Source organism: Hemicordylus capensis, chromosome 1 (genome assembly GCF_027244095.1).
Source record: "Hemicordylus capensis ecotype Gifberg chromosome 1, rHemCap1.1.pri, whole genome shotgun sequence".
NCBI classification, from domain to species: Eukaryota; Metazoa; Chordata; class Lepidosauria; order Squamata; family Cordylidae; genus Hemicordylus; species Hemicordylus capensis.
In genome coordinates, this window is record NC_069657.1 from 29,845,459 (window position 1) to 29,917,547 (window position 72,089).

The following is a 72,089-nucleotide window of genomic DNA, read 5'->3' on the forward strand; positions in this document are numbered from 1 at the left end:
CATTTGTAATGTTTGTTTTGATCTTGTAACTAAAAATGCAGCATCTTCATTTGTTTTAGTTGATGTGTTCCAGTAATAACTGGAAAGATTCCAACATTCAACAAAAAAGCCCTTAGCTGCGTACTTCCCTTTCCACTTTACAGTGAATAATATTGGTTAGTGATGCTGAATAAGGAGTGTTGAAAAATAGATTTGAGCTCGGTAACTCTTTCCGTAATTTCTGCTTTGAAACTTCAATTACTTACTGACATTTCCTTAAAGAAGCTTATGAGATCACCCGGCATTCTCTGTGTGTGTGTCTCTTCCACCCCCCGCCTCGCCATCAACTTTGCAATGCCTGGACCAATATGAAGCAAATTGGGAACAGTTGTAGGGACACAAAGGGATGCCTCAGCAGTGTAGTTTGTGATGATGTCATCCACCCTGATTCAAGATGGCGGATGCATAAACATTTGAGGTGCAACTGGACTAACTTGTGAATGCCTAACCGATTTGAACCAAATTTGCTACAGCTGTAGGGATACATAGGTACACCTCAATGGCATATTTTGTGATGATGTCATCCACCCTGATTCAAGATGGAGGATGCATAAATGTTTGAGGCGCAAGTGGGCTATCTTGTTGACCGTCTAACCAACTTGAACCATATTTGGTACAGTTGTAGTGAGTGATACATAGGGATACCTCAATGGTATAGTTTGTGATGATGTCATCCACCCCAATTCAAGATGACGAAAGTGTGAATGTTTAAGGCTAAAGTGGGCTAACTTGTAAAGATGGTAATTATCAATTAAGATTATAGTGAACGGAAAGTAGGCAGATTAGTTCTTACCAGAACGTGTATAAACTATCTCTGAAGTCTCCAAACATTTCCTAACTAAAAAGCCCTAGATGCTGTAGCCTTGCCTCGTCCCAACTGACTCTGCAAAAACATGCTCTCTTGGTCATTTTCTATTGGTTTTCCCACCTGTATCTGCCATTTTAAACCCTACTGGCAAAAACACAAATAGGGATTTATGAAGTTAGGAGTGACCGTGAATTATTTTGATGTTTGTTTTTCTCATTCCTGAGGGCTTGTCCTTGACATTTTCCTTTTGACAGCCTAACCTCTGATCTTTTGGAGTATCTTGGAGTTGATTGGAGTACTCTACTACTCTACATTGAGCTTTTAGTACCGTACTATCAGTGGCTTTTCAAGTCATGCAAAAAAGCAATCTCTGCTTTTAAATTCAAAGGTCATTTCTTTTGCTGCTTTCAAAGACCTTTTTGTCTTCACCCAAAGTGGGGGTGGGGAGACCAGGACTGTATTTCCTCTCAAGAGTCAACACCTATCACTTCCAGACTTTATTTGTAATCTTCTTCATCAATGGGAAATTTCGAGAAATACAGTTTTCATTCAAGCACAATAGCAAACCAATACAAGTTTTTTTTTTAAGTTGTCCTAAGTTGCCTCTCCTGTCCAACTTTGACCCGCCCTGGGAGGTCGTCTCAGGTGGGCCTTCTTAGCATTCCAGGCCTGGGGAGGTATGTGGGGCCCGGGCTTGTGGGAGGGCCTTCTCTGTTGCAGCCCCTTCGTTATGGAACACCCTGAGGAGATTCTCACAATCAGCAAAAAGTGGGCTAAGGGAGCCTAGCCTGCTTTTTTGCTGACCATCTGCTACCACGGGAGCTACGCGGCTCCCGGCAGCAAACTCTCCTAATCCCCCCCCCCTTAGCCGAGGTTAGCGGAGTGAGCGCTCCGCTAACCCCATCTTTTTGATCATGTATTGCTGTGCCGTGGCTCTGCACCATGGCAATACATGAGAAGACCCCCGGTGGGAGGCTGGAACAAGCCTCCCGACCCTGGGGGTCTCTCCAGGATGCCCTGTGCACTTGCAAGCCCGCTCTCCTCGCAAACCCTATGAAGGCGGGTCTCACCGATCGTGAGACTCACTTCCCTGCCTCCCTGAGATTCGTAATGCCATCTCCCTTCAGTCCTTTAAGAAGCTTTTGAAAACGTATTTATTTTGACAGACTTTTAGTTTTGTCTCTGTGTCTCTCTCTCTCTCTCTCTCTCTGTCTGTTTCCCCCCTTTTCTCCTCTTGTTTTCGTTGTTGTTGTTTTAATTTATGTAAACCACCTCGAGTCTATGGAAGTCAGGCGGTCAAGAAATTTGCTAAATAAATAAATAAGTAGAACTAATGGAGCTTATTTTCTGTTTCTTTCAACATTAAAGTCACATTAAGAGCTTAGAATGAAATTCATTCAATAGTTTTTGATTACCATCTCTGGAAATCAGGCATATTTGTCCGCTATTTCCCCCCAATACATTTTTAAAGGGGAGGTGCTTAATGTGTGTGTAATAAGGGCGGAGGCATCAAGATATCCCTGGGATTCTGCCTGTCCTGTGTGTTAATTTGGTTTGTATCAAATTGTAAACACATGAGTTCCAAAGGTATGCTGCTTATAGTCTGAGTAGTCACTATTTTTAACAAAGATGGTGGATGGGAAAACATGCTCTCACCAGAGCCCCCAGGACCCTCTCCCAGGTGCTGTAAATTTGGTTATGCCAGGCTGTATACACACAAGGTATCAGACAGACAGACAGACAGACAGACACCTCTAGAGGTATTCACACAATCAAAAACTATATTCTACCTGGGGTTTGAGAGGTGTGTGTGCTCCCAGTTTTTGGTTGTGTGGAAGCAAGGTAGGAGAAAAACCTAGGTAGAAGTGATTTTGTGGAAGCAAAGTAGGAGGAAAATCTACTCAGTTTTTCCTCCTACTTTGCTTCCACACAACCAAAAATTGGGAGTACACACAGCTCCCAAACCCAGGTTTTTGACTGTGTGAATGACCTCTTAGTATTCCTTCAGTAAGTAGGATAAAATACTTTGGGGCTGTATTCATTCTAGTTGTTGAGTATTACTTGTTTAAGAGGCAAGCCTAGAGGGCCCCAGGATGAGAGGACCATGTAAGATAACTGAGGAAACAGTTTCACTTTTGCAGCAGACACTGGTGCGAATGGCTGGGGCTGTCTGATCTCCTCAGAGGCCTGAATAGTCCTAGACCCAGACAGACCAGCAACTAGATAAAGTTCTCAGACTTGTGCTTCCCCCACCCACCCACTTTTGACAACCTAAATTTTATGCACTGAAATTTTCCTGAGAGTTGTTAGCAATATGTTGTTGAGTTATTAAAAAAGGTTTGCTGGGTGCTGCTTTTCTGACATATCCTTAATGCCCGTATGACGACATATCCATAATGCCTGCATCATGCTTGATCCCATCTTCCGATCAGTTGTTTTGCTTTAAAATAGTGATGGACTGGGGAAATGAAATAGTTATGGATTAGGTAATGCCTACTTGATTATTTCTTTTTGTTCAGAAAAAAACCCACCAATAATAGTTCAGAGGCCCACTTAATGTTTCTGAATGGCTCGGTTTGCTAAACTCTGAAAAGGGAAAGGCCATAAGCCAGTGTTCTTTGTTGTAAGGCCCAGAAGCCAGTGGCAGCCCACATCAGGGCCGGACTGGGGGCACTGAGAGGGCGGTGGAATGTATGTGGGGAAGGCGCCCGGTTTTGAGCAGAATGGGTCCTGAAGGGTGGGAGTTGGGGCGCAGGGGTGCTGCGCGGGTAGGGCGCGCCGGGAATATGCCCTGTTGCCCTGTGGGCCAGCCCGAGCCTGGCCCACATCAACACAAAGTGTGGATCCCTGACTAATCCTTTATCGGGGCTCTGTGAGGCTTCAGCCAAAGCTGAATACTCTGCACAGCCCCACTGGCACCATGTGGAGACCAGAGGTGCACTTAGGTAATTTTGGAGCCTGGACCTAAAGGCCTTTGGAGGCCCCCCTGGAAGCCCCCCTCCCCGCTGCAAGTTAAGCATCATCCCCCTACACACACACCATGACAAACACAGTATTTTTTAACACGTGGGATATATTTATGCAAATATGTAGTAGCAGAAACATTTCAACACGCAACTTAACATATTCCCATCCCATGTTTTTCTTTCCCCACTCTTCCCTCTGTCGCTAAAGCACCTGGCACAGGTCATAATCACACTTTGCTACCTGGCACAGTGCAGGCCAGCCACGACCACACTCCCCGGGACAGTCAAAAGAGGATTTGGGGGCCCCTAGGGGGTGTGGAGGCCCTGGATGTTTGTCCAGGGGTAAGAGCACCACTGATGGAGATGACCATTCTCACTGGGCAGTGCTGCACTTTGTCCAGCACCAGGGGAAGGGCTACTTCAAGGGGAACAGAACCTTCTTGAGAACCTGCTAGCGAACCCAGAGAGCCTCTATGGCTACTAAGGATTGTGACTGTCCTGTAGGATTCTGCTCCCATCATTCCCAATATGGGAATCACCCCCCAGGGGTGTAGCTATAATTGAGCAGATGGGTTCAAAGAACCCAGGCCCCCAGCTCCTGAGGGGCCCCCAACTCCACCCCTCTCTATTTTCTTCCTCACTCCAAGGGGCCACTGGGGAGAGAGGCGAACACAGGCCTCCTCTCCCTGAGCTATGCCCTATATTCCACAGCACAGTCATAATCCTCAGGAGCAATGGAGGCTCTTTGCATTTGCTAGTAGCACTGAGAGCAGTGGAGTAGCAACACTAGCAGTGGTTTGTGTTCCTACTTTTGACCTGCGGCCACCACAGCCACCTCAACTGTTGACGTGTCATCCACCAACCCACTCACCTGCTAGTGCCGCCTCACACCAAGTTCCGCTTCCCATCCTCTAGTCCTTTGCTGCCTCTGTAGTGACTCCTCTAAGCATGCAGTAGCTGTGAGGCACGGGAGGCTTGCTTAGAGTTACTGGTGGCATTTCTATAATGACATAATGGCCCATCATTACATCAGCGCCTTGCCTCCCCCTCTGCCCACCTCTGCTTGCCAGCACTTCCTGCTTCTGGCTCCCGGGTCAGAAACAGGAAGTGCTGGCAAGCAGAGGCAGGCAACAAGAGTGGAGGCAAGGTGCCAATGTGGGTGAGTGGGGGGATGCACACTGCCTGGGGGGCACACATGGAGGGGGACAGAACCCCTCTGTGCTAACTACACCCCTGCAATGAGGCAGTTTGTCATGATTTTTTAATTGTAAACCACCCAGAGATGCAAGTTTTGGGAGGTATAGAAATGTAATAACAAATAAATAAATAAATAAATAAATAAATAAATAAATAAATAAATTAAAAGATATATACATTTTATATCCTGCTCTTCCTTCAAGGAGCCCAGAGCGGTGTACTACATACTTAAATTTCTCTTTCACAACAACCCTGTGACGTACGTTAGGCTGAGAGAGAAGTGACTGACCCAGCAAGTATCATGGCTGAATGGGGATTTGAACTCAGGTCTCCCCGGTCCTAGTCCAGCACTCTAACCACTACACCATGCTGGCTTTTGATAAGGAGGGAAATGAAAGCACAGTGCCAATAGGGCTCTGCCAGTCCACACTGGACAGGCTGATGCTACAATTGTATTTGAAGTCAGAAAATCCACGACAAATCAAAATTTTAAAAGGGCAAGGGGGTAACATTAGTGTACAACATGAGTGAACCTAGGATGTCCCTCTTTATATATGTACATGTATATGCATATTCATTTGCATATGAAGCTGGTTTATACTGAGTCAGACATTTGGGCCGTTCAGGTCAATATTATCTGCTATGATCGGCAGCAGCTTTTCAGACACATGTCTTTCAACCCAGGGACGCCGCCCAGAGACAAAAGTTTGGGCAGGGTATAAATTTGATAGATAAATAAATAAAATAAAATAAACCCTGAAGTCTCTAGGGATTGAATCTGGGAATCTTCTTCCCATGCCCATTCCAGACCACGTGACTAGTGTAGAAGCAACCAAGGAACAACTTGGTTTCTGCTCTGAATGGTGATGGCTGCAGTGTGATCCTCTATTTTAAAACTCATTCACTGCTCATCCTGTTGAGATAGCTGTTCATAAAAGCCAAGCAAGCATCAAATTGGGCATCAATAGAAAACAACTTTCCCCCACAAAAATCCCTGGACAGCTTTCACATTGAGTAAGAAATCCAGGAACTAGAACATATGGACAGCACAGCAGGAAAGTAAGAAACATGACAAAAAGAAGCTGCAGAGTGGCATGGGTGCCTGTGCTTGTGTAACTTTTGTGCATTCAACTCTGCTTGAACTCTAAGAGAATGAACGGTGCAGCCATTAGAGATGACAATTCTTGGAGGTGGTAATAGAAACCTGAAGATGCCGAATGTGAGGTCATCGGCCTTCTGCCCGATAAGCCGGGAGTAGGTGGCACGCAAGCACAGAGACTCCAGTCTGACAGGTATTCTACAGACTGGAAGGAAAAGACTATGATGTGTCGTATTTAGGATTCATCTATTCCTTGATTCTAACCAGAATGTTAACAAACCGGACATTTGGTCCCCAGGGGCCAAACCTAGGTATAAAAATAAGGGCACTGTGAATGAGATCTTTTACACTCTTGCCTCCAAATACATGAGGTTTTGATAAGAACTTGCATGGCACAGCAGCAGTAGGGCTGTGCATCATGAAAGCCATTGGACTTATTCTGTGCTCATCATTACTGCAAATTCCCATGCTATGTGAAGAAAAGTTTAGTCCCTTGTTATTAGCAGAAAGGAACTTAGGAAGTTGCCTTATACTGAGTCAACCACTGGTCCGTCTAGCTGCACATTGTCTACACAGACTGGCAGCGGCTCCTCCAAAGTTGCAGGTAGGAGTCTCTCTCAGCCCTATCTTGGAGATTCCAGGGAGGGAAATTGGAACCTTCTGCATGCAAGTACGCAAATGCTCTTCCCAGAGCAGCCCCATCCCCTAAGGGGAATGTCTTAAAGTGCTCACATGTAGTTTTCCATTCAAATATAAACCAGGGAAGACCCTGCTTAGCAAAGGGGACAATTCATGCTTGCTACCACAAGACTAGCTTGCCTTCTGATCACTGAGCAGGGCTTTGAGGAGATATGTGCATGTCTGTATTTTTAATGCTCGTTCGGAGGTGAAAATTCTAATAAAAATGCTGGCTGTTAAGCCCTCTGGAACCTGGCTTGTAGAATTTTACACTAATGGAGATGTGCCACAAATGTTGTAGGCACTATGGGAACTGCTGCATACCGATAACACAGCATCCATGCAGTTGCAGAAGAGCACCCTTGTGCCAATACAGGAAACTGCGCAAACACAGTTGCGCAATGGACAGCTACTGGAAATAAGAGTTATAGTAACAATACCATAATACCCTGATGGGTTTCCTGGCTTCGGGAAGCTCTCATAATGGACACAATAAGAACAACCTTGCTGGATCAGGCCTAAGGTCTATCTAGTCCAGCACCCTGTTCCACACGGTGGTCCATCTGATGCCTTTGGGAAGCCACCAGGAGATGAAGGTATGCCCCCTCTTCTGCCTCTGCTCCTCAGCAACTGGTATTCAGAGGCATTCTGCCACTAAACATGTGGCAGCCTATAGCCATCACAATTAGTAGCCATTGATAGACTAGTCCTCCATGAGTTTGTCTAAGCCCTGCTTAAAGCCATCCAAGCTTTAAGTGGCCATCACCACATCATGTGACAGAATTCCATGGATTAATTATGCACTGTGTGAAAAAGTACTTCCTTTTGTCGGTCCTAAATTTCCTGGCCATCAGTTTCATGGGATGACCCTTGGTTCTAGAATTGTAAGAGATGAAGAACATATCCCTATCCACTTTCTCCAAACCATATGCAGTGATGGGAAGGATTTGAGGGAGGACTAGGTCTCACTATAGCAGTTGCTGGGAGGGTGGGCCTTTCCTAAGGTAAAAAGCCCAGGAATTTCAAAGCAGAAAGCCCAGTCCGAAGGGCTGGGTGGGAATTATACGCAAAACGGCCTGAGGAGGCAGCCTCGGCTGGCCGGCGGGAGGCGGCGGTGGGACAACCTGGCCTGCCCAGGCCAGGCCGTTCCAGGTAAGGGGAAGGAGGCAGCGGTGGCAAAGCCTGGCCTAGCCGCTGGGGTTGGGAGGTGGTGGTGGGAAAGGGGGAAGGATAGGGAGGGTGGGCAAGAGAGAGTGGGGCAGGAGGGAGAGGGCAAGAGAGAGTGGAGCAGGAGAGAGAGAGGAGGAGGAGGAGTGGGAGTGGGGCAGGAGGGAGGGGAGAACAGATGGCCCCAAAGAGCACACAGATGCCATGGGGCAGGAGGCGGGAAGGAGGGTGAGAGAGTGGGGTGGGAGGGGGAGGGAGGGCAAGAGATATTGGGGTCAGAGGGAGGGGGAGGAAGGGCAGGAGAGAGTGGGGCAGGAGGGAGGGAGGGGGAGGGGGGCAGGAGGGAGGGGGGAACAGCTGGCCTCAAAGAGCACACAGATGCTCTGTGCGGGTTGATTAGTCTAATAATAAACCCTTGTCTTTTAAGTGTGCTATTTTTCATATTTGCCTTAGTCACATGCCTCTGCAAGCCTAGGACTGTTCAGTCCCTTCTGGGAGGGTGTTGCCAATTTACCTCTCCCCCCACCACCCAAAGAACCTTATATGGAGAGTGGGTTTTCCCACTTCAAAATAAAGTGGATGGTGGCAGCCCACTTTGAATCCCTTATCGTCAAGGTTTCAACCCCAGTGAACAACCTCCTCCTCCTCTGACTCAGGCAAGAGTCATGACACCATGCATAACTATATAAACCTCTATCATGTCTCCCCTTAGCCACCTTTTTTATAAATTAAAAAGCCCCAAATGTAGCCTTACCTCATAAGGAAGGTGTTCTAGCCCCCTATCATCTTGGTTGCCCTCTTCTGCACCTTCTCTAGTTCTGTGATGCCCTTTCTGAGGTATGGGTGACCAGAACTGTACTCACTACTCCAAATTTGGCTGCACCATAGATTTGTATAAGAGCATTGTAACATTAGCAGTTTTATTTTTGAACACATGTAATTATTCACTGAGGGTAAATCTAACTGAACAGGAGGCCTTCGTCAGAAGGGATTCTAGGTCCTCCACTGCTGATGCTGCTACATCCCTGCAGTTAGTCATCCTTCAGGTTTGGAGACATGTACATAAAACAACTTGCCGAGTCTGAAGCCTCTTGGCCTGTCATGGGCGAGGGAAGCATTCCTAGCTGAGAACATTTGTTGCTTAAGTGTCTGTGTTTAAAAATTACAGCTTGGCCTAAAGTTCTTAAAAGAGTATGGGGTGGAGATTATGATGCCACAATGCAGAACTCCCATCCATTTCTTTCTATGCAATTGTGGTCATTTCAATCTTAAACCCATGGGACCGTTGACATTCTGAGGCTGTCCACACAATTGAAAACTGGGTAGGACAAGTGTCCTACCCAGGTTTGGGAGCTGTGTGTGCTTCCAATTTTTGGTTGAGCGGGAGCAAACTACAAGGTAGGAGGAGGGAGAAGTGATTGTGTGGGAGAAAGGAGCTGAGTAGGCCATCTCTGTCCTACCCAGCTTTCATACCCAGAATTTGACCAAGGTAGGAGGAAAAGCTGTCCTACCCAGCTCCTGTCTCCCACACAATCACTTCTCCTTGCTCCTATCTAGCTGTCCTATACATAAAATGGGAGCATGCACAGCTCCCAAACCTGGGTAGGACACTTGTCCTACCCAGTTTTCAATTGTGTGAACAGCCTCCCAGTCTAGGTTGGCTTAAACTTGTTTGGTTTGGCTTTAAAAAGTCCTAGAATAGTGGATTGTTTAATGGGCAAAACCAGCAATCAACCCTGACCCTTTATAAATGCAGCACATGTATCTTACTAGTAGTACTGAGATCCCCTCAACCCTCTAAAGAAAAAAGGATGTGGGACATCTGATTAAAAGTGCAGCAGATTTTTTATTTTGAAGAAATACACATTTATTTAATAATATCACACTTAATAATACAATTATATGATTTTGTTTGTTATATATATTTGTACATATGTATAATTTACAGGAATTTACAAGGCTAATATGTTTAGGGGGTGTTTGTCTTGGTGCGATCAGAAACCTGGGGAAACGAGGGGGAGGAATGTATAAACATAGGCTCTGTGTAGACATTTATCTGGATGTGGAGAGGTGAAGAGCCTTTATTCTGAAATAAAATAAACCTTAGAAAATCACTCTAGCATCTCTGGGGCAAAAGTGCAAGGGTCCCACAGCAAAAGTACAGTGGTGCGTATATCATGGAAAGATGCCCCAACCTGCCAGAGTTTTCTGCAGTGTGCAAAAGCATCTAACCAGGAACATGGTTAGCTGCCCTCTAACCAAGAAATTGAAATAATAGTTATATATATATATATATATATATATATATATTTCCCCCACCTTAACAAATTTATAACTTGAAGGGGGAGGTCTTCTTGTTGTAGATTGTTTAAATAGTCATATTATAGTGCACTACAGCCTCGTGTGATGTAGGTGCTGAAAAGATGCAGGAGAGCTCCAAGGACAAGTTCCTTAGCTTAGTGGTACTGGTTCCAAGGACAGAATGCCCAAGAGAGTTCATCCCTGAAATGGTAAATATATAAATAAGAAGAAAGTCTAATTCAGCCCTGGAAACAAAATGGCACGCAGTACGAGCAGATGGCCTGCACAAACTGTACTACTAATGGCAGCCTTCCCAATGTTTCATCCATAATTAAGGAGTTCACTCTGTTCAAAATGGCGGCACCATATACATGGAGGTAAATAATGGATTACCCATGGCAGTGGTGAGAATTTTATTTCTCCTAAAGAAACCAGCAGGCAGTGCTATCGTTGCACATTAACGGTAGACTTTTTCCTATGGTTTTCCACTGAAATGGACGCTCTGAGAGTCTCCATGGTAGTCACCATTTGGAGGATCGACGGCGCTGTGCTTACTCTCCTAGAGAACAAGCCGTGGTAGACCTCCCTGGATTTTCTTCGGAAATGTTTGCCTACAATGACATACACTATTGGGTTGAGGCAGCTGTTGCTAAAACAGCAGTATACTGCAATTTGGGTGGCCACATCGATGGTTTGTTCCATTCTGCAACCAGAAATAATCTTTAATTCTTGCAAAGTTTCTAACAGTGTAGTGATCTGGAAAGGGAGCCAGCAGATGATAAACAAGAGAAGGACGGCAAGGACAAGAACAGTAGCTCTCTTCTCCGTCTGAATTGCTTTGAGCTTTTGCACTTCACTCTTTCCTAAGGCTCGGATGATTGCAGCAGTGCAGAAAGTAAATATACAAAGAGGTATTAAAAACCCCATGGTATTCAACATTGTGTTTGTGATCACTGGCCACTTTTGTGCAGATGGGTAATCCAGCACACAGGCTGTGATATTGTCCATAGTTTGATACTTTAGTGACCTGAACATTATATTAGGAGCACACAGGAGTAGCGCACAAACCCAGATGACCAGGCAGTTCCACTTGGCACATATAGGCCGGCGCATCCGCCCCAGAGACATCGTTTTCACTAAGGCCAGGTAGCGGTCAATGCTCACCATCACCAAGAAGTAAATGCTAGAATACAAGTTCATTTGAAGGATGGTATTGACAATTTTGCAAAGGGGGAGTCCAAACGGCCATTCAAATTTGTGGGCGATGTTGACAGCCCAGAAAGGTAAACCGCAGAGCAGAAAAAGGTCAGACGTTGCTAAGTTTGCCAAGTAAACTTCAGCCACTGTGCAATGGCTCTTATGGAAACACAAGACGCTGAGGACAAAAACATTCTCTGCCATTCCAAAGACAGCAAGAAGCCAGAGGAACATGGGCTGGATGTCAAGTAACCAATGCCATTCTGCTGGCCAGGGGCATTCTGACATGTTATGCTGCATGGACCAATTCATCCCAGACTCCAAGGTGCCTGTAAAGTTGTGAAGAGCTGTACTGCTTTCGGCCATGGTGTTCTCCTGTGCTGGAAAATAAAAAGGCAACATTAGAAAGCCAGCATGACATAGTGCAGGGGTGGGCACCCTAGGCTCTCCAGCTGTAGTTGAACTACAACTCCCATCATTCCCAGCCACAATTTATTGTGGCAGAGGATGGTGGGAGTTGTAGTTCAATAACAGCCAAAGAGCTAAGGTTGCCTACACCTGGCATAGTGGTTAGTGTGTTGGACGAAGAGTGGGGAGATCCGCATTTAAATCTTGAGTCAGTCATGAAACGCACTGGGTGATCCTGAGCCAGTCACTGGCTGACATTCTGCACAGCTTCCCAGAGGCGTTGTTAGCACTGCAGGAGCTGCTGTGCGTTCCTAAAGAAAATGTTCATGCAATTGCACAAGAGCTGTTTTACAAGAGCATTTTTGTGCAAATGCAGGAATTTTGCAAAAACGTGCAATGTATGATTCCAGCATTTGAGCAAAAGCGCTCTTGTGTAACTGCATGAATGCGTATACACACACACACACACACACACACACACACACACACACACACACAGCCGATATCAGAGAGCTAATGATGCCTGCAAGAAGCTGCACAGAATGTCAGCCACTATCTCTCAGCCTTACAGGGTTGGTGTGAGGATAAAATGGGGGTTGTAACTTGGAAGAATCATGCATGCCATACTGAGCTCCTTGGAAGAAAAAGAGGACACAAATGCAATAGATAAATAAAATTAGACTATATACTCCAATAAATAAAACTAGACAGAACCCCAAAGCAATCGGACACTCCTACGATTTCTAATGATTTTTTGAAGATTTTTCCATTTTTTGCATTTTCTCAACTCAAACCGGCCCATTATTCCCTATGCAGAGCACCTAGGTGCACATTTTGTGGCTTTGGGGCAACTCATTCTCTCTCAGCCTAACTAACCTACCTGGCAGGTGTGCTATGAAGATAAATAGAATTAAGAATCACAAGGTGTTTTGTATGCTGCAGTGTTATGGAGAGATGGGTAAGAGTAATAATACAGTTAACTGGAAAGTCAGAAAGAGATTATTTCCGCTCCTTAAGCACCGACCTTTTATTGCACATGAGCTGTTTATTACCTAGCATGCAGCTTTACTCTCCCTTAGCTATTGTGAATATTTGAAAGGCCGCATTTGGGTGTAACACAAAACTGGAGGTTCCTTCAGCTCCAGTTTTGGAAACTGCATGTCTGAGCAACTGCCATTTTGTTAAGAAACGGACCTGTGGTTTCCCTCCCTGCATTGACTTCAGTTTGTAGTGAGTTCTACTGCCTGGACCTCTGGTTCTGCAGTGCCAGTGTTACGTCCGAACACTGGCACCGCAGTCCCCCCTGCCCCTGCAACCAGAGTTGAGGGAAGAAGCTCCCCCCTTGTTCCAGCTGCTATTGGCTGTGTTGGCTGTCCTTCATGGAAGAAGGAAGCCCAGGCAGCCAGTTCCCCCACTCTCTGCAGTCAGCGAGACTGCAGAGAGGGAACTCTCCATTTCGTCTGAATGCTCACAGAGTGCCAATAATACAGATATTGCAGCTAAGCTGAATAGCTGTTTAAAAATATGGGGAATGACAGTAGACGATGATGAAATACGGCTTTTGTTGTAGAATTGCTGGAGCAGAGACCTGGGTACATTAGACTGCTAGAAGTAGTAAGCCAGAACATGCAGTTTTGAGTGTTCCTGTTGCTATTTATCTTCATTGCTTTTCTCTCTGTAGGCTGTCTGTAAATAGCACTAGGACTGACCAGAATTTAAGACTAATGTCACAGCTCCTATATATTGTACATAGGTGACATCTCCCTGCCAGGTGGTAATATTACTTAAGGAACAGACAGACTACAGTAAGCAATTGTAGGAAGTTCAAAGTGGTAGGCAAAGGAACTTGTTTGGGAGGCATCCTCTATAATAAAACCCTTGAGTGTGATCCCGTGCTGCCCGTGTCTTTTTCGGCAGTTCTGGGCATGCGCGAACCGCCGAAAAAGATACGGCCGCCCAGACATGGGCGGCCATGTTGGCCAAATCGTCCCAATCGTCCCAAACAATTCCCGCCACGGCCGCCGTCGCCAGCCGCCCGCCCGCCCTCCCAGCTGCCCAAGTCCTCCTCACCCGGTTAGGCCCCCGTCAGCTGCCCGATGAAAGTCCATATTCTGAGAAGGAGAGAGGAGCTCGCAAACAGAGCTCCTCTCCGTGCAAAGCCTCTGCCCAAACTGGCGCTATGGACGCAAAGGACGCAACAGGCACGCAACAGGCGTCCTTTGCGCCCAAAGCGCCAGTTTGGGAAGAGGCTTTGCAGAGAGAGGAGCTCTGCTTGCAAGCTCCACTCTCCTACTCAGAATATGGTTTTAGATCGCCCGACTGACGCGGGCTGGGGTTGAGGAGGACTCGGGCAGCTGGGAGGGTGGGTGGGTGGGCGGTGGCGGCGGCAGCAATTGTTTGGGCCGATTTGGCCCTTAATCATGTGGGGTGGGCTGGGAGAGGAGGACTCGGGCAGCTGGGAGGGTGGGCGGGCGGCGCCGGGTGGAAATGTTTTGGACGATTTGGCCCTTAAATAGGTGGGGGGGGGGAGGACTAAGGCATAAGGGGGGGGAAATCTAGCGCCCGTTATTATAATGGGCTGAAAAATACTAGTGTGGACTATAAAACAGATTGGAGGCCTGGATACAAAGTTAATTATACTGGCATAATAGTGCCAATATGGTTAAGATGAGTTGTTTCAACTTTCTACCGTTAAATGCCCTCAACATTCTGTTGATCAAAATGGTCTGCCAAATCTACCTGATCATAAGAAGACATCAGCTAGTTGACAAGAGTCACCACCACCCCAAATTTGGTGCAGATCTGTTGAAAAATGGCTGAGATGTAGCTGTTTAAATATCAACTACTGAAAAGAGAGGATTCACATGTTTGCTATGCTTTTTTGCCAGCAGGTAACAAATATATCTTCTTCTTTTTTAAAATGTCCCTTTAAATGTTTAAAAAACCAAACAGTTATAGGCTGGAGCATAATCCTGTGTGGGTTTTTTTGGTGGGGGGAACTGGTTCAACATTTCCTGGGTCATTAGCCTCTGAAGTCCCCATAATAACAGCAAAATCAACTAAGGGCATACAGTATACAAAACTATACAAAGTACACACCTTATATGGTGAGGAAGTTAAGATGGGCACCAGGGGCATACTGTTGCTATATATAATTTAGTGGACAGGTTTAAAGAACCTGGGCCCCCTGCTCCACCCCTCCCTTTTTTCTTCATTATCTCCCTCACTCCAAGGGGCCGCTGGGGAGGGAGCAAACACGGGCCCCCCTCTCCCCTAACTACACCCCTGATGGCCACCTTAACTTGCAATTTTCCTGCTTTTTGGAGCACAAGTGAAATCTGAAAGCATCTTAATTTTCATCTTGAACCAAAGGTTTTGGGATGACTGAATAATTGGACAGATGATGGAATTCTAGTCACAACTTTTCTCCTGTATGTCAAACCTCTCCTGCTGATATTTCCTCCTCTTCCCAACTATTCAAGGCACAGGAGTATGGGATAGTAGTTACAGTATGAAGTGAGGACTTTGGAGATATAGGATTAAACAATCCATGAAGGTCACTGGGTCCCTTTGGGCCAGTTACTCTCTCTAAGCCAGGGTTAGGCAATATTGTTGGCTCTCCAGCGGTTGCTGAAATACAACTCCCATGATAGTTTTTGTGCCCCATGCAGAGGAGTGGTTGGGATATATGGCCCCTCCATACAATTAGGGAAAGGCACATGGCTGTGCTTGGGGGGGGGGTGGTGGCAGAAGGAGACAGACATGTGTGCCCACATATCTTAATAGTGTGTGATGACCGGCAGACAAAGTGTTGTTCCAACCAGTCCCATGGGTGTTATTATTATTATTAATTCAATTTCTATACCGCCTTTCCAAAAATGGCTCAGGGTGGTTTACACAGAGAAATAACAAACAAATAAAATGGAACCCTGTCCCCAAAGGGCTCACATTCTAAAAAGAAACATAAGATAGACACCAGCAGCAGTCACTGGAGGTACTGTGCTGAGGGTGGATAGGGCCAGTTTTCTGTATATCCCTTTCTGTATACCATGCTGTGAACTTTTTGTTGAAAAGCACTATATACATATTTGTAATAATAATCAGGGCACCATGCTTTATTTATCTTATTTACTGCCTGTAAAAATAAATATCTCAAGGGTGATCCACAAAAGGCAATGGAATAATAAAACAGGATAAGATCAGCAACTGTGAATAAGATGGCAGAATTTACCCAGGCCTTTCAGCATCAGATGCTAAAAGCCCTGGGTAAATGATAAAAGTCGTTGCCTGGCACTGAAAAGCCACAAGGCAGGTACCTGTTGAGCTTCTCCAGGAAGATAATTTAATAGGTGAGGTGCCCCAAGGCCCTCCCAGTCATCATCTGCTTCACCTCAGGTGATGGGAAACCTGTCTCCAAAGATGATCTCGGGTGCATGGCTAGGATGCCAGGTCAAAGCTTGCTAGCTGAGTTATTTTCTAAATGGGGAAATTATCTGTTTCTCATTAAGACCCACAATAATATATCTTTGTTAGAAAGCTCCACCATGAGATGCAATGAGAGAGGTTAATGAGGTGCATTCACCAATAGCAAAACGCAAGGAGCATGGAAAGAGAGAGGATGATAAATGATAAATAAATGATAAATGATGCCTCAGAGGTCAGTGAGATGTTTCCCCTTAGACCCCATTAGTTTTACTGAGTCTCTCAGATGGGTTTTTATGCCTGGCAGGGCGTGCTACCACCACAGACCTTTTCTGGAAGCTTGGAAAGAGACAGAGAGAGCATTTTTATAGATCGCCTTCCATATAGCACACAAATGATGTCATGGCAGGAACACCCCACTTAACATGGTGTGTTCTTTTTGCATGTTGCAAACAAAGCTAAGCTTATCCCTCAGCTAGTGTTGAACAAACAGACAGGAATTAAGTGGGGAGTTTTTTCCTGACATCCCGTTTTGTTTAAAAAGAAACACGCTACTTTGGGGCGGAGTCTGGCAGTTTCAAGATAAATGCTTAAGGCAGAGGTTCTCAAAGCTGGGTCCACAAAGACTATTATGCTGGGAGTTGTAGTCTAGCAACACCTGGGGACCCAGGTTTGAGAGGCCTTGACCTAAGGGAAAGATATTCTGTACATGAAACATCACAAAGAAAAGACAAAATAATAAAATACTGTATATACATTTGGCTGTCAAGAAGAGGGTAAGTGGAAGAAGGGATGCATTACTCCTCACTCAACACACTTTAGCCACTCTTTTGTTCAGTCAACCAAGGCCAAGATTATGCTTACAGATTCTAGATCAGTCTTAAAAATCAATGCCACCTCCTGATTCCTTTCGGATAACTGTTCTGTTTGCAGTTTAGAATCAGCTCTCCATACTGTGAGGGCTGCTCAGTCAGGTCAGTCTGTGGATAGGATGGATTTAGGTGGTTTCCAATGCACTTCTCTTGGAGCAATTGTACCATTTCTTTGCCTTCAGTTGACAGTTTAATTGCCTCAGGGTTTTTCTACGTCACCAGCAGAGACATTTCCCACTCCTCCTTTCACTCCCCCACCCACTAGACGGGAAATTTACAGCAAAGTGTCAGGCAACAGAGTGACAGTATATTATGGTCCTATAAAGTATAGGTAAAGTGTGCCGTCGAGTCGATGTCGACTCCTGGCAACCACAGAGCCTTGTGGTTCTTCTTTGGTAGAATACAGGAGGGGTTTACCATTACCATCTCCCAGTATGAAATGATGCCTTTCAGCATCTTCCTGTATCGCTGCTGCCTGATATAGGTGTTTCCCATAGTCGGGAAAACATACCAGCGGGGATTCGAAACAGCAACCTCCGGCTTGCTATTCAAGTCATTTCCCTGCTGCACCCTTAGGTGGCTTTATGGTTCTATAGCTTACGTTAATTATTTTAAAAGCTGTCCATTGTTTAAAGAAGCCTCATTCACTCACTTTATCACAGAACAAGAAGCAGAAGCCACTGGAGTCAGGTAGGTAGCAGACAATTCCAGCCTCCCAGGAGCCAGGTCAACCCTTTAGCTTCCTTCTTGACCAGGGACTGGGCCAGATGAGATCATAGCCTGATTCAGACATTATGCTGTATGAGTGTACAGATGTCTGTACACTCGTACATGTGTTTGTGTGAATGACTGTACCTGTGTTCATTTAAAAAGTGAACCTGGATATAGGCCCTTCAAATGCATGGTTCAGATAGGACGTGTTCTTCTGTACCTGTGTTCAGCATAATATGTGAATGACTGTACCTGTGTACACTGTACACTCATCTTAGAGTGTTGGACACAACGTGTGAATGGGCCTCATGTGTGCAGGGGGATGCAGGGACATCTTCCCTGCAGATTTTGGCTGGCCTGTTACTGACTTCTATCCTCACCCCAGTCTTTCCTGCCACATGGTCTTGGACAGGAACAGAAAATGAGCCGGGAAAGCAGCCTGGAATCCAAAAACACTGTATTTTCTGAGATGAATCTGGCCCATTTTCTGAATAAATTGGAAAATGTCAAGCAAGTTTCATTAATAAGTAAACTAACACAATTAATTGCCTTACCTCTAAAGTACTTAATGTATAGCAAAATCCTCGCTCCCCTAATAACAATCTTTGCCACCCCTTAGCTCCCCAAAACTGGTTGTGCTAGAGTTAACTCTGTCTGGGAGGCGAGAACAAATACTGGCATGGACCAGCCCAACAGTATGGTTAAACTATATTGTTTTGAAGGGGTAATTATGACCTCATTGTACAGCCCAACGAGAATCTGTCCCAAGTCAACTGCAGATGTTAAACAATGAAGTGGATGCATCACACAATTGGATAGAAACAGTTATCTAATTATTATTATCGGGCTAATGTACCCGATGCCAATTTCATTCACCTTATGTTAGCAACACAGCCAGGACTTAAACAGGAATTAGATCCCTTAAGTACCAGAAGGACTCAGCTGATCCTGAATGTATCATTTCAAGCAACCCACGACAGGCTGACTCCATGTCTGCAACTTTCTTTGACTCAGAGAGTCTGCTCAATTGTTAAAACTGCTGAATCACAGACACCACTTTCCGAGAATTGGGGGAACCTGCCCTCCTAATCCCAGCCAGACTCAAACTGAAATGGTTGCACTATGAGATACAATGGTATGATCTTGATCAACGCCTTAATTCAGGCAGAACAGGGGGAAGAAGTATTTTCATACAAGTTTATACAAGTCAGCACCCCCCCCCCCAACCTTTCAGCAAGGACAGCATGAACTGTTAACTTTGCAAATCCTCTCTCATTTTATCATTCTCAGCTTGAATGGATCTTTCTGTGCTACCTTCAGGACAGCTGGGACAGTCAGAGCACATTATTGTAAATCTGTCTCCCGACCAACCGACAAATGAAACTGGACTCAATGCATCAGACTGTACAGCATGAACGAAGCCAAATAAACTCATAGTTAAATAATGCAAGGGCTGAGTCACACATTGAGTGTGACAGCCACGTTTTTCATGATAAACACAGCCATGCATCCCCCTTCCACACTTTACAAGAATCCTCTCCAGACTTTCCTATCCCAAAGGGGAAAGGGAAGGGGTACCGTTATAAAACTGGGGTCCTGGAGCATTTTTAGGTCTAGGGAGAACTGTGGCGGGTTTGATGGAGCTGCTGTAGTGAGGATGAATTGTGGCTGTTACATGTCTTTTTAGGACAGTGGGTAGAGAAAGGGAGAAACTGTTCTGGAGAGTACAACACTGATGGGGGACCTTTTGACAGTGGGGCTGTTCCTGCCCCTGATCTCCATGAGCTGATTGGCTCTGTGTGTGTACACAGCACATAGTCTCTGAACATGCAGAACTGATTAATGCATGGAGGTTGGTGACAGTGGGCACAATCCCACTTGCTCTCCCTCTGTCGATTATACTTAGTACTTGAACACTTGAAAAATGTTCATTGACAGAAAACACAGCGCCGTAGTGGGAATCAGCCCTCAGGCACTGCCATCCCACATCAAACCAGTGACCATCAACAGGCTTTGAATCAAACTCTGTTTTTCTAATGTGTTAGGCACTCCGAGTATGGATGAGAGCCTCATATATGTAAAGTTGCTCTCTTTTCTATGGAGGTGTTTGTGAAAGTACAGTGCATGTGGTCATCTCCTCATCTTCCAACCCTTAAGAGGACTGGGGAACTTTAGGGCCAATTTAGCAACATAGGAAACTGCCTTATACCGAGTCAGACCACCTAGCTCAATATTGTACGCTGACTGGCAGTGGTTCTGTAAGGGTTCAGGCAGGAGTCCATCCCAGCTCTATCTGGAGTTGCCAGGGATTCAACCTGGGATGTTCTACCACTGAGCAATGACCCCATCCCCCAAGAGGAATATTTTACAGCACTCACATGCAGTAACCCATCCAAATGCATACCAAGGTGAACCCTGCTTAACAAGGGGGAAGATTCATGCCTGCTGCTGCAAGACTTGCTCTCCACCCCTTGACTTGGATACCAACTAATGGAAAACACGGGCTGTGCCTTTTTTCCATGCTTAAATTTTCATAGGTTGCAATCCACAACACACTAATTAGGACAAGGTGAACTTCTTCAGAAGAGATGAACCCTTCCTGTACCTAGGGATTGTGGGCTTTCCCTCACTGGAAGTCCTCAAGCACCATCTGTTGGGAATGCTTTAGCTCTGGGTTTTCTGCATCGGCCAGGGGGGGCGGACTAGATTATCTACCAGGCACCCTCCAACACTAGGATTCTATGATCAGGTTTCTGAAAGACTGCATCCATGTTTCACTATAGGCATGTCTGCATGGCAAATTCATTCATTTAATAAGGTTGGTATCATTTTTAGATTTTGTATCCGGCTGTTTGCAATCTGATGTGTCGATCAAAGCAATTTCCTCCCCATGTCAATTTCACATGCAATGATCTCCCCAATCTGGGGCGCTAACTTAGTAGAGATCCTGCTTTAGAACCAGAAAGACCCGTATTTAGTCCCTAGCATCCCTGGATTAAAATGATCTCTCATGGGAAGATCATGCTTTCACACTGGAAAGCTGCTGCTTCCAGTCAGAGTAGATGATAGAAGAGTGCAGCCAGACAGAAGAATGGTCTGGCTCAGCATAAGGCAGCCCTGTATGTTTCGCAGAAGTGAAATCTGTTTCATAGTCATAAGAACATAAGAACAGCCCTGCTGGATCAGGCCCAAGGCCCATCTAGTCCAGCATCCTGTTTCACACTGTGGCCCACCAGATGCCACTGGAAGCCTACAGGCAGGAGTTGAGGGCATGCCCTCTCTCCTGCTGTTACTCCCCTGCAACTGGTACTCACAGGCATCCAGCCTCTGAGGCTGGAGGTGGCCTATAGCCCTCAGACTAGTAGCTGTTGATAGACCTCTCCTCCATGAAGTTAACCAAACCCCTCTTAAAGCCATCCAGGTTGTTGGCTTTTGCCACATCTAGTGGCAGAGAATTCCACAAGTTGAGTATGCGTTGTGTGAAAAAGTACTTCCATTTGTTGGTCCCAGATTTCCAGGCAATCAATTTCATTGGATGACCCCTGGTACTAGAGTTATGTGAGAGGGAGAAGAATTTCTCCATATCCACTTTCTCCACACCATGCATGATTGTATAGACCTCTATCATGTCTCCCCGCAGTCATCTTTTTTCTAAACTAAATAGCCCCTGGTGGTGTAGCCTTGCCTCATAAGAAAAGTGCTATAAGCACCTGATCATTTTGGTTATCCTCTTCTGCACCTTTTCCAGGTTCATAAGAACAGCCCTGCTGGATCAAGCAGAAGGTCCATCTAGTCCAGCATCCTGTTTCACACGGTGGCCCACCAGATGCCTCTGGGGAGCGCACAGGCAAGAGGTATGTGCATACGCTCTTTCCTGCTGTTGCTCCCCTGCAACTGGTATTGAGAGGCATCGTGCCTCTGAGGCTGGAGATGGCCCACAGCCACCAGACTAGTAGCCAGTGATAGACCTGTTCACCATGAATCTGTCTAAGCCCCTTCTAAAGCCATCCAAGCTGGTGGCCATCACCGTTGAAAGTGTTGACTTAATTGAAAATAAAACTGCTAATATTATAATGCCCTTATAGAAAACTATGGTACAACCAATTTGGAGTACTACACAGAGCTCTGATCATGTATCTTAAGACTGTCCTTGTAGAACTGGAAATGGTGCAGGAGAGGGCAACCAAGATGATCAGTCGCCTGGGACACCTTTTTTTTATAAGGCAAGGCTACAGCATCTGGTGCTCTTTAGTTTGGAAAAGAGGTGACTACAGGGAACCATGATAGAGCTCTATAAAATTATGCATGAAGTAGAGAGAGTGGACAGAGATAATTTTTTCTCCCTCTCTCAAGAAATTTAGGACCAACAAAAGGAAGTACTTTTTCACACAGCGCATAAGTAACCTATGGAATTGACTGCCACAAGATGTAGTGACGGCCACTAGCCTGGCTTTAAGAAGGGTTTAGACAAATTCATGGGGAACAGGTGGTCTATCAATGGCTACTAGTCTGGTGGCTATAGGCCACCTCCTTGAGTCTGATCCAGCAGGGATGTTCTTACGCTTTTGTCAGAACCTGACACAATTCACCGCTTTGCACCAAGCATTTCCAAGTTACTAAGGGGGGGGGAAATCCAATGCCCCCAAAGTAGTTAAAAAGGGGGGGGGGAGAGCAGAGCAGCCTTGATCCTAATGGAATGTAACATCGGCTTCATCTGATGAAAATAATTCCTGATCTCTTTTTAACAAGCAGAGCAGTTTTGCCTGTGCCAGGGAAGAAGCAGTAAACTGCAGAGATGCCACTGGCCATTGTCTTACGAGGCTGCCTTTCAAGTGCTCCAGAGATGAGTACTCGAGGCCGTGGGATGGGGGTCCTTGTACAATACAATTATGTGGCTGCACAAATGGCCACAGAACTTACCTTCCTGACAATGTGCCAGAAAAATGTACGTTTGCTCTGGAGATCTTCATAAGAGAGGGCAATTCCCCCCACTACTTGTAGACCTTCAGCTTGTCTGCCTGCCATTTTGCTTTCCTTCTCATCAGCCACATTCTTTGTTACATTTCTACCCCACAAGCAAACATTTAATGCACTTCTGATATCTATGGGCAGGCTGGGGGGCAGCGGGGAGAAGTACTCAAGAGGCAGGACCGGTTCACTACTCTTTGGAGAAATCAAGATAGGTTATAGCTGGGAGTGTGATGAAAGAGTAGTCTGAGTGAGATGCCTGTCTTGCTATCACCCCACCCCACCCTGCCCCACCTACCAGAGCTAGTGATCCCATCTATTCCTTGGTTTAGCTAGCCTGACTGGACCCAACTAGCCTGCTATGTGGAATACAGAAGAGGACACCAGGGATGTGCATGGAACTGGTTCCGTGCACTCCCGGGAGGGTTACTTTAAGGGCAGGGAGGGTGAGAGGCTGCACCGTTCCTCCTTGCAGCTCCGTTCAGCATCACCACGCAAATGGCGTAAACCGCTTTGGGTGCCTTTGTCAAGGCAGAAAGGCGGTATAAAAATGTAGTAAATAAATAATAAATAACAACTCTCCGACACGCATGCGCATGGCACGCACACACATGGGGTGACCCTGTACACGGGGCTGTAAGGAAGAAGACTGCAGCCCTGCACCCATGCTTTTTGGGGAGAGTGCCGGTGGGGGGAAAGTGGCAGGGCAGGGGCTGGCAGATAGACAGCACCTTCCCTGTCATTTAGAGCAACCCTCACCACCACCACCCTCCAAACTGGTTTGAATGCTGGTTGATGGAACAGGAGCGACAGAACAGGATATCCAAACCAGTTCCGTGCACACCCCTAGAGGACACCAGTGGAGGCAGAGAGAGTGAAGTTATCAATGGGCAGCGAACCAGGTAGGTCTGGACAAGACCCTGTCTGTGCACATGCAAGAGTGAGAGCATTTCTCTGGGGTGAGTGTGTGTGTGCGTGAGAGAGAGAGAGAGAAGGTGTCACTTTCAGGGTCTGCGTGTAAACATATATGTATGAGAAGGAGTGTGTGAGGCTGTCCTCACAAGCAGCCAAACTTATTTATCAAATTATTATTTATCAGATTTGTACACTGCCCCAAACTTTTGTCTCTGGGTGGTTAACAACAGCATAAAACTAGTTAAAAACATATACAAAAAACTTTTTAAAAAATAACAATTTAAAAATAAACTTGGATTTGGCTGCCTGTGAGAACTACCGGGATCTGTGCTGAAGCCCCAGCTCCCAAACCCAGCTGTTAGCAGAGGTTAAGGGCACCAATGCACCCTTAACACGGCTCCCGGGATTGTGTGTCAGCACGAGCTGCTTGCCACGAGATGCTGTGATGGCCACCAGCTTGGATGGCTTTAAGAAGGAGCTGTTTGCAGCTCCTGCTGACACAGAGACAGGCGTCTAGAATGCCCTTCCCCTGAGGGAATCTCCCAGTGCTCTGCGCTCAGTGCACTGTGAGATTCTCAGAGCCCAGGACAACGAGTCCCGGCCTCAGAGCGATCTGCCCTGCTTCACACTGTATGCAGCAGGCCTGATCGTGTGGGAGCACGGAGCATGTTCCCACCAAGCAACAAGCACTTTTCTGGGAGAAAGGTTTGGGAAGCCTCCTGCCTGCCTGCCTGCCTGCCAGGTCGTGTGAATGGCCCGTGTGTGTTTACGTTTCTTGTAACAGTCTGCGTATGGAGAGCAGACGCTGCCTGCAGGCCTCTTGCAAACCTAGAGCTAATGTAAGGTTGCCAGCTCCGTAGGATTGGCCTGGGGTCTCCAGGAATCAGCAGCACCAGTCTCCAAGGGACTATGGAAAGCAATCCTGGAGGTGTAATGGCTTGCTATGGTGAAAAGCCTCCAGAAATGGCTTCATTCAGAAGCCATTCCTAAGCCAGTGTCTCCCTTGTATGTGGTGGCACACATGTGCACTCACCCACAGTGCAAACACTTTATGAAACAGACAAAAGCACTTTTGAAGCAGCATGGTAGAGGGTGTGTGTGTGTGTGTGTGTGTGTGTGAGAGAGAGAGAGAGAGCGAGAGAGAGAGAGAGAGAGAGAGAGAGAGCTGCACAATGTGTGACCAAACAGACTGAATTATTATTATTTTTTTACATTTTATATCCTGCTTTTCCTCCAAGGAGCCCAGAATGGTGTACTACATACTTAAGTTTCTCCTCATAGGCTGAGGGAGAAGTGACTGGCCCAGAGTCACCCAGCAAGTATCATGGCTGAATGGCTGCATCAACCATGTATTGTAGCCTTCTAGTCAGAACCTTCTCTAGAAGGCTTTCCACATGAGTGTGGTGAGCCGGGTTTGGCAGAGAGAATGGGCTTGACCCGTTCTCCCCACACACAAACATCCAGTTCTCCCTGGGTGGCCAGACTGGCCACCCACATGATTACTGGCTCCGTCACAGAGCCAGTTGGAGTAGTGGGGATTGGGGGCCACCTGGCCCCCAGAAGTCCCAGAATGCTCCGCTTGAGTCTGTGGGGCATTCTGGGGAGTGCCCCAAAGCCAGAAGGCTTGTTGTAGCCTCCCAGTCGGGGGTCTCCTTGTGAGTCACTGCAGCGCGGAGCTGTGCCATGGCAACTCACGATCACAAAAATGGGGTTGGCTGAGCGCTCGCTCTGCTAACTTCATTTGTGTGTGTGTGTGTGAGAATTAAGTGGGCTTACCACCGGGAGCTGTGTGGCTCCTGGCAGTTCACACGCGCACAGGAAACCGGGCTGGGCTCCCTTAGCCCTGTTTCCTGTGTGCGTGAGAATAACCTCTAGGTTTATCAAGCTCCTGAGGGCCACCTGGTGGGTGGTGTTCAGCTTGCTGGGTCATAATTTGTGCCATATGCTATGGAAAGCATTGCACCCCACAGAAAAGCACATTTAAAAGGTCCGGAGACTAAGAGCACAGGGATAGAGGGGGGTGGAATTCTTCCACCTTTAGAAACAAATTCTTTTTGGACTTCCTAAGTTGTTTAGGCCTGAATGAAATATATAAACCTGGGGTTTCCAGCTGCAACTGTTATTGGATTACAGCTTCCATCATTCCTAGGCACAATGGCCAGGAGCCAGAGATTATAGGAGTTGTAGGCCAACATCTGCAGGAGGGCTGATCTTTGCTGATACAGTAACAACGTTCTTCCTTTTTGTTAGAGCTAGGACCCTGGCAGCATCAGCTCAGCTGCAATGTCTCATAGTGACCACGGGGGCGGGGGCGGGGGCTAGGGTCATGGATAAAAGTGCTGGACTCCTGCCCTCTTTGTTCTTCCAGTCTCCATTTTGTCTCTCCAGAGATGGCTGTTTGCTTTAGTCTCTCTCTTCAGCCGTGAGCTACAGCTGAAATTAAGCTAAGGCTTTTTCACATTTGTTTATAACCTTTTCTTTAAATAAATCCTTTTAGTTCTTCAGTACTAAAGAACTGTCTCAAGATCTCTTGCTTTGCTGCTTTCTCACCAAACTGGTTTTTCTCTGCTATTTGGGGACTGAACTGCCATTCTTTCCCTACACCTTTTCCAGATATATCCATACACAGACTGGAAAATCACCAAATCCTCATTTTAAAACAATTTTTAATATTGTCTATACAACTTAGTAGAAATCCTAGAGGTCTCATAAATCCTGGTCAGCCTTCAAAAATCTGCCATGGTATTCTTTCACTATGAGTTATTAAAACAAGGCAAATGCAGTGTAATCTTCTAAATCTATTTCGCTACAGCTCTGTTTATACAGCCGACAAAATGCTTTATTCTTCCTGATAGTACTTCTTTGCGCAGCATGCAATTCATTTATGGAAGTTTCTGCCACAAGACGTGGCAATAGCCACTAGTGTAGATGGCTTTAAAAGGGGATTGGTTAGAGGCAGTATGCTTCTCAATACTAGTTGCTGGGAAGAAGCAGTTATTTGTCTACTTTCTACTTCTGGGTGTCCCAGAGTCTCTCAGTGGCTATTGTGAGAAACAGAATATTGGAGGGATGAGGTTGTTGTTCACTGGTAGATCATCTGCTTTGCATGCAGAAGGTTCAATCCTGGACAGCTTCAGGTAGGGAAAGACTCCTGCCTGAAACCTCAGAGAGCTGCTGCCAGTCAATGTAGACACTATTGAGGTCATTCACACAATCAAAAACTGTGTTCTATCTGTGTTTGGGAGCTGTGTGCACTCCCAATTTTCGGTTGTGTGGAAGCAAGGTAAGAGGAAAACCTGGGTAGCTTTTCTTTCTACCTTGCTTCCACACGGTCACTTCTACCCAGGTTTTCCTCCTACCTTGCTTCCACTCAACCGAAAACTGGGAGCACACACAGCTCCCAAACCCAAGTAGAACACAGTTTTTGATTGTGCGAATGATCTCAATGAGACAGATGGACCAACGGTCTGACTCCATATAAGGCAGCTTCCTATGAGTAGATGGACCTTTGATCCGATCCAGGTAAGTTCTTCTTATCATGTTCCTCAAATTCTTCTCCTGCATGTATTATTGTCAAGTTACACTTGTTTTGCTAGAGCTTGTACTCCTTTTTGTTCTTCTAGTTTGGGAAAGACTTCCACCTTTTAAAAGGCATCTTGTTGTCTTTTATAGCTTCCTTGACTCTGCACATTAACCATGCTTGGCATGCTCTTGAACTTGTTAGTACCTTTCTGAATATGTGAATACATTGGCTGACATCCTGAGTTATGAAATGCTGGTGCTAGGGGAGAAGCTGTTGCTACATTCTACTAATAGAACTCCAGCAATTGCATGGGGGGGCGGGCGGTAGGATTTTCAACTCCCTCTCTTTCTGGAAGTGCAAGGTGCCCTGTGAAGATATGTCCCTGAGGGCTGCGTGACCCAGACACTCTTGGGGAAAATGGACTATCTAGATCCTTTTCAATCAGGCTTCAGGCCTGGCTTTGGAACAGAAACTGCTTTGGTTGCCCTGTGGGATGACTTATGCAGAGAGAGAGACAGGCGGAGTGCAACCCTGTTAATTATCTTGGATCTCTCAGCAGCTTTCAATATTCTCTCTCTGCTGATCTCTCAGCATCTTTCAATTTCAATTTCAGGTGGTTTTGGAGGAAACTGATTATCTAGACCCATTTCAAACTGGCTTTAGAACAGGCTATGGGGTTGAGACAGCCTTGGTCGGCCTGATGGATGACCTTTACCGGGGAATCGACAGCGGGAGTGTGACTCTGTTGGTCCTCTTGGATCTCTCGGCGGCGTTCGATACCATCGACTATGGTATCCTTCTGGGTCGCCTGGAGGAGTTGGGAATAGGGGGCACTGCTTTGCAGTGGTTCCGTTCCTATCTCTCGGGTAGATCCCAAATGGTGGAGCTTGGTGACAGTCGCTCCTCAAAGCAGGAGCTGTTATATGGAGTCCCTCAGGGCTCCATTCTGTCACCAATGCTTTTCAATATCTACATGAAACCGCTGGGTGAGCCTCAAAACCTTTCTGACTTGGAGAGGATCTACAAAGAGGAGTGGGACAACATCCCTCCTGGGTTGTGTGCAAACCTGGTGGCCAGCTACAAGAAACGTCTGACCTCTGTGATTTCCAGCAAGGGTTTTGCCACCAAGTACTAAGACATCTTTTGTGAAGGGATCGAATACTTATTTCCCTCACTACAATGCAAATCCATCGCTGACTTTTGGGCACTGGGCTTTTGAGGGTTTGTTTGTTGTTATTCTGTCTCTCACAGCTACAATAAACCTACCATTCCAATTATAGCCTGGTCATTTCTGTGTCAGAGGGCAAACGGACAAAATCAGCAGGGGATCAAATACTTATTTCCCTCACTGTAGAAGTAATTTTAGTCAGTAGTTCCTCTGCATGGGTGAATGATGTTCAACCTGTTCTAGATGGGGTTGCATGCCTTCTGAGGGAGCAGGTTCACAGGTTGGAGGTGCTCATCAATCCAGCACTGTCACTAGAGGCTCAAGTGGCCTCTGTGGCTCGGAGCGCCCTTTATCAGCTTCGGCTGATATGCCAACTGTGACCTTACCTGGACAGAGATAGTTTGGCCACAGTTGCTCATGCTCTGATAACCTCTCTCTTAGATTACTAAGTGTTGTACCTGGCGCTGCCTTTGAAAACAGCCCAGAAGCTACAGCCAGTGCAAGATTATTAACTGGGAGTGGATGTTTTGATCATATCATGCCAATGCTTCGTCAGCTGCACTGGCTCCCTGTCCATTTCCGTGCCCATTCAAAATGCTAGTTTTAACCTTTAAAGCCCTAAATGGCTTGGGACCAGGTTACCTGGCAGAGCGCCTTCCCCATTTGTCCCTACTCGTACCTTAAGATCTTCTTCAGAGGCCCTCCTCCAGCTGCCCTTGCCAAGCAAGGTGAGGTGGGTAGCTACCAGGGAGAGAGATTTTTCGGTGGTCGCACCCCGTTTATGGAATAGCCTCCTCAGTGAGGTTCGCCTGGCTTCATCACTTTGCTCTTTTAGATGCCAGATAAAGACCTTTTTGTTCACCCAGGCCTTTTAAATCTGGGTTTTCAGATTTGATCTGATCTTTAACTAATTTTAAAATGAGTTTTTATGCTGATTTGTATTGTATTTTGTATTTTCTTTTTTTTTGGTCTGCTATGATTTAATGTGTTATGTATTTTTACAACAACAACAACAAATATTTATATACCGCTTTTCAACAAAAGTTTCCAAAGCAGTTTACATAGAGAAATAAACAAATAAGATGGGTCTCTGTCCCCAAAGGGCTTATAATCTAAAAAGAAACATAAGATAGACACCAGCAACAGCCACTGGAGGGATGCTATGATGGGGATGGATAGGGCCAGTTACTTTCCCCCTGCTAGATAAAGAGAGGCCGGCCGAGAAAATGGCGGTGGGCAGAAGGAGGTGGTGGCAGAGGGGAAGTGGCGGCCGGCCACGTAGGGAGAACGAGCTGGGGGGAGGAGAGAACAAACTGGGGTGGGCGGGAGACAGGGAGAACTAAGGGCACAGATGCTCTGCGCCAGGTCAGCTAGTATGTTTTAGTCCTCTGTTGTGAGCCGCCCCTAATTTGTTATGGGGCAGCTAACATATAAGGTTTATTATTATTATTATTATTATTATTATTATTATTATTATTATTATTATTAATAATAGCACCAGTACTTCTTAACTCAGGATATCAGCCACTCTGTTTCAGATTTTATTCTCATACCTCTAAATAATGTGCAAGCCTTACTAAGAGATTTAACCCTCTTGACTTTTCCTTTCACTTTATCTCCTGCATTTTGAAAAGTTTCCTCTCTTGAAGTCAAATGTTACACATCTTGGCAACTTGCCACTGACATGTTACCTATGAAAGTACCATGGTCACTGTTCCCAAGTGGCTCAGCAACACTTGCATTTTACAGCCAGTCTCTGGCACCATGAGGATGAAATGAAACAAGGAGGCAGTTTCCACAATCAGTGGGAACCGCCAGATAGGGTTATGCAGGGAGAGTGGGCTTAGCCCGCTCTCCCTGCAGACAATCCTCCAGTGTGCCCTGGGTGGCCGGATCAGCAGCCCACATGATTGCCGGCTCTGTCACAGAGCAGGCGGGGGCTGTGGGGATCGGGGGCTGTGCGCCCCCCTGGAAGTTCCAGCATGCTCTGTGTGAGCGCACAGAACATGCTGGAGAGACCCCCAAGCCGGGAGGCTGCTTTTTAGCCTCCCGGTCCGGGGTCTCCTCGTGAGTTGCTGCGGTGTGGAGCCGCGCTGCGGCAGCACACGATCCGTTAACCCCGGTTAGCAGAGCACTCACTCCGCTAAACTGGGCTAAGGGGAGGGGTACTTAGGGCCGTTTGATGCCGGGAGCGGCTCGGCTCCCATGGCTGCACACGACTGCCCAAAAGTGGGCTCGGCTCCCTTAGCCCGCTTTTTGGTGGTCGTGAGAACCGCCTCAAGAACTGTACAGCACGTTTGTGTTGTACATTAGAAAATGCTTTAACCATGAAATGATTAACAATAAAAATGTAGATACTAAAGCCTTGAAAAAGCATGGCTTATCAACTACGGAAGACAAACGGCTGAGAGGCAAGGAAAGGAAAGTATTAGAAAAATCAGGCTACCCACTTTGTTGCCCCTGTCAGGTGTTTCACTGCAAGCTAGGCTGTTATCATTAGCTTTGCAAGGGAAATGAGCGATGGTACGTTTGGAGACCAACTCCACACCTTCTCTTTTGCTATGGGCCCCACTTCATTCTCTGTTGCTAGAGGGGAGCCTGTCCCTTTTCAGTGTTGCTTCATGCATTTTCTCCAGTTTGGCATGCTTTCCCCGACAACAATTAAGTACGTGTTTCCTGATGGGCAATCACATGGAATAAAAGCAAGCAACAAGAATTGCTCCCCCAGGAGATGAAGAATGAAAGGACCAGGTAGATGACATACACAGAGAGGGGAACATCACACTTTCCAATTGCAGCCTTCTCCTTTCTGCTAAGGAAATGAAGTTGGCAGAGTAAAAACAGCAGCAAACATCCATGTCCTGTTTTCTGCCCAGAGTCATATGCACAGAGTGCCTTTAAAGTCAAAGGATGCTAACCTCGAGCCCCAGCACTTTGTCTCCTTCAGAGAGTTCCCAAAGCCTGAACTGAACCCCTTACAGAAAGAAAGATGGCTGTCCTTTGACATCCCCACCACTGGCCAGAATTAATCGTGGCGATTTTGTTCCATTCTCATTAGCAACCACAGAGAGACAGTAGAGCTCATTGGCTTCCATTGGTGTGAAGGCCGAGTATGGCTCAGAGGATTCAAGCCTTGAAGGACCTCAAATCCAAGCAGATCAGCAAAAGGGCTGCTTCTGTGCTGGACTTCTTAAGAAGAAGAAATATTTAGAACTGCACAATGGTATGCAAGTGTAATTTGGGCACACAACATGTGCTGTTACCACACAGCCCATGTACATTTTTCTTGTCTGTGCACACAACCTTTCCTGCCTAAAGAGTAGGAGAAAATGCTCAGAACTGGCAATCTAAGCACTTTTGGAAAAGAATGTTATATTTGTTGGTGAGGATTTGGAGTCTGTGGGAAGCATCTTTGACAGGGGGAAAGAAATGGCTACGCTTGATCAGGGTCTGGGTTCTAGAGGAGCCTGAGTGACTCACTTTTGTTTTTCTCATCAGTCACTTTTCACATGATCCAACATAATGGGTCATTGCTGCCCCGAGGCTTACCTAATGAAATAAGAGCCTCCTCATCTCTTACAACTTTTAAAAAAGCAGTCAAGACACATTGGTTCACCCAGGCTTTTAATTAGATACTCTTTTAATAGTTTGATGGTTTTTAATAATTTTAATGTCATTCTAAATCTTAAATTATTGTAATGTTTTAACTTTGCTATTTGTTGTTGTATTGTTTTGTTGTAAACCGCCCAGAGACTTGCGTTTTGGACAGTGTACAAATATGTTAAATAAATAAATACAGCTTTTGCATTACTTGGATTTTTGAACTGCACAAATGTTTGTCTAGAACTGCTCTGCTGGGGTAGGACTAAAGTTTTACAGTATGTGTGACCAGGAGTTTTTACAGACAGGGCTTTCTAGCAGCTTTTGAAAAAAACTCCAAGGCTTCGGCTTTCTCCAAAGGTGTTGATGGAGGTGCTGATGGCTATGCGAATGGTCCATCTAATCCCTTGAATTAAAATGCCTTTAATCTGCTGCAGAGCAGATTTGCTCTTCAAATACCCCAGGCATAGAGCCATGTGTGAAAAACTTCCAGGTTCTTCAGTGATAGAACACCAGCATTGTTTTTTCCTCTTTTACATAAGGCACTATGCACTGTAGTGCTCAATATATACCATGGTGTAGGGTTATCTATAATTATTGTTCTGTGCCAATTGTATGCTGCTTGGTCCTGTACACCACACATAAATGACATTTTATCCTTTCCACATAGTCTTACAATTGAGGGATATTCAGCACCAATTCCTAGTTGATCTGCCAATTCATGTTGAGCTGCATTTGACATACGACACCTTTACTTCAGTCAAAGTTTGCCTGTTCCCTATCGCTACTAACTGCCTCAACATCTTACATTGCTGGGATATAAAATCATATAAATTTGCATCTATTTTACTGAAAGCAAAGATGGTTTCCATCATAGCCATTGTCAAATTTGTGCTGGCCCTTGGACAATAAATTATTGGTGAGCTCTCCTAGTCCCATTTTGTCGTCTAGACCAAGAGTTCTCCAGCTTGGGTCCCCAGATGATGTTGGACTACAACTCTCATCATCCTCAGCCACAATGGCCTTCAGCCTAATCTAATGAGCACTTCTCATTTTACGGAGTTACGAAATCTGCACCGGTTGATTGCGCTAAAGATTCCTGCTGTGTGTGTGCATGGGAGATCACAGCTCAAGGGAGTACGCCAATAAAGAAGATGGTGGCAGGAATGGATGGCAAGCTTCCCAAGAGTCTCTGGGCTCCAGCAAATGCTCAGCCTCACTCACTGCCAATGCTGACCATGGTTTCCGTGACCTCTTGCACAGGGGTACAGAGCCCCCCTAAACTGTTTCTGCCCCATAACATATTTTTCTCCCTGCAAATTGTTTTCCCTCTCCCTCCCAGAAATTTTAAGTGAGGAGTTGATCCTCAAGATCTCCCTTTATTTGTACTCCTGCTCTTTACAATCTCCCTGTTAACATTCTTGCTAGGAGGGAGGCATATACAAAAATCCAGTGCAGAGCCAACACTATGAACCAAGAACAGCTAAGATGTGTATCAGGTCCTGCTGCTAATGTATTGCCTGATCATATATACACATTTTAATCTCTCAGCTGAGACCATCCTTTTATTGGTGGAGCATGAGCACTGTTTCATACTCTCTCCAGCACATGAAGCTGGTAAATTGAAATGCATCTTTCTTCTTGCAGACTCCCCGAGGAAAGCATAGCTTTTCTGCAAGATCTCTTTCCACCTATTAATAGCATTTTTACAGTTCATTAGAAGTTTGATGGGATTGAGCCCTTATTAACTTTTGCTCCTCCTGCCCATTTCTTTATATTAGTCAGTACTTCCATCCTTGCTTTCTAGAAATTAGATACCCATGTTTGAAAGATTCGTTCTCTGAACTGAAGGCACTTCCAGCTGTAAGAGGTTCAAAGGTGAGCAGCATATTAAACAGCTGTAGAAGTTTATGACCCTGTAGCCCTATTCACATATTACGTTCAACGCAAAAACTGTGTAGAGTGTATGCATGTACAGATCACCATACACACACACTTATTCAGACATTATGTTTGATGAATGTACAGTAACATACCTCCTATACATACCCTGCAAGAGGATGGGTGGGCTGTACCACAGTCCACTTTTAAAATGAATGCATGCACAGAATGCAGGCACTTTTAAAATGAATGCACCTCAAGAGCTGGTCTTGTGGTAGCAAGCATGACTTGTCCCCTTAGCTAAGCAGGGTCTGCCCTGGTTACAAATGAATGGGAGACTAGAAGTGTGAGCACTGCAAAATATTCCCCTCAGGGGGATGAAGCTGCTCTGGGAAGAGCAGAAGGTTTCAAGTTCCCTCCCTGGCTTCTCCAAGATAGGGCTGAGAGAGATTGCTGCCTGCAACCTTGGAGAAGCCACTGCCAGTCTGTGAAGACAATACTGAGCTAGATAGACCAATGGTCTGACTCAGTATATGGCAGCTTCCTAGGTTCCTATGTTCCCATGTTCCACAGTCATTCACACAAAAGCATGTATGTGTGCACAAACACCTGTATGCATGTATAATAACATCATGGGCTGGTTTTCACGATCAAAGTGCTGCTGAAAGTCAGAAGGAGGATGGGGTGTGTGTGCTCCCAATATGTGATAATCTGGGTGGTGATAGTGTCGAGTGGAAGACCAAGAATTTATTGTGTGTGAGGCGCAATCCTAGTTAGTTCGCACAGGCAGCCAACCTCCTCCTATGATTGTTCCCTTGCAAACAATCACTTCCTGACATTTTCACTGCCCAGATTTCGCTGCCTTATACTGAATCAGTCCATTGTTTCATCTACATAAGAACATAAGAACAGCCCTGCTGGATCAGGCCCAAGGCCCATCTAGTCCAGCATCCTGTTTCACACAGTGGTCCACCAGATGCTGCTGGAAGCCACAGGCAGGAATTGAGGGCATGCCCTCCCTCCTGCTGTTACTCCCCTGCAACTGGTACTCACAGGCATCCTGCCTTTGAGGCTGGAGGTGGCCTTCTGATTAGTAGCCATTGATAGACCTCTCCTTCATGAAGTTATCCAGCTCAGTATTGTGTACCTAAATTGACAGCACCTTCTCCAAGGTTACAGGCAGGAGTCTTTCTCAGCCCTATCTGGAGATGCCAGTGAGGGGACTTGGAACCTTCTGCATGCAAGCATGCAGATGCTCTTCCCAGAGAGGCCCTGTTCCCTAAGAGGAATATCTAACAGTGCTCACAAGTAGTCTCCCATTCAGATGCAAACCAGGGTGTACTCTGCTTAGCCAAGAGGATCATTCATGCTTGCTACTCCAGGACCAGCTCTCCTTGGGAGCATGCATGCCTCTTACTTGTTGGAGATACAGCTCCAGCAGCATTGACTCTTTATACCATCTATCCTATTGGCCATTAGGGGCACTGGGAATGAAGATAGTAAGGAAGGAACATCCTTTCATGTCTCCCCACTCTTGTTGTCTCTCCCTCTGCTCTGGCTTCTGATTGGTAGACCAATACTCTCAGGTCTCTTCCTCCTCTCCCTATCTGCTTGTTGTTACCCTTCTGTCCTTCCATGTTCTGCTCTTGCATTATGAAGACATAGAAAGCCCAGGGACACAGACTTTCTATCCAAGTATGTAACTTCCTCAATAAGCCTTTACAAATCTCATAAAGTCTGTCTCAAGATACTCTTAAAGGGCTTGTTTCTTTTCACATACTCTTGCTCTGCTCTAATTGGGATTACGGAAATCCCTTCCCCACAACACTCCTCCAACTTTGGCAGCACTTGGATTGTGAGATCCTGCCCAGTGTCTGAATGGGACTCAGTTTGATTGCTGCTAATCCAGAGACTGGCATAGGTTGAAGCACCCATTGCTACAAAATAGTATGTGCATGTAGCGGGGGTGGGGTGGGAGAAAAACCGTGGGTCCGTTGGACCCTCGGCTCTGCGTTATGTGTGAATGAGGCATCTATGTTGAAAAGTAGGGTTAGCATATGTGGAATTCAGTGGAGGGGATTTATGAGTCATGATGTGCGAGGAAGTTACAGAGTCCTTAATGTCTCAGAGACTACTTGTAGTGTGGTGTGGCATGGCATGGCATGGCATGATCTGAAGAACACAGCTGTATATGATTGCAATTGAGATCCTGTTCGAGGTCCAGTTTGTACCTGTAATGCAATGCAGATTCTATAAGGCAGCACACATCAAACTGAAGCTGGCCTGTGCTAGAGTTTATATATGGCAGCGGAGCTCATAGGCATAATAGGGAAGTGTACAATATAGAAGGCTAGGCGTAAATGTATGCAGAAGGTTCCAAGTTCCCTCCCTGGCATCTTCAAGATAGAGCTGATAGAAACTCTTGCCTGCAACCTTGGAGAAGCTGCTGCCAGTCTGTGTGGACAATATTGAGCTAGATGGACCAATGGTCTGACAAAAAAGAGCAGGAACCGCCATTTTGTTTAGCACTGCGGTGCTTGTAGGAACAGCTCCTCCTGCTTTGTGTGAGGAATGGACTTGAAAATAAGATGTTTAGTTCAGCAAAGAAACAAACTCCATTGTTAATATAGGACTGGACAACATTTGAGTGGTGGTGGTATTTGAGTGGTTTGAGTGGTATTTGTTGTACCCTAGAAATTTGTCTCCCTGTCTACCCCCAATGAATGTGCTTCAACTTGTTTGTGTCACCTGAATCCGGCTTCTCTGTAGTCGGGCCGGTAAAGGGCAGGGGCGGCGGTAGCTGGGGCCGAGTTGCCCGGCCAGAGTGGCTCATGGGCTGACCTGGCCTGCCCAGCTCCTCAGATGCTCCCTCTGCTGCTCCTCCTGGACTGGATGGATTGACACAGAGCCCGCTCCCTTCGAAGCGTGGCTGCGCGGCTGGGCTGCCCTGCTCCCTTGGTCAGCTGACATGGCCCAGGCCACGCCCCAAAGCGTCTGTCTCCTGACTCTGGCTGAGCAGGGAAGGCATGGGAGGGAAGTCCTTGCTAGCCTGAACTCCCCCGCCCTGTTCCCTCGATCAGCCACTGACTGAGGGAGCAGGGTGGCTCAGGGGAGAGTTCAGGCTAGCAAGCATAGCATCAACCTTAGCAACATAGGAAGCTGCCATATACTGAGTCAGACCATTGGTCTATCTAGCTTATTATTGTCTCCACAGACTGGCAGCAGCGTCTCCCAGGTTGCAGGCAGGAATCTCTCTCAGCCCTATCAAAAAATCTTGTCCTATAAAAAATAAATAAATCTTGTCCTATCTTGGAGATGCCAGGAAGGGAACATGAAACCTTTGGCTCTTCCCAGAGCGGCTCCATGCCCTGAGGGGGATATCTTACAGTGCTCACACTTCTAGTCTCCAATTCCTATGCAACCAGGGCAGACCCTGCTTAGCTCAGGGGACAAGTCATGCTTGCTGCCACAAGACCAGCTCTCCTCTCCAAAACCTTAATTATGTTTAAATCCACTGGCTTAAAAAAAAAAAAAAAAAGGATGTTTTAAGCCACACGGGTAGGAAGCCCATTTACAAAGCAATATGAGTCATGCTAGAAATCCTTCCTAAGGCGGGACTCTTTGGGAGAATGCCTGCTCCACGTGCGTGTGCGATGTTCGTTTGTTTTCCCTGCTCCATCCTTTGAAGAAAGAGGACTGCCAACTTCCTGTAAGAGGAGCGTGCAGCAGCTTCCTCTCCAAATGGCCAGGCGACGCTAGGCGAGAAGCCACCAAGAAGGGCTGGCTGGCTGACCGAGGGAGCGGGCTAGCGAGAGAAGGAAGGTGCCAGCTAATTATGTTTAATTGGCTGAAAATTAAATGGGAAAAGAGCAACAAAATGCAGGAGTCAACACAGAGCTTCAGAGGTAGTGAGAAACTACCTGCAGAGACAAAGTTTGCTTGCCTGGACCAGCTGCTGAGAAGGCGGGGTGGAAACTGCCTCCCCTCGCAGCAGAGAACAACTCTGGCAAGGCAGCGAGGGGAGCGGAGTGACTGGTTGCAGGGGCACTGAGAGTTTTTCTTATGTTCAGAAACCAAGCTACCCCTCAAGGCAGTTGCTGTGTTTGCAATATGTTCCTAAAGTAAATATCAATTGCATGGACCTTTTTCAAAAGCTCCTTCTATCCCTATGAATAAATATGCCTGCTTCTCATAGGAACATAGAACATAGGAAGCTGCCATATACTGAGTCAGACCATTGGTCTATCTAACTTAGTATTGTCTTCACAGACTGGCAGCAGCTTCTCCAAGGTTGCAAGCAGGAATCTGTCTCAGCCCTATCTTGGAGAAGCCAGGGAGGGAACTTGGAACCTAGATGCTCTTCCCAGAGTGGCTTCTAGTCTCCCATTCAGATGCAACCAGGGCAGACCCTGCTTAGCTAAGGGGACAAGTCATGCTTGCTACCACCAGACCAGCTCTCCTCTCCTGCTCTCCTCTCCTCCTTGCATAGTCTGCATGTTGCTCCCCTCCCTCTTCAAAATGAACCATTTCCATCTACTTAAAAGGGTGGGTGGCTAGCTTTGCTCTGTAGTTTCTATAACTGCAAATACAGTATTTAACATTTAGCAACTGGTGGTCTTGAGGATTCCTACTTTTCCTAATTAATTTGTAGTGAATCTTTCAACCTGTTAGCCCAAATCTGATAGTTCCCTTCTGAAGACTAGAGGAATGAGGAAGATGTTAAAGGGACTGGCATTCTTCTTTTTGGAACGGAGCTGGTTGTTATTGTGATGTTGCTAACATACCTAATAAGGTCATGGAAATAAACATACCTAATAAGGTCATTTGTGAAATATTCCTGCCCTGGTTTTGAGGAGTGTCCCCTTCATCTTCCCGGGTCCCATCCCAACTTGTTCCCAAGGTTCCTACAAAAGCAACCTTTTAGGGAGCTCCTGGGAAGAGAGGTGGGGGAGTTTTTGGCGTCCACTTCTATATGCCCAAGCCACCTAATGGCGCAGCGGGGAAGTAACTTGCCTAGGGAGCGAGAGGTTGCTGGTTCAAATCCCAGCTGCTATGTTTCCCAGACAATGGGAAACTCCTATATTGGGCAGCAGTGATATAGGAAGATGCTGAAAGGCATCATCTCATACTGCGTGGAAGGAGGCAATGGTAATCCCCTCCTGTATTCCATCAAAGAAAGCCACAGGGCTCTGTGGTTGCCAGGAGTCGACACCGACTCGACGGCACAACTTTACCTTTACTTTCTATATGCTCACAGGAGTGCTGTTGTTGTTTTGCTCCACCCCTATGCCACCCACTTTGGCTCTGCCCACCTGCCTGGCACCCACACAGTCCCAGGAGTCACCAGCCACCAGTGTGCGGAATTAGCAAAACACAGATCTTTACATAGGCATAAGCAGCATAAAACGGATCCTCCATCTTGAATACATCCACTACAATATTGCAGCCTTATAAAAAGCGGTTAGCCCCCCAGAACATGGTACTTATAAAGGCAGGCATATACATAGAATTGTGGGGGGGGGGCTTTTAAGAAACCCTTCCAGCCTGGTCTCCTATGCTTACTTTACTCATAGCAAAATCCTTTGCATGTTTACTCAGGAATAAACCCCAGTGAGTTAAGGGGGATTTCCCCTCAGGTATGATTAGCAAGACTGATCATCTTCTTCTCTAAAAAAAGAAAAAGAAGAAAAAGTTCTCCCAGCAGTGTGTATAACAAAGAAGAAAAGAAGATGGTTCCCTTCCCCTAAAGGGCTCACAATCAAAAAGGAAGCATAAGGGCACAGCAGCAGCAATCGCTGGATGGGACACCAAGCAAGGATGAACAGGGGCAGTTGCTCTCTCCCTGCTAAATAAGACAGCTATCGTTTTTAAAGCGGGATTTTTGCCCAGTTTGCAGGGATAAATACATAGGGCTGCAGCCCCTATTCACATGCTATGTTTGACACTTGTACAACAAGTGCACAGTACACACAGGTACAATTATTTAGAGGCTGAGGCGCTTCACACAATCTGTGTGAAGTGTCAGGTGGGGTTCGGTGGGGAGAGCAGGCTTAGCCCACTCTCCCCGCAGATGAGCGGTTGGGAAGCCCTGGGTGGCCAAATCAGCCGCACATGATCACCGGCTCCATCACGGAGCTGGTGGGGGCTGTGGGAATCGGAGGCCGCCTGGCCCTCGGAAGTCTCAGCATGCCCCGCACAAGTGTGCAGGGCATTCTGGGGAGACCCCCAAGGCCAAGAGGCTGCTTGTAGCCTCCCAGTCAGGGGTCTACTCATGTGTTGCTGCACACCGCGGCGGCACATGATAAAAAAACCCCAAGGTTAATGGAGTGCTTGCTCGGTTAACCTCGTTTAAGGGGAGGGGGAATTGGGCGGGCTAGCCGCCATCGAATCATTGGGCTCACCCGCGAACCCGGTGGTTCCGACAATCACTGGAAAGCAGGCTAGGCTCGCTTAGCCCGCTTTCTAGTGTTCGTGGGAATAAGCACGCTGTGTTGGACACAGATATGGCAGTACACTTCCTCTCATACAACTGAGGGGCCTGTACCGAGGACCACTTTTTAAAAAGAATACAGGTACAGTTATTCACACAAAAACACGTACAAGTATACAGACAGAGGTGCGCCTAGGTAATTTTGGAGCCTGGACCTAAAGGCCTTTGGAGCCCCCCCCCCCCCCCGCCCGCTGCAAGTTAAGCATCATTTTTTAACACATAGGTTCTTGAAGACACAAACCACGCCACCTAGGACAGATTAAAGAGGATTTGGGGGCCCCCAGGGGATGTGGAGGCCCTAGACTTCGGTCCCGAAGTCCAGGGGTAAGAGCGTTTCTGTATACAGACATCTGTATAGTCATACATGATATCTGAACAGGGCACCTCTCTCTTCTGCCCCATCTTCTACATCAATGCCAATTGCCAGAGGCGGAACTACCACTGGACGAATGGTTTTAAAGAACCCGGGATGCCACCAAGCAGGGGCAGCGAGTGCAGCCCCAGACATGCCGCACAGGCCAAAATCGGCCCACGCTGGGAAATCAAAATTGGCCTGCACTGCGGCCCTCTTTAGGAGAGAGATCGGCCTGTGCTGCATTAGCAGCGTGGCTGGAACGGCTCTCCCTGCCTTTAAGGTGGGGAGAGTCGCTCCGGCCCATGCTGCCCAACGCAGCGTGGGCCAATCTCCTTTCCAAACGGGGCCTCGTGGTTCTGTTTTGGAGGAAGACCATGTCCCACGCGTCTGATGTCAGATGTGGGGGCATGGCTAGCAGGGCCTCTGTGTCTGACATCGGGGCGGGGCCAGGGGGGTCACGGCAGTGGCTGCACCTGGGCCGCCACCAGTAGCCCTAGGCTGCTGCCACTTGCACAGTGGTATTGGTAACGGCTGCTTCTCCATAGCAGCACTTTGTTCACAACTGTGGCTGCATTCTTTACACCAGTAGGCTTCAGCCTTTCCATACCCAAATATCATGGGCAATATGCAACATGAGGACTACCCTGAACTTTCTTTTTTTTGCAGTATACATTAGTTGCCTTCCAAAAAAATCCTGAATCTGAACAAAAATAGAAAGTGGTGCTGAAACTGCCTTCTAAGAACATAGGAAGCTACCATACACCAAGTCAGAGCATTGGTCCATCTAGATCAATATTGCCTACACACACTGGCAGTGGCTACTCCAATGTTGCAGGCAGGAATCTCTCGGAGATTCTATCTCGGAGAAGCCAGGGAGGGAACTTGGAACCTTCTGCTCTTCCCAGAACGGCTCCATCAAAAGTGGAATATATCTTATGCATGTTGTCTCCCATTCATATGCAACCAGAGAAGACTTTGTCTAGCAGAAGGGACAAGTCATGCAACTCTTATGTTACCTCACTACCATCACCATTCAATCTTCCACTAGCAATATAGCAACCCACATCTTTAATGTTCCTGTAATCCACTAGGGCAGGGGTAGGCAACTTTGGTTCTCCAGCTGTTGTTGAACTACAACTCCCATCACCCCCCCACCACAATTTTATTGTGGCTAGGGAAGATGGGAGTTGTAGTTCAACAACAGCCGGCCCGGAGGGCCAATGTTTGACCACCCCTGCCCTCTGGAGTCCTGTTGTGGACTCACTCAGCAGCATCTAATCTAAGTACTCTATGGGATAACTTAATTTCAGTCATATGACTCAAGAGTAATTCAGTCTCCATGCTGCCCATTATGATCAGCCACCACTACCTTTCAACCCAGCTGTGAATGCAAATCCATTGGGCCAGTGGCAAATGAGAGGCAGATATGTGCATAATCCAAGTTTGGGGTTGCATTCTGTATTTGCAACACAGGGCAGAGAGTAAAAATGTTGGAAACCGGGGTGTGAGGGGAGCAAGCGGAGAATCCCATGTATAATTTCATTAATAATTAAGCAGAAATTTAGGAAACTTTAGTAAACTTCTGAAGTTAACAATGCACTTAAAAATTCAAAGAGAGGCAGAAGCACGTACCTTCAACAGCAAATACTTTGGTAGTTTGTGGTGTCGGCAAGGAACAGCCTCAGGGAACAGCCAGGCAGTGGTTGTCTTTGTGAATTATTCCAGCCTACCTTTTGCTGGTTTCAGAAAAGGAACTGAACCAGCTCCTCCTCCTACAGTTGAAGCTGCTGCTATTAAACACATCCACGCCCATCTCTGTTAACCTCCTCTAAGAAGCTGCTTTTGGCATGAAGTCACTGGCCTTTGCCGCAACAGCTGTGAATAAGACAAAACTCACTACCAGAATGCTGATAATATTCTCAGAAACAACATCCATTGTGTTTGGGGCCTGATACTCATTCACAATGCTGAACTGGGTCTGCTGTGATCTGACTGGAAGCCGAATAAACATTTTCTTAATGTTTAAGCCTTTAATTTTTTTATTTTTTTGCAGGGTATGCACCTGTTTGTTGCAGTGTCTCATGGGACTTTTACACACAGCAGGCTTTGCCACGTGTTTACTGGGAAGCTTTACTGTGAACTCGAAGTTGTCCCCCAAAAATGACCACAAAAATTTGGATTCCCCCCTGCCCCCGGATATAAAACCCGAATTGTGTGTGAGCTGCTCCCCGATAACTCACAGGGACTTTGGGGTAAATCTGGCCAATGTATGAACACACACACACACACCCAATTCTGGATGAGATGTGTGTTAAAGGGCTTTAAAAGCCCTGTGTGAAAAACTTCCTGGGTTTTCCTGAGGACAGACTGAAAATTCAGCTTTCCCTTTTTGTTTTAATTTCTTCTCAGTAGGAACATGAAAGATTTGCCTCCTTTTCTTAGGCCATGGTCAGAGAGAATTAGTTATGCTTAAGTCCTGTTGAAAGAAACGGGACTTAACATTAATGTAACTAGGACCAAACGTTTACAGATGGGCATTCTTTGCAGAAGGGGGAGCTTTCAGGGCCTCCAAAATGTTTCCTAAATGCTGCGTGCTTATTCTTAAGAAGCCTGTTCACTTCCCCTCTTAATATCCGCTTTGCATTTTTCAAAAACAACTTATTCTTGTTGAAAAAAGTAATCTCAGACAATCAGGTTGCCAGAAAGAGGACATCAATACATTATTTAGCCAGTTGGATTTGGCTATATGACAAAGTCACAAAGCCAGTACAGAATTAAGTCTGAACAGGTGGTCATAATGACTCATCCAGTAGCCAATCAGATTTGGCCATGTAACAATATCACAAAGCCAATGCAGAGCTCTCCTTCCTGTCCTCATGCTGAATGAATGTTCACTAACAAAGATCTGAAAGAGGGGTCCCTTTCACAGAGGAGAGCCGGTCTTGTGATAGCAAGCATGACTTGTCCCCTTAGCTAAGCAGGGTCCACCCTGGTTGCATATGAATGGGAGGATAGAAGTGTGAGCACATAGGGCTGAGAGAGAGTCCTGCCTGCATCCTTGGAGAAGCCACTGCCAGTCTGTGAAGACAATACTGAGCTAGATAAATCAATGATCTGAGTCAGTATATGGCAGCTTCCTATGTTCCTAGGGAGTGAAAGTATTCATTAAAAGTGCCCATCTGTTCTGACCCAGTCCTACTCATGACTGACTTGTTCCAATGATTTCAACAGGACAAGGAAGTCTGACAAATCAGCATGACTAAGTCCCATTAAACACAGTGGCTGACATCCAGACTAAATTACTGAATAGTACTACTCAGGAGTACTTAATTTCAGTAGGACTATCCAGGAGTAATTTAGTCTGGATGTCAGCCAGTGAGAATAACTTCCAAGTAAAGATATACAAGGTGAGTCTTTTAATTTTCTAAAAGCACTTATGAAAGTTGTGTTCATTTGAAAAATCGTACATTATGTCATTAAAAAAACAAACAAAACACCATTTGGAAAGCATGGCAAATACCACCAAAGTATAGTGTGCCCTCAGCCTTCAAGTTTTCAAATGCAAATAATCCTAGCTTGTTCACGGATATCACAGTCCATTCACAGGAAGGTGAAATGACACAAAAAAGAGATGACATTAGCGACACTCCATGGAGTTGTGTGCTGTGGTGTTATGTAACAGGGAAAGAGGGACCTTTGTTTAGATTTTGGTATAAGCTGATCATTGATGGGAGGAACAATGGACATTGCCTTGGAGTCAGGAGTTCCAAAGACCGGGAAGCGAAGCCCTACTCAGACTTTTTGTTCCACACTCATACAGAATGTGTGCAATGTACACAGGTACAGATCTGTACACATGTGATGTTGGATGCAGCGACAGCAGTGGGCTTCTGATCTGTATTCCTGCATTTCAGGGGCTTTTGAGGGCAGATGTGAGGTTGCTATGAAACTAGAGCGACAGAGCGGGGAGGGGAGCACCAAAATAACCAACAAGCACAAAAAGGAGGCAAATCTCGAACAGTTGCCAAGGAAAAAGCATCCAGTGGTGCAATATGCTGTGATAAAATCGTTGGCAGGGATGGCATTTGCAAGTCTTTACACACATACACTTGCACTGCTGCCTGCCTTTGGGAAAGGGTGATGGCTGACGCTTCCGTTGGCTGGTGCTTCCCACCAACGGCACCCGCCCCCAAGAACACCCATCCAGCAAATAAACCAGCTAGGAGAGGGGTCGTGATGACTGGCTATGCCCCCTGTGTTGATGCGCTTCTGATGCTGGTGCAAGGGGCATGGCTAGCACCAGACACAGAAATGCCGTCATCCTCTTCCAGCCTGTGAGTGGTTCATTTGCCAGCTGCATGCTCTGGGGGCGGATGATGGGGTGTCCTTGGTGGCTCCCGGGCATCGGCAGCCCAGGGACATTTGTCTCTTGCCCCCAGTCCAATAGTGGCTACCCCACTGCTTCCCTCGCTGAGAAAGCCAATTGGCTTTAAGGCAACTGGGTTGCTTTGGGACTAACACAGATCATGGTTGCTGCCAGAGCATGAACGTTTCTTTTCTCAGGCTGTATATTTGTAGATGAAGATATTACTCTAAATATACTATAGGTCCCTAGAGCTTTTTCCTCTGTAGAAAACGAACTCTGCCAAAGCTGCCCTGAAATTTCCACTGCTCTGGCAAGCATAGTGTAATCTTTTTAAAATCACTTTCACAACTGAGAAGGATAAACAGTTTTCAAATACCACCGTTGTTCTTTTTGGGAAATCATACAAGAGGTTTTGTGGAACGGAAGCATCAAAAGCTTGTGTTGGACTCACATTGGATGTCGGTAGTGCAAGGCCTTGATCATTGTCTGGGGTGGCCCATTGTGGCCTCTCCTAAAGAAAGCAGAGTCTCTTAAAGAAAGCAGAAGGTGACTGAAGGCACGTTGTGGGGGTCAGCAGTCTGTTCCATCTGGCCTCCTCCCTCAAGGGAGGAGAGCTGGTCTTGTGGTAGCAAGCATGACTTGTCCTCTTAGCTAAGCAGGGTCCACCCTGGTTGCATATGAATGGGAGACTTGATGTGTGAGCACTATAAGATATTCCCCTTCGGGGATGGAGCTGCTCTAGGAAGAGCATCTAGGCTCCAGGTTCCCTCCCTGGCATCTCCAAGATAGGGCTGAGAGAGATTCCTGCCTGCAACCTTGGAGAAGCTGCTGCCGGTCTGTGAAGACAATACTGAGCTAGATGGACCAATGGTCTGACTCAGTATATGGCAGCTTCCTATGTTCCTATGTTCACCCCCACCCCCCGCACCTTTCTTGGACGGGCAAGAGGGATTTTTGGCAACAGCTCCTGTGTGCTTCTCCCCTTTGCAGGCGGCTAGCTGTTCTCTGGTGTGTTCGCTCACTTTAATTGTGCTGTAATTTCTTGCACCTAGGAGGGCTGGCCTGATTGGTAGTAGGTGAGAGCTACACGGGTCAGGCTTTTGAACTCCTAGCCCTTATAAGGGCGATCACCACCAAAGGGGGCTGGCCTTTTGTGGCGGCCTTCAGGGATGGGAGGGAGGGCTGGGGCCAACTTATTGTCTTGGACTGCTGGAAGTCACTGCATTGTTGCCTAGTCCTTAGTTAGGCCTGCTACAGGTTTGGGGTTGAACAGAGATGGGGAGGTTGACTCTGGGCAGCTATACCAGTGTGGGTGGTGAATCGATGAAGATATGGCATTGGTAGGCCAGCAGGCTGTTACAGGGGAAGGGAATTCAGACATTTAATTGCTGTTGCCCCTTCCAGCCGCCCGACCACCTCTTTGACCTGGGAGCAATGCCAACCACCCACTGAACCTCATCTCATTACTCTGTAATGCCAGGTCGGTTCGAAATAAATCTGAGGCAGCCCGACTTGGCTTCATATACTTTGAGCGCTGCAGGTACGTAATGGCCGCTTCTAGTACGTAAGAACTTCATGATGGCAGAGGAGCTCCTCTGTGCTGCTAGGGCAACCTGTTCACAATGGACCCTTCTTGAGCCAGAGGCGTGAAGGACCACCCCAGGTACATAAAGCAGGCAACCTGCACAATACTGTGCCCATCAATATTCCAACGGTGGATCTTCGGTCTTCTAGCGAATGTCATGGCCTGTTTTTTTGGTTTTTTTTTTGATAATTTATTTCCAATTGGTCACTCTTGCAATGCTGAGACAGTGCTGCCAGCACCCTTCTGAGACCTACAGGGGTCCTCGAGAGGATAGCAGCATCATTCGCATAGAGTAGGATGGAGATGGGTCTTCCAGCCAGCTTGGGAGGATGGAAGTCAGAGTTGCTGAGGCAGCTCACCATGGCATTGATATAGAAGTTGAACAGTAGCGGGGCCAGGATACATCCTTGTTTAACTCCCTTCTGGGTTGAAATAGGGTTCGTAAGGTGTCCTTGGGGGCTACATCTCACCTTAAGTGATGTATCTGTGTGAAGGGCGTGGCTCAAATACAGCAAGAGTCGATCAACAGAGGAGGAGTCAAGCTTTTCCCAAAGCTTGACTCGGGAGATGGAGTCAAATGCAGCCTTAAGGTCTATGAAGGCAGCATAGAGGGAGGTAGCTTTGTTAGAAGAGTACCTTTCAATGAGATGTTGGCGCACCAGGCACTGATCAGTAGTTGATCTGCCCTCCCTAAATCTTGCTTGTTCATCTGCCAGCATCTCTTCTTGCTCTAGCCAGTCCTTGAATTTCCCATGTACGTGCCTGGCATACAGCTTGCTAATGGTGTTGAGCAGGCTAATGTGCCTAAAATTGGCAGGGTCATCCCTTTGGCCCTTTTTGAATATGGGGATGATGATCACCCACCCCCAGTCCTTGGGGATGTGGCCCTGGCAGTCAATATGGGTAAATAACGAGGTGGCCCACCACTCCAGGTGGCTTGTTATAAGATCTGTAGGGATGAGGTCTTCTTCTGGGGCTTTTCCCACTTTAGATTGTGTGACAAGGGACTCAACCTCTGCTGCAATGACCGGGGGCCAGCTACTAGGCAAGTCTTTTATATCCTCTGGAGGGGGCCTCCTTTGTTATGAACCCTGCCGCCTGTTACGATCTTCTGGAGAGGTCTGGTTACGGTTGCCACCTGCTTGTTTGGTGGCGACCCAGGACCGGGCTTTCTCTGTGGCTGCCCCAGGGCTTTGGAATATGCTCCCTGCTGAAATAAGAGCATCTCCTTCTCTGTTTGTTTTCAGGAAGACCCTCTAGTCTCACCTGTTCTCACAGGCTTCTAATTAGAATTAATTTTAATAATTTGTTTTAATAATTGTTTTATGCTGTTTTTATTTCTGTTCTATGTTACTGTTTTAATTGTTTTGTGTATTTTGATCTGTGCTGATTTTTAAATATTGTGCTAAATTTTGTATACTGCCTAAAGATGTATATATCAGGTGGTGTAAAAATATGATAAATAAATAAATCATGTTGATCAGATGATTAGTGGGAAACAGAATTGGGGGGATAAATCCACCTCCTACTTTTCCTGATCAGCTCATAGTTATAATGACCTCTTTTTGAAGAAGGCTTAACATGCATAACCCCAGTTGCTGAGTTGGAGGAGGGAATACTGCACACAGCCCCCTATTCTATCTGCATTCTCATCCAGCATTCATCTGGGCCCTATTCAGGCATTGCAGCTGTTCTCACACATTGCCTAGCCTGGGTTAGGCTGCACCTGAGAATTGCTTGGATTGGGCCCAATCCTGTTGGGCCAGTGCCAGCTAGCCCGGCTTTTTACCCTGGATGGTGGGGGAGGGGGGGAACATGAACCCTGTTGCCTCTTAAGATCATCTGGAGAGGTCTGGTTACAGTTGCCGCTGGCTCATTTGGTGGCAACCTGGGACTGGGACTGGGTGTTCTCCGTGGCTGCCCTGGGGCTCTGGAATATGTTCCCCATTGAAATAAGAACATCTCCTTATTTGTGGACTCAAGGTAGGAGAAAGACCTGGAGAAGTGATTGTGTAGAAGCAAGGTAAAAGGACAACCTGGGTAGCTTTTCCTCCTACCTTGCTTCTACACAATCACTTCTACCCAGGCTTTCCTCCTACCTTGCTTCCACACAACCAAAAATTGGGAGCACACAGATATCCTAAACCCAGTAGAACCCAGTTTTTGATTGTGTGAATGACCTCACACTGTTTCTTCATGCAGTTCACCCACAATTCCACATCAAAACTATCTAGATTTGTCACAAAATACTGTGAGTCTTGATCCCCAGATGATTCCCTCCCTTCCCCATATCTCACTCACTGAGGGTATTCTCACGACCAGTGGAAAGCAGGCTAAGGGAGCTTAGCCCGCTTTCCACAGATCGTGGGAACCACCGGGCTCGCAGGCAAGCCCGGTTTCCCCAAAGTGGGTAACCCGCTTGAATATCCCTCCTCTTAAACGGGGTTAGCTGAGTGAGTGCTCCGCTAACCCTGTTTTTTTTGATCGTGTATTGCTGTGGCGTGGCTCCACAGCAACACATGAGGAGACCCCCCGCCAGGAGATTGGAAACAAGCCTCCCAGCCCTAGGGGTCTCTCTGGGATTCCCCGTGCACTCACGTGGGGCATCCTGGACCTTCCGGGGGCCGCGCCCCCCCCAATCCCCGCAGCCACTGCCGGCTCTGTGACAGAGCTGGCAGTCATGTGGGCGACTGATCCGGCCGCTCAGGGCTCCGCGAGCGACCGTCTGCGGGGAGAGCGGGCTAGGCCCGTTCTCCCTATAGACCTCATTTAGGCAAATCTCACGGATCGTGATACTCACCTCACTGTCTCTTTCCCCTTCCCAATATCCCAACCGCTCCCTGTCCCGATTCTCACCCATGGTTTCTGCCAACCTTCACAGCTGGTTCTGCACAAACTCTTCAAAAGGTAGTGTATATACAAAAATAGTAGATTTTGAAAGATTTACTCAGTGATTCCATCACACCGAAAAGGCATATTTTAAAGTTACCCTGTGTTGCTATGCTGCCCTGTTGCTATGGTTTTGTAGCAGCCTTTGGCTGCATGCTATATCTTTCTGTCATTAGGGAACTGTAGAAAACCCACATTGTGGAGGAAGATGGTAAGGCTATTCTCACAAGCAGCCTAACCCAGGCTAGGGCAGCCCAGCCTGGGTTAGGCTGCTCGTGTGCAGTGCCTGGATCGGGGCCAATCCCAGCACTGCCACTTCACCTAACCCTACTTGCCCCAGCGCCGGGGTCATGTGTGTGTGCTCAGGCTGCATGCAAGACCCTGGCAGCAAGAACTGGGCAGCAAGAGCGCCTGGCTGCGGGAGGATCCCACAATGCACTGTGCTCCTGACGGATGCTAGAGAACTTCCTCCTCTGGCTCTGGCCCTGCTCTGCAAATCTTTGCGGTGCCATTCATGTGCCGTGGCCAGCGGCAGAGCCTGGACAGGGACGGAGATTGTGTGTGAAGGATCCCCACCAGCCCTCTGCCCTGCCAGCAAAAATGGTTGTGTGCACGACCTTAATGTGTACTTTTAGTTGTCCTACACTCATTTTCTTTACTCAACTTCTGCTTTTGCAACTTACTACTGTAGAGCTGCACATAGTCACCATGCCACCTCAGTGATCCCAGTATCTGAGAAAGGGATACGTGTTCCTTTGCCTGATCTTCTGCCCTCACTAAGCCTCCCAGCAAGCTGATACCTGGTGTAGTGAATTGGGAGTCCCCTGGTTCAAATCTCACCTCTGCCATGAATTTTCCAAGGGCAAGCCGCTTTTGGGCAAGCCACTCCCCCTCAGCCTCAGCTGCCATATGAAGATAATAATACTTACTTACTTAACAGGGTTTGTTTGTTTGTTTGTTTGTTTATTTATTTAACAAACATATTTTTATACCCCCCAAAACTTATGTCTCTGGATGGTTTACAACAAAGCAAACTAAATGACAACAGAAAAAGTTAAAACATTACAACAATTTACAATTTTAAAACAAAACAATGTTAAAACTATTAAAACAATATTTAATTAAAAGCCTGGGTGAACAGATGCATCTTTAAAGACTTTTAAAAAGTTGTCAGAGATGGGGAAGCTCTTATTTCACTAGGGAGCACATTCCAAAGCCTCGGGGCAGCAACGGAGAAGCCCTGTCCCCGATTAGCCACCAAACAAACCGGTGGCAACTGCAGATGGACCTCTCCTGATGATCTCAATGGGCAGTGGGATGAAGAAGACGTTCTCTTAAATATTCAGGGCCCAAGCTGTTTAGGGCTTTATAGGTTATAACCAGCACCTTGTATTTTGCCTGGAAACTTATCAATATGGGAGAAACATGGTCTCTCTGAGATGATCCAGAAACCACCCTGGCTGCTGTATTCTGGGCCAACTGTAGTTTCCAGACTACATATAAGGGCAGCCCCACACAGAGCGCATTGCAGTAATCCAGTCTGGAGGTTACCAGCATATGTACCACTGTTCTAACAATGATGTTGTTAGAACAATGTTGTAACAATGATATCAAGGTAATATGACGTGCTTTGCACACTCAGGAAGCACTGGACAATTGTCTAGTAGTAGTAGTAGTATTTCCGGAATTATTAATCCACCACTTGGAAAACATATCTAATTATTCAAATGTGAAAATAAAACATTATATACTTTAATATTATTATATCTTTTGAGACCAATTTTGTACCACTGTCAAGGCTGTGCCTGAGACAGATGCCCTTATTACCTAGTGCTAGTTATGCTACTGTGTGCTTCTCTGCTTGGTTTTTGGGTCCCTAGTAAGCACTACTTTTATACAGGGCCCCAGATTCCAGAAGACATACATTCTTACTCACTTTTTATTGCAGTCAAACAAACATGCTGTTTTATTGCTGGGCAGAACATACTGGAAGGGCTGGCTCCAGGTTTGACGGGTCCTTTGGCAAGGTGTCCTCCAAAGGCCCTTTCCTAAGTCAGTGGGCCCCCTTGCTACACTTTGACTGGTCCCTTCTCACTGTTGTCTCTGGCGGTGGCAGCAAGTCAGAAGCAATGAAAAGCAATTTCCAGTTCTCTTCAGGAGGGCACAACAGGCATCAGCACACAATGTGTCCCCTCAGAGTGCTTGAATCCCAGCAACTATGCTAGGGTGCTGATGCCAGCCCTGTGTGTTAGGGACTAGTGTTGTACTTGGCTGTCCATCTAAGGTATCACTCCTGATGTCACAGATGCTCCTTACGGCCCTGGAAGAATTCTAACCACCCTATCAATATGTGACAAATGGACGGTGACGCTTTCTGCTGTGTGTTCCTTCAGTTAATAAGCCGTGAAACCTACTGTTGCAATGCCAAAATGGATGGTATTAATAGACCTGTCATGAAAGCAGTCTGAAGATCTTGCAAAGGCAAGTCATAATTTTTTCCTTGTGGAATGCAGAGAATGGCAGTACCAGTCAGGAGATATGCTTATGAATAACTGAGGCTGGAGTATCTTCCTGCCAGGAAATGGAACAGTTACCAAACTCCAGAAGATTTATACCCTTGGGCTAAACAGGCAAATGGGAAAGACAGCCTAGGTGAAGAGTGTCATTTGCCCAGTTTCTGGGTGTGCATAGATTACTTATTGAGAAAGAAGGCAGATGAGCAATACATATATCCAACTGAACTTTAAATGTGCAGGTTATTATAATGTCAAAATAAAACATACAACAAACCAAAGGAATTCCCATAGGCAGGCATTCCAAGAATGTATTTGTTTTTCGTAAAAATGATTCACCTTTTGCCTGTTTTCTTTCACGTGGTTTTAATAGGTTGACTTTGATGTTGGTGATTATTTCCACATTGTAGTCCCTGAGGTACTTTGGAGAGCCCTTACCTGGGTGTCTTGGTAAACTACATTAGATTGGCCTCTAGTTGCTTTGGCTTGATCACTGGGTTTAAATCCATCCTAAAATACACAAAATCAATACCGTCCTCCCTTGCCAACCATGAGGATTCTGTTCCTGGAAAACCTCTCAGTCGGCATATTTGTGGTAGACGAGCAATAGGAAAGCACTGAAATGGGGTTAGGCGAATCGCGGTTGCAGAAGAGCCAAAAAACCAGGTAAAACCCAGAAAGAATTGCCCCCTGACCTCCGGAAATGACCCCCTGACCCCCTAAATTACACCAACACACCCTTTAAAAAAAAAAACCAAAACCACCAAACCATGGATATTCAGGTTGTGGTTGGCGAGACCGGTGATAATTTCCCAGTCACGGATACTCAAACCTGCCATTGGGAAACCTGTGGTTGGAGAAGGACGGTTGTAGTTTCTACCACCGACTGGGTTAAACTGCCAAATTTTCTACTACAATGCACACCCAATATAAGGGCTGAAACAAAAATCAGAAAATGATAGCTGTATTCATGCCCCTAGGAATGGAGACAAATTGCCCTAGTCAGATACAGACTAATAGTAGATTATATGATTTCTGTTCTTTCACATGCTACATTCCTAACTCTCCATGTTGCTGGATGGCCAGACCATGCATTTTTTTGCCGAGGGTGATGCCAAGAACGAGAGCCTTGGCCAAGAAATAACTCTTTTCTTGTTGCCAAGAAACAACAGATTTTTTGTTGCCAAGAAATAACTGTTTTCATGGCACAGGAAGTATGCAACAATGTAGGGTAGTCAGACATCTGCTTGCTCTACCTCACTGGCTAGCCGAAGGCATGTTTTACGTCTGCGTTTCCTTGAGAAGGTTCAGCTGAAAAAAGTCTTTTCCTGTCAAATCCTGATGCTCACTAGTTGCAGCCAAGTTGCTGTATTTAAAGTCAACAAGGTTTTAATTATATACCTGAGTCAAGGTCAGCTCTCAGCTCTGGATTACCATGACTCCTTGGATTGTCCTTCCACTGGAGGAAACAATCCTCATTTCCTTCCTTCGACTTCTTCTGCAGTTGGTCACGCAAAAATGTTTCAGAGTCAAGAAACCTGCACTTGAAGGGTTTGGGGCTTTTTTCTTGTGCTGTCTTTGGCTTCTTATGAAGAGACAGTCCCAAGCAGTCCTTGGATGATTCTTTTACTGTTTCCAGGGGAGACTAGGACCCTTTGGGGATAGGAGACCATCTTATTTATTTTTCTATGTAAACCACTTTGAGAACTTTGGTTGAAGAGTGATATATAATTTTTAAATTCATTATTATTATGCAATTTACACACAGTCTACCAGATGCTATTGACTGGATTTGGTACTGGAATTATCGGGCCCTTTCCAAGGGTCTAGGATCACTAAAGAAAAATTAAAGATAGCATCGTAGTATTCGTGCTGTCCCGAGTAGTGTGGCCTTCTGCAGTTGATGTGTTGTTATTTTATTGATGCCCAAGGTGTCACAATGGTGTTCAAGTTTTTTTGGTACTACATCAAGTGCACCAACAACTATTGGCACCATTATTGTTTTCTTTTTCCAGAGCCGCTCAATTTCAGTCTGAAGGTCCTTGAACTTAATTATTTTCTCCAATTGTTTTCTGTTGACTCATCTATCCCTTGGGACTGCAATATCAATTATCAGAACCTGATTCTTCTCGACGACTGTCAGATCAGGCATATTGTGCGCTAAATGCCTATCAGTTTGTATTCAAAAATCCCAAAGTATTTTTGCTTCCTCATTTTCTGTGTCCTCCTCAATCGGATGATTCCACCAATTCTTACTTGCTGGCAATTTGTAATTTTTGCAAAAGTTCCAGTGGATCATAGCAGCAACTTTATTGTGTCTTTCCTTATAATCAGTCTGCGCGATTTTCTTATAAAAACATACAAGGTGTTCAACCATCTCATCCACTTCCTTGCATAACCGACACTTCCTGTCTTTCTGGGTCTTATCAATTCTTGCCTTTATAACATTTGTTCCTAGTGATTGTTCATAGGCTGCAAAAATGAGACCTTCCGTTTCTTTCTTCAGTGTCCCCTTCTTTAACCACTGCCATGTTGTGCTATTGTTGAAAGAACTGACTGTGCAATGGTTATTTTATTATTATTATTTTATTTTATTTTATTTTATTTTAGCAAGTATATTTATACACATGGGTACAAAGTGGGGAAAGTAAACAATGGTGCCATAAATTGCATTTCCCCCCTTTCCTGCTTCAGGGCTGAACAACTCTGGCCCTCCAGCTGCCTTTGGACTACAGCTGCCACCACCCCCAGTCACAACAGACAATAGCCAAAGATGATGGGAGTTGTAGTCCAACATTTGCAGAAGGGCTGAAGTTGTGCAGCCTTGCTCTACATCCACGTATATCTGCCAAATTAGGATAACATTTCATTACATAAAGTCCACTACATAAACTCCACAAAAGCTTTTACTACAATAAATGTGTTAGCCTTTAAGGTGCCCCAAGACCTGTCATTTTTGCTGCAGCAGACGAACATGGCTACCCTTCTGGGAGTAGAAATGCAAAGGGTGTACTCAGGAACACCACCAGGATGGGGACCAAATCTGCCCTCTGCCCTTGGTGATCCCAGTCAGAGGCACTCTTCTCCCTGGACTTCCAGGTTGAAGTCGAGGGCCTCCACACCCCCTGAAGGCCCACAAATCCTCTTTAGACTGTCCTCGGTGGTGTGGTTGCCAATTGCCATGCCATGCTGCCTATTCGTGCTGTACCGGGAAGCCGAGTGTGACTGTGAACTGTGTTGGGTGGATGAGCGTGACCTCTGCTTTAGAGACAGAGGGAGGAGTGGGGAAAGAAATATGTGGGATAGGAATATGTTTGTTGCATGTTGAAATGTTTCTGCTAATGCATATTTGCATACATATACCTGTTTTATATTCTTACATTCTTATGAGTTCAGTTGCTGTTTGTGCCCTCAAGAACCCATGTGTTAAAAACACTGCATGTGTCACTGTGTGTGTGTGTGTGTAGGGGGATGTTTAACTTGCAGTGGGCGGGGGCTCCAAAGGCCTTTAGGTCCAGGCTCCAAAATTACTAGGTGCACCTCTGGTCCCAGTATCTGAGACAGAGATAACTTTCCTTTACCTGCTCTATGCAGACTGCAACTTATATTTCTGTCCTGTAGAACCTTCTACAATTTAGACCCAAATGGGACCATTTTTGCGTAACTCCATCCTGAATTTCCGGAGAGGAGAGAATTGCACCTTCATTCCACTCACATGTAAGTGGAATGCCCAGTGTGACACAGGGGATATGTTTAGAAAGAGAGCCCCTATATTCCAGAGACTGGGAATGGAAAGGAGATTTCTGAAGTATGTCAATTCACTGCAGAAAATAAGGTCAAGAGGGCTGGCAAGCTTGTTTCCTTATCTCCAGTAATAATAGAGAGAACACAGTAGATTAACAAATACAGAAGCCTCCAAGGCCAGGATGCTGCTTATTCTGCCCATGCTGTGTTGCAGGTCAAGATAACATCTTCCACCTCCCATTTAGATAAACACAGCAACAAGAAGTGCTAACAAATGAAGGGATAGGAAGCAGATTTGCTTCCACTTTAATGTTACCAGAGGCCCTAAGCAAAAAAAGCAGCAATTCAATTATTGCTGTACTTGATCAACATCTGTTTTTACATGCACTGGCCTCTTGTTTCCTGGCTAAAGGCTTACTGAGTGAATCAAATTGCATTCATCTTAGCGCAGGAACATGGCAGGGCAGCCAGATAGCTTTGGGGGAGGACGAGAAGGGGAAAGATAAAAGAAATAAGGGAGATGTCAACATGCTTGTCATCCTATCAATCATAAACCAAATTAGACTTCAGAAACAAGCCTCCCAAAGTAAGAAGATGTGTCCTAGACAAAAATGTCAATGGAGAAACAAAATCAAAATGTTGCTCTGCTGAAGTGAAAGCGTAGCAAGTAATAAAATGCAAGGATGAAAAGAGGTGAAACCCCTGTTCAGAGGGCAAAGTTCCCACGGAGGAGGAGGAAGCAGAAGCAGAAACAGAAGCAGCAGAAGCAGAAACTAACATCACACCTTGAGCTGGTGTGGAGGGGCTGCCAGTCTGTGATTGTCAAAACGCATTGGCCCAGTCCCTCAGGTTCTGTTTTGAACCTCAAACTCCATCTTGGAGTGCATAAATGGCTCAAATGCCTCTGTCCTCCTTCCAGCTCACCTTAATGCCAAGTGCAGTTTCTGCCCTGAGTTTGGCTTCAGAAAGGAGAAAAGTTAGAAAACTATCAATGCTCTCTCAGCTCATGGAGTGGAGGAGGCACATCTTCAAGCACGGCCATCCTAGAGAGATCAATGGCAGTGCTGTACTGGAACAGGAGCAGCCAAGGCCTTTCCTATCGAAAACTATTTAGTTTTTCCTGGAATTGGTTATCATCTAAGTCAAGTGTAGGCAACGTGCAGCTTTCCAGATGCTGCTGAACTACAGCTTTAATAAAATTGTGGCTGGGGATGATGAAGGCCCAGCACAGGGCCTTCTCAGTCATTGCCCCCAGCCTTTGGAATGCTCTCCAGGCTGGCATCCACTCCACAGTTTCCACCATAGTTTTTAGAAAACACGCAGAGATATGGCTCTTCACACAGGCTTTTAAATGAGATTAGTTTTCTTTACAAAACTTTTTTTACTGCTGTTGCTCTGTTTTTTATGTGTTATTGTTTTACAGGAGGTTTTAAATTTTATATATATATATAATTTTTATATCTATCTATATAATTCTCTAAGGTGTACCCATGGCTAATCCCATGCGTGGCAGCTCTCGTGAAACTTCATGAGCAGAAGTACCGTGGTGATTGGGCAGTGGAGATTCCATATGCAGATAGGGACGAAGATCCTGCGAGAGCAGAAGCACCATGTTGATTGGACAGTGGGGATTCCAAATGCAGATAGGGAGGAGGAGGCTGTGATGGTTAAGGTCAGTTGGAATGCAACTGTTACTGGTCAGAAGATGTTGTTGATTGTAGAGGAGGGGAACAGATAGATAGATACAATAGATAGATAGATAGATAGATAGATAGTTCTAGTAAGAACTAATCAGCCCACTTTCCTTTCACTGTCTCTACATCTGGACTAAATTTGGTGCAAATTGAGGTCCACAAGTTAGATCTCTTGCACCTCAAATGTTCATGTGTCCACCATCTTGGATCGGGGTGGATGTCATCATTACAAACTGCACCATTGAGGTGTCCCTGTGTGTCATTCACTACGGCTGTTCCAAATTTGATTCAAATCAGTTAGACAGTCCTCAAATTAGTGCACTTGTGCCTTGAAAGTTTATGCATACGCCATCTTGGATCAGGGTGGGTGACATCATCACAAACTATACCATTGGGGCATCCCTATGTGTCCATTCAGCTGAAGCAAATTTGGTTCAAATAGGCTAGACTGTCCACAAGTTAGTGCACTTGTGCCTCCCAAGTGTATGTGTCCACCATCTTGAATTGAGGTGGATGACAGCATCACAATCTTTGCCATTGAGGTGTGCCTATGTGTCCCTACAGCTGCAGCAAATTTGGTTCAAATCCATTAAGCAGTTCAGAAGTTAGCCCGCTTGCGCTGCAAAAGTTTATGTGTCCACCATCTTGAATCGGCGTGGATGCGATCATCACAAGCTATACTATTGAGGTGTCCGTATGTGTCACTCACTGCAACTGTACCCAGTTTGGTTTAAATTGGTTAGGCAGTCCACAAATTAGCTTGCTTGCGCCTCAGATGTTCATGCAGCCACCATCTTGAATTGGAGTGGATGACATAATCACACACCACACTCTTTGGGCATCCCTATGTGTCCCTACATCAATAGCAAAAGTGGTTCAAATCGATTAGACAGTCCACAAGTTAGCCCACTTGCGCCTCAAAAGCTTACACGTCCGCCATCTTGGATCGGGGTGGATGACATCATCACAAACTATGCCGTTGAGGTGTCCCTATGTGTCCATACAACTGTACCCAGTTTGGTTCATATTGGTCCAGGCATTGCTAAGTTGATAAGGGCGGGACACACGGACAAATACACAGAATGCCAGGTGATCTCATAAGCCTACTAGGGATGTGCAAAAAGGTTTGACAGTTTGGGGTCGAAATGAACCATCCCCTGTTCGGTCCGACCCCGGACCGAATATCCCCCGGCTGTTTGGGGGGTTCACGGATTTTTTATTTTTTTAAAAGATTTTTTTGGTAATTACTTACCCCTTTTGGGGTAGTTGTTGGAGGTGACAGGGGGTCTACGGAGGTTCCCCTCCACCCTCTGGCCTCTCTTGCAACCCAAACCAGCCCATTCGGCCAGCTCGTGCCTTCCCCCTCTGGCATGGTGGCCATTTTGGAGGCTGCCATGCCTGTGCAGTTGGCCTCTGCGTGGCCTTTTTAAATTTTTAAAGAAAATGTTCGTGAACCCCCCGGACTGGACCGGACCATCTAATTCACACAATGGCAGCTTCTGTCTCCTGAAGGGCCTTTTTCCTCCCTCACAACCCCTCTCTTTGAAGACCCCTGCCCACTACCCTTTGATATAGAGAGATTTCTCTCCTCTACAATCAAGAACAGCTTCTGACCAGTAACAGTTGTATTCCAACTGACCTTAACCATCACATGCTCCCCCTCCCTATCTGCATATCGAATTCTTACTGCTCAGTTACCATGGTGCCACAAGCTCCTCCTCCCTATCTGCATATGGAATCCCCACTGCCCAACCACCATGGTGCTTCTGCTCTCACAGGCCCCTCCTCCCTATCTGCATATGGAATCCCCACTACCCAATCAGGTGTTTCTGCTTGCGAACTCTTGCGAGAGCTGCCACACACAAGATTAGCCACGGGTATGCCTTAGATAATTATATGTATAGATACTTATATGTTTATATTTAGCAAATTAAAGACATTTGGTAATCTGGAGTTACTGCTGGAATTCAGAGGGAATGGAGTCCAAGGAATACCATAATGCCAGAACAATAATGGGGTAGAACTGATTCAGAGCAGCTTAGAGCATTTTTTCAAATACAACACTTTTGTTTCCAAGGGACTCATCTAAGTAATTAAGTGGCTTGAGGAACAATTAGGTCATATGTTACAAAAACAACATTTTATAGACAGTGGGTGGGGTCCTAATCACTTCTTCTGCAAAAGGAAGAGTGGGAATGGGGCCATAGCTCAGTGGCAGAGCATTTGCTTTGCATGCAGAAGGTCCCAGGTTCAATCCCTGGCATCTCTAGGTAGAGCTCCTACCTGGAAAATTGGAGAGTAGCTGCCAGTCAGTGTGGACAATATCAAGCTACAAGCTATCAAGCTACAGACCAGTGGGTCTGACTCAGTATAAGACAGCTTTCCATGTTCTATTTGTGCAGTTGTGTGCTTTTTGTTGACCCCCACCCTTCCTGTTGCAGCCCCTGTGCTGCATCATGCCTGCCATCCTGTTTTTGAGGGTCCCCTGACCATTAAGAGCAGATTTTCAGGGATGCAGAGGGATGGACCAGACAGAACTTGGCCTAATCCAGCAAGGTCATTCTAATGTTATTTGCCTAAACCTACAGGGCATAATGCCCACAGTGTGTAAATATACCCTTAGCAATAATATTTCCATTGCATTGTTTGACAGCTATGCTTCAATCCATCCATCCATCCATCCCATTGCTATACCGCCTCACACAAAAAAGTCCCTGGGCAGTTCACAATCTAAAAACCATTAAAACATTGACACAATTAAAACAATTTGAAAAAGACAAATAAAAATGCTTATACCCAAAGCTTTAAAACTATATAAACTTCATGGAGGAGAGGTCTATCATCGGCTACTAGTTGGAGGGCTAAAGGCCACCTCCAGCCTCAAAAGCAGGATGCCTCTGAGTACCAGTTGCAGAGGAGCAACAGCAGGAGAGAGGGCATGCCCTCAACTCCTGCCTGTAGGCTTCCAGCAGCATCTGGTGGGCCACTATGTGAAACAGGACGCTGGACTAGATGGGCCTTGAGCCTGATCCAGCAGGGTTGTTCTTATACATTAAAAGCCTGGCTAAACAGGTATGCTTTCAGGTCCTTCTTTAAAACATTCAGAGAAGGGAAAACTCTAATTTCATTAGGAAGCATGTTCCAGAGTCCTGGGGCAACTCTAGAAAAGGCCCAGCTTCGAGATGACGCCAACTGAGCCGGTGGAAACCGCAACTGGACCTCTACAGATGATCTTAACAGGCGGCGAGGTTGATGAAAAAGAAGGCTTTCTCTTAAATAGGAGTGAATGAAGAGTTCTCTTATCATGCTCATTGCCTCTGTGGTGGTACAGAAAGGGTTAAATCTCCTGAAAATAGGGCTACCCCTTTTTCATAGGCAAGACTTTGTGCTCATTATGCTGCTATTAAAAGACACATATGCAGCTGGTAAAGCTTTCTGCAGAATGGAGGCACATGAGTAAAAAACTTCATACATTTATTTCTTTTCGTTATGCAGCTTACAAAGGCATATAAACATCTCTTCCTTAAAACGGCAACCATGTTAGTTAGAAAGTAAGAATTATGAAGAAGACCTAAGCCACGAATGTCCAGTCTCCCTCCTGCCCCCACCAATGGGCATTTTCTTATCTTTACCAGGACACTCTTCCATTTGCCAGGAGCTAAGAGAGATTTTAAAATTAAATTCAGAGCAATTACTGCACACCAGTAAAATATTTACAGACTGCAGTTAAGGTCTAATGAGGATTCATTGTTAATAACCATGTGCCTAGTTTAATAAGTATGATTTATCAGCTGTTAGGTTTTTGCCAAGTACAACTTTAATATGATTGGAAAGATATAACAAACATTTGTATTTCATGATATAACCGCTATAGAAATGGGCTGGCTTTTTAGATCTAAACTTCAAGAGCACAGTTAATGGAAACATCAAATTTTAGAGTTGGAAGGGATCTTTGCGGTCTTCTAGTCCCCTCCCTGACCAGTGCAGGAAACTCCTACAGCATCCCTGAGAGATGGCCACCCAGCCTCTGTTGGAAGACCTCTAGAGAAGAGCCTACCACTGCATGAGGCAGACTGTTCCACTGTCAATCAGCTGTTACAGTTGGGAAATGCCTCCTAATGTCTAGCCTAAATCAGCTTCCTTGTATGATTGGCTGGTTCCAATCCTGCCCTTAGATGCAACAGGGATCTGCCCGTAGCCTTCTCTTCTCAAGGCTAAATGTAATCCATGCTGTTATTAACAATAATGTTAGGGAATAAAGACAGAAAACCCATTCTCAGCCTGATAAATCAAGGGTGCAATGAGTCCCCCTCCCCCTTTCTTTAACTAACAAGTGGGAGCATGCTCTGTAGGGTCTTCAGAAGCTTCTGGGAGCCTGTTATAGGAACAAACAAAGAAGGGAGCTACTACTCCAGCTCAGATGCAGAAGTCGTCCTGCAAATATTTCATTTTTATGGGTTTGTCTCTATTTGTTACCAGGACTGTAATCAAGTGGTATCTTCACTACCCTTCCAGCAAGTTGCATTTACCACATTATTTTGGCCAAGAGCAAGAGGCCTCTTTCTAGGGTACCCTCCCCCCCGTCTCTACCTCCAAGATTACATATGTGCATGATATAGACATTGCTATATGTGCATCCTCAGGGGTGCTGAAGAGAATTGAGTATTTTCTTATTAGACTTTTGTATAACTGAGGGCTGTGGACATATCCTCAGTGGAGTAAAACATCAAATACCACAACTAACTCTAGAAGGAAAGCTAGCAGGAAAAAGATCAAGAGGTAGGGATGGATGGATGACCTGAAAGAAATGGACACAGAAGATATCTTCCACAATTCTAGGGACCGCCATGGATGCCTTTTGCTGGCCAGCAACCTCCCAGTTGGAGAAGGCACATGAAGAGAGAGAGAGATGGTATAATAGCAGCAAGATTACCATTTATGTTGTAAATTTAATCTGTCTTAAAACTGTGTTCTCATTTAAGAAAACATAACATTTAATTCCAATAATATTGTATTTGTTACAGCATTCATTTCAAAAAGCTGGTTATGCAGCCATAGGTGGTAGTTCCACTGTCCTGTAAGATTGAACTTGCCTACTGATTAAGAGGAGGGGGTAACAGACATGTACCCACCTTCCTCAACAGTCCCTTAAAAGTATTGGTTTCCAGGCTCTCTTCACCATCTTTGTTGCCCTCTTCTGAACCCAGTTTATCACTGTCAATGTGGCATACTTAGAACTGGACATAGTTTCCAAGTCAGATCTGACCAATACAGTGTTGGAAATTCTCTGTGGTGAGAGAATCCCTTTCTCATTATAGCAGAGTGCACAGAGGCACAACACACAGCGGATTTAGTTAGGCATGCGTATGTGCTGAGAGTAAAGTAACTTGGAGCCAATTCATAGTTTCAAATCAATATAAAAGGCATTTATTAAGGAACTCCATTCTAGATAGGAAAGTGAGGAGTTAGGATCTCTAATCTATCTATCTAGGTGGATGCAGATGGATTCTGCATCCTCTCTGCACATTTGGTGCAGGGAGAAGAACTTGCCATGTTGCAAGGTAGGCGGGCAGGTAGCGAGAGAGAGAAGGAGGAAGGAAGTTTGAATCCCCTGAGATTAGCAATCTACACATCAAAGGGATAGCATCAGAGCAGTGGAGAAGGGATGACAAATGTCTTGACCCTCTGGCCCTCTGACTCACTAGTCTGTCCTCCACTGTCTGAGGCAAGAGACAGCGCAAAGTCCTTTAACTTTCCAACATACAGAACAGAGTGGAATTATTACTTTTTGTTGTCTAGACACCATGCCTCCGTTATGTTGCTGTCTATTTTTAGCAGCTACATCATGTTCAACTTGTGAACCACTAAGACACCTACAACCTTTCTACATATGTTATTGCATATGTACAGATCTGATACAGATTGCCCGCATTCAACAGTTGTGCATTTTTATTTGAGTTGATAGGGAGGCAATCAATTCAAATAGAAAAGAACAAACTCCTCTTTCAGATATTTGTCTTTGGATTTGGCATCTAGCTTTTCCTCCTCCTAATCTCTTTGAATAATCAAGTGAATATAGGACTACCGTATGCAAAAGACCTGTGTCTTTAAGAGATGCACAGAAGAGGGAATTCCAGCAAGTGCAGCTTTTGCACCTGCAACTTCTATTCTAACCTTAACCCTTCCGTACATCTCTTAAAGGTACAGAAGACCTGTCCCATATAGTAAAGTTGTCCCATTGAGTCGATGTCGACTCCTGGTGACCACAGAGCCATGTGGTTTTCTTTTGGTAGAATACAGGAGGGGTTTACCATTGCCATCTCCCATGCAGTATGAGATGATGCCTTTCAGCATCTTCTTATATGGCTGCTGCCTGATATAGGTGTTTCCCATAGTCTGAGAAACATACCAGCAGGGATTTGAACCAGCAACCTCTTGCTCCCTAGGCAAGTTACTTCCCTGCTGTGCCATTAGGTGGCTTGTCCCATATAGTAGCCCTAAGCAAATAGCTATTGTTGTCATTATTCTGAGAATAGCTGTCCCTAAAATCATTGCGACTTTCCTTACCATCAGTGGAACATTCAGCTAGTTGTATTGATCCATCACTAGGAAAAGGTGGTGAGATCAAAGATAGCAAAGATCGCAACTCTATAAAGAAAGTAGGGATAATTATATGTTATATGAAGGTTTGGGAGGAGGAAAATTGGAGGAAAGTTCGTGATTTATTGGGTTTCATATTTACTGGTCTCCCCGCCCTCGCTTTTATCCTGCATGCTGGAATAAAAACTACTTTGACTGAATTAATTCTTTTTTTGTCTTTTCACACAATTCAAAGGTTGAGGTCATCTCACTATGCTGTGAAACACATACTTCTCAAAAGGATCAAGTGCCCTGAATCATGTGCTTCCTTTATCTTGGGTTTCTTTATATAGCTATTTTTATCAGGGTGGGAGTGGCTGTTGAGATACAGGATGCGGTCTTGGCATTGTGACAAGAAATATACGTGAGGCAAGCAAGACAAGTCTGTCCTGTTATTATGGTTTATATAAATTTGCATCACAATTTCCATCAGGCACCCAAGTGTCCTGGAAGTTTTTCACACCCGGCTTTTAATTTGCATCTCCTTGGGAATGGAGATGTCTGTTCACAAATCAGGCAAATTTACCCCAAAGTCTTTGCGAGCTATCAGGGAGCACGTCACAAACAATTTGGGTTCAATCAATCAATCAAATCAACCAATAAACCAATCATCTTTATTACAGTCCAAGACCAGCATACACAATTTGGGCTTTTCACTGAATATTAAAGTGTAGCCCAGTTTATATCCGGAGTAAAAACATCCACTTTTTGCATTGGTTTCTTGGGGCAGCTTCAAACTCACAGTAAAGCCTCACAGAAAACTTGCGGTAATGCTTGCTGTCTGGGAAAGCTTCTGGCCTCTCACAACGAGGAGGGTGACAAATCCATGGAATAAGGGGTGCCACAGACAGGAGCTGCAAAGGGATAGGCTTATTGGCTTATTTCACCAAGACGGCCATTACAAGGAAGTGTAGCAGCAGGCTATATATTTGTTTATTCAAACGTGTATATCCCCCACTTTTCATCTCTAAGGTCTACCAGTCAGCCCATGAATAATTTAAAATCCATTGCACAAATTTAAAACAATAACCACGAGAAATAAAACGCAAGAAGCAACCAGCAGAAAGCAAAAACTGGAGATTAACCATGGATTAACTAGGCAACAGAAACGGTAGCAGGAATAGCAAGAGCCAGTCCCTCAAACAGAGGGCCCCCAAGGCAGTAAGCAATTAGTTGCTGATCTGTATGGCTTCTGGTCTGAGCCTCGAATTGTATTTCAGCTATTGAGGGCCAATTCACAATCATGTTATCCTGAAAGAAATAAAATTATCATGTGTCCTAAAACCATTTAAACTTAAGCTGCCAGTCAACTGAAGAATGCTTGACTGAATAATCACCTGCCTTATAACAGAGAAATCAGTTAATCACATTAATTAAATACTACCATAACCTCAGTGGATGCACCTTTTTAAGATGTTGAGGTCCTCCTGTATTTACCCAAAAGAAATAAATTTACCCCCGCCCCATACTTAACAGGAAATAACTGGGGAAATATCATCTTGGATTTGGGTAAGTACAGTATAGTTTTAAGACACCATCAATTGGTTGTGGAAGAAAAGGCCATTTTAAATATTTTTATTTCATTTCTTGTTACAACCAAATGCCAGAGAAAAGGAGTCTCCAAAAATCAGAATGTATGTCCTTACTTTTCATCCTCACTGATAGAAGGCAACCTCTATCCAAACTTTAGTTGATTGACCTAATTAAACTGAGTAAAGCTTGCAGCTCCATTACAATCTCTTTTCTGATTTGGCCTCTTAGCATTTCATTCAGATGGAATCCGACCATTGTTATAAGTACAGTCTAGACAAAACAAAGCACTTTATTCAATGGGAGAGATTTAAGTATGTACTTAACTCTCCAATTGAAATGATCTAGTATCTAGCATTAGCTGTGTGGTGCCCTTTCACTTTTGTGGGATCAGTGGTTGAGGCACTTAAGAAGCAATTAAAGTACCTGAAAAGCAAGGCAACCCCAATCCCCAAGAAACACAACAACAGCAAAATTGTCCTGAATCTCTCCACCCTGCCACTATGTTTAAAAAAACAAAACAAAACATGTTCTTATTCCAAACTGTGGCACATGTGGCATTTGCTCCAGAATGAGATAGCTTGTCAGGCTTTAAGAAATGCCCTAACTAAAAGATTCTGTCCCCACAATGGCACACCCCACAAAGGAATTATTCCCAAGTTCCCCAAAAGGACAGGACACAGAGCAAGCTCCCACTGCAACTCACACATATACACAGGGGCAGAGCCACCAATAGGCCAACGGGTTCAAAGAACCTGGGCCGCGCCCAACCAGGGGCCGCGCCTCGCAGCCCCGACATGCCACCCACGTCTGATGTCAGACATGGGGGTGCTGGTTTAGCTCCTGAGTGGGGGTTGTGCGGCCCCTTCGGGAGCTAAACTAAGGCTGCCAGGAGCAGCTCTTCCCAGAAAAGCTGCTCCTGGCTGTGCTGCTCATGCAGCGCCAGCCTAAGTAGCTCCTGAAGGGTCCGCGCAGCCCCTTCAGGAGTTAAAAGGCTGGCGCTGCATTCGCAGCACAGCCAGGAGCAGCTCTTCCCTGCCTTAGTTTAGCTCCCCAAAGGGCTGAGCGTTCAACATTCAAGAGTTGGACTCCGACTCCCGAACGGAGCCACAAGGCTCCGTTCGGGAGCTAGACCACGCCCCTTGTGTCTGACATCAGATGCGAGGGAGTGGCTAGCCCCCACGTCTGACATCAGATGCAGGGGCGGGGTCAGCGGGGCTGCTGTGGCCACACATGAGCCACTGGCAGTCAGGCTCCGCACCTGCATATACATAACCTCAGAAGGTTCAACTGGGAGAAAACTATGGTCCCGACTTGGCAATACTTCTATCCTGATTTAACCCCTAGACATGGCAGTGAACAAGAGAATGTTTTCCCCTCCTCCTCACCTGGCACACCTGTCCTGTCTTTAGTACTACTGGAGATCCATGCATGGATATAACATTTCAATAGACTCCTACCAGAGCCAGAGGTTGGGGAGGGGGGGAACGTTACTGGGGTGAATCCTTGACTGCAAGCAGGACTGTCCCTGTTGGGGCTGGGGTCAAATCAGCATGTGTGGGGTCTCCTTAACATTTTGATTTAATATACATCATATGTAAAACACACACACAAACATACACATAAGCATGACTTTTATTCCAAAATCGAATTCTCTTGTAATAAAAATCTTATTTGGAAGAAAGACCCTTGGATTCCCAACATGACTGTACATTTATTGCAAGGACCGGTATCATTTTGAACAAGGCACTCCACACTTTTGCATGGAGGCAGAATTAATGCAGTCCTCCCTCCCTCATTAAAGGATGTGGGTAAACAACTTTTTTTAAAGGTGGAGGAAAACAACTCTGTACCAAATTGTTCAATGAGTGACATTCCTTCATACTTTCTAATGAGCTACAGATAACAACGTTTGCATGAACAGTCCTGCCACTGAAATTAGCTGAATGCACTACTTCTTACAGTTTCACACCAGAATATGTTGCTGGGGGAAAGGTTTAAATATCATATTGATTGTATTTTTAAGAAGAAATCTTCAAAATGTTTTTTTTTTTAAATTGTTGTTCTCAACAGATGTTTACCACTCAATAATCAGTCCAAAAACTTCAAAACCACATCAAGCCCCATCGAAGCTGAGATCTTTCTCAGATTCACATTTGCCATGTATGGCCATTATTCAATAAAATGAACATTTGAAGTTGAATACTGCAAATTTCCAACGGGTACTTATCTTTTGCAAGCACATTACTTTAAAAATCTATTGTATCTATATATTTAATTCTCTTAGGTGCACCCGTTGCTAATCCCATGTGTGGCAGCTCTCGCGAGAAAGCAGCTGATTATTTATTTATTTATTTATTTATTTAACATATCTTTATACCACCCAAAACTTACATCTCTGGGCTGTTTACAAGATTAAAACAAGATTAAAACATTAGTTAAAAACAAAAACAAGAAATTTAAAACACATCAATTTAAAAAATTTAAAACAATATTCTAAAACCACATTAAAAACAATCATAACAGGATTAGCGACGGGGGACCACGGGAGAGGGGAGAAATGGTGGCCTGGCCACCAGGGGGAGCAGGGAGAAGACAGGTGGCTGGTGGACAGGTGAGCGTCCCCAGCAGGTGGCTGGCCAGAGCGGCCGCAACAGATGAGTAGGCCCAGCAGAAGGGTGGCTGCGAATGATGGCCGTGACTGGCAGGTGGGTCCAGCAGGCAGGCGGCTGCGACCGGCTGCGACCAGCAGGTAGCCAGAGTAGCTGCAGCAGCCATGATGCGTGAGCTGGCCTAGCAGACAGGTGGCTGTGAATAGTGGGTGGCTGTGACTGCTGGACAGGTGGCCAGCTGCGACCGGCAGGCACCGTGACTGATGGGTGAGCGGCCGGAGCGGCAAATGGCTGAAGTGGCCGCAAATGGCATGTGGGCCTGGCAGGCAGGCAGGCGGATGCAGCAGCTGCGGACGGCAGGATAAGAGGGGCGGCTGGGAAGAATGTGGTGGGGGTGGCAAGCCAAAAAGCGGTGGGGGTGGGGGACTAGGGTGAAGATGCTGTGCGCCAGATCAGCTAGTATATTCAGGGGCATATCTAGGGTAGGGCAGGTAGGGCACGTGCCCCGGGCGCCACTTGAAGGGGGGCGCAATTTTTTAATTTTTTTTAAAATGGCCACCAAAAACAAAATGGCCACCACACATGCTCAAATGGCCTCTGTGAGTCCCTAGGGCATACCAGTCCTCACACAGGCCATTTGAGCATGTGCGGTGGCCATTTTGTTTTCAGCGGCCATTTAAAAAAATAATTATTTTTTAAAAAGGCCACCACACATGCTCAAATGGTCCCTGTGAGGCCCTAGAGGCCAGCAGGGGGAGGCAGAACATTTGCAGTCCCCCCCCCACAGCCTTTAGGAAGCCCCCTGAAGGGGCTACAGGTAATTTTTTTTTTAAAAAAATTAATATAAGTCACTGTATACATATTCAGTTTTGCACTATGTACAGAGAATCAGGGTTTGTGAATACTGAGCTGAAGCTTATGAACTAGGATTGTATTCATTTGTTCTTACTTGCTTCTTGTGATAAGTGAGTTAAATGTGATGTCTTAATAATATGGCTATTAATGGTGAGTTTGTCTTTGAATCAGTGTGAAATCCTTAGTATTAAGGCCCACTGGGAGTTTCTTGCTCTCTTTCTCTCATTTTAACTGTCTTTCTGAAATACTAGAATATATTCCAAGCAGTGACACAGTTTACTCTGCATATCTTTTAATTATTTTCAGAGTATCTGGGAAAAGTTAAATTCTCCATTTATTTTTAAAACTTATGTAATAGTGATGCTACAATGCAAAGTAGAGAATTAGACAGGCACTTCTATTTAGTTTTTCCAAGTACACCTCCATGTAGTATTTGGGTATTTCATGAGCCCCAGCATACTGAAAGTTGTCATTTTCCAGCATTTTTTGGTCTGGCTATGTCCACTGCTAAATAGTTTTTGAAATATTAAAAGATTAATGAGCTTGACTTGTATTTTTGAGCTGATATTATGGTAAAGTTATCTGAAAGATGGGTGTCAGATGTTTGGACAGGGGGCGCAATTTCAGTGCTTGCCCTAGGTGCTATTTTCCCTAGATACGCCTCTGAGTATATTTCATTCCTCGGTCAGTGCAATCTATGGAAAATGAATTTGCCCAATCAACAACAAGCCTCAGCAACTACTAGTTGAATATATTGTATAACAACCCAGATCTCATAGTTTCTCCTGTCTTTAAAACTGACAGTGAAACACTTTGTATAGCACAGTATTATTTATTTATTTATTTATTTATTTATACATTTATATCCCGCTCTTCCTCCAAGGAGCCCAGAGCGGTGTACTACATACTTTGAGTTTCTCTTTCACAACAACCCTGTTAAGTAGGTTAGGCTGAGAGAGAAGTGACTGGCCCAGAGTCACCCAGCTAGTTTTATGGCTGAATGGGGATTTGAACTTGGGTCTCCCCGGTCCTAGTCCAGCACTCTAATCACTACACCATGCTGGCTCTCAAAAAATGAAGCAAAAAAAAAAAAAAAAAAATACCATGAGGAAAAGAAAACAAATAGACAGCCTCCACCTCTTCAGCCGGTACCTTTGCAACCTGGCCAATGAATTTCTCTACCTCTCATGCACCAGTTTCAGTAATTCATCATCAGTTAAGTGGAGGAAGATAAAATTATTGCAGTGGTGCAGCTAGGTAATTTTGGACCTTGGACCTAGTGGGTTTATGGGCCCCCCTTGCAAAATAAGCATTCTCTTCCGTCTCCGCCCCACCCCATGGCTAAACACACAGACAGAGCATTATTCAACATGCAAGATAAACACAATGACAGAAGCAGATGGGGGAAACAATGGCTGTGTGTGAATGAGCAATCATGAAAACATATTGGGGAGAAAAAAGGTTGAGGTTTTTTTTGTGTGTGAGGAAATTTTTGTGCCTCTCAAACCAGCGCCAGCAGCTTTATAAGTCAAGCAAGGCACTATTTTTACTGCACACTCCTCCACCCCGCTCTGTGACCATCCTTCTCACGAATCTTTTGCTGCCCACCCAGGTGGCTCCCCTGCAATCCGACACCAACATGTGCTTCATGCGGCAGCACTTGCACGCACTGCGCAGGGGCCATGTGCTGCCTGCTATGACCGGGCAGCTAGTGGGAGAGGGTCCCACCTCCCGCACGGGGAGAAAAAAAGATCGAGCAGGGTTAAAAGAAGAAGAAGAGATAAATGCAGCATGTTTCTTTTATGCCTGTGATTTAACTCCTCCCGTCTTTTGTGGCAGAAGCACAGCCCCCACCCTGCCCCCGCCCAGACCCAGCGAACTGGGCTTACTGCAGCAACAGAGGCATTTCCCCCAAGCTCAGCTCCCTGCAGTAGAGATGGAGTCGCGGCTGAGCCTTGTTTTATTGTTTTTGGTGGTGGGGGACATGCAGCGAGAGGGAGCAGAGCAGCAGCAGGCGCATGCGCAAGTGAGTTGAGCAGAGAGGCAGGCTGCTCGCCAGTGTGTGCTGCTGCCCAATGCAGTGGGGCAGAGTCTGTGGGAGAGGGAGTGAGCAAAGCAGCAGGCAGGCTGCTTGCTCCTCGGCCAGTGTGTGCCCCACCATGGAGCCTGTCCGGGTACAGGGCTCAGGGTGATCACCCTGGTCACCCTGCCCTAAGGACAGGCCTGACCACAAGAAATTCACAGTCAGCTGCCACTATCCACTAGTTTAATGTGGGGCAAACTACTTTCTCCACATAAGATTCCTGGGGGAGGTTAAAGTGGCAAAACCCTGCCTAGGGGGCTGAACAGTCCTAGGCCTCTAAAGGCATGTGACTAAGGCAGACCCAAAATGAAGAGTAAGACACTTCAGCAACAAGGGTTAATTATTAGATTAAAGGAAAAAGGTATGCAGTAAGAACAATGGTCTTTTCACAAAGCAGATTGTACGAGAGAGTTTTCATTAAACTGTTTGGCTTATGGCCGCAAATAAAATAATTCTGATTCTGATTCTTCATTAAACTGGCAACTCAGATTTCAAGCAATACAGAAAAGGAAAATAACTTCCCTCACACATCTAACTGAACTGGTCCTAATTTATTATTCACAGGCTGTGGCCTTCCCATTTCCCCAGCTATGCTTTTTCAGGGTACTCCTGGGACAGAAGAAACAGAACACAATTTTCTCCAGGCCTTTTTCCTTATTAGGAAAGGCACACTTTCCCAGCAGTTGTTCTAAATCAGGCCTGCTCAGCTTCATCCCTCCTGCAGATGTTGGCCTACAACTCCCATAATCCCTGGCCATTGGCTACTGTGTCTGGGGATTATGGAGTTGTAGTCCAAAAACAGCTGGGGGTCCTA

General features: G+C 45.8%; 1 protein-coding gene across 2 annotated transcripts; it reads right to left on the reverse strand.

Annotated features, from left to right (window-relative positions):
• Window positions 1–9,780: 9,780 nt before the first annotated feature.
• BDKRB2 (bradykinin receptor B2) lies at window positions 9,781–42,592 on the reverse strand. Of its 2 annotated transcripts, none has more exons than XM_053283347.1 (2): window positions 42,398–42,592; window positions 9,781–11,827 (listed from the first exon to the last, which is right to left on the reverse strand). In XM_053283347.1, exon 2 carries the CDS (start codon window positions 11,816–11,818, stop codon window positions 10,700–10,702), a length of 1,119 nt encoding a protein of 372 aa, XP_053139322.1. In that variant the 5' UTR covers window positions 11,819–11,827; window positions 42,398–42,592; the 3' UTR covers window positions 9,781–10,699. The 2 variants fall into 2 exon arrangements, with proteins under 2 accessions (XP_053139322.1, XP_053139321.1); XM_053283346.1 differs by having other exon boundaries at window positions 9,781–11,832.
• Between the last annotated feature and the right edge of the window lie 29,497 nt (window positions 42,593–72,089).

Bases quoted from the DNA above. Each gene is read 5' to 3' on its own strand.
- BDKRB2 (XM_053283347.1), bottom strand. From the start codon at position 11,818: ATGGCCGAAAGCAGTACAGCTCTTCACAACTTTACAGGCACCTTGGAG.